The sequence below is a fragment of the Mobula hypostoma genome, chromosome 16 (genome assembly GCF_963921235.1).
Source record: "Mobula hypostoma chromosome 16, sMobHyp1.1, whole genome shotgun sequence".
NCBI lineage: Eukaryota > Metazoa > Chordata > Chondrichthyes > Myliobatiformes > Myliobatidae > Mobula > Mobula hypostoma.
The window spans coordinates 3645328-3717416 of record NC_086112.1 but is presented as its reverse complement, the minus strand read 5'-3'; the positions used below and the strand labels follow the sequence as shown (position 1 = coordinate 3717416).

The 72089-nt window shown below is 43.0% G+C and overlaps 1 long non-coding RNA gene across 1 annotated transcript; it reads right to left on the bottom strand.

Annotated features, from left to right (window-relative positions):
• Nucleotides 1-31946: 31946 nt before the first annotated feature.
• LOC134357508 (uncharacterized) lies at nt 31947-48983 on the bottom strand. The gene is made up of 3 exons (XR_010020635.1): nt 48879-48983; nt 44273-44557; nt 31947-32509 (listed from the first exon to the last, which is right to left on the bottom strand). It is a non-coding gene; the product is annotated as an uncharacterized LOC134357508 (long non-coding RNA).
• Nucleotides 48984-72089: the final 23106 nt, after the last annotated feature.

The window sequence follows — 72089 nt, the reverse complement described above, 5'->3', positions numbered from 1 at the left end:
CAGGATGTAGCATCTGCTTAGAACCCTCCCCCCCAACCGATCAGGGACACGTGAAGCCATGGGAGTAGGTGGTTGAAGGTCGTATGAGCTGTTGGTGCATATCACAAGTCCTGGTTATGCGACCCCACTGATGTCAGGCAGATGATCTCTGAAGAGTATTGATGACGGCTGGTGTCATCCATCTTGTATAGACACTGCCCAGAATGTGGCAATTCTAAGCCACTTCTGTAGAAAAGTTTGCCAAGAACAATCATGTTCGTGGAAAGAGTATGATCGCCCATGTCATACGACACAACACACAATAAAAATAATATTACATTGTTACATGCAGCACACACAAAATGCTGGAGGAATTCAGCAGGCCAGGCAGCATCTATGGAAAAGAGTAGAGTCACGTTTCAGGTCAAGACCCTTCAGCAGGACATAATTACGTATTCCCTTGAAATGTAGAATAACATAATTTGTGTGGTTTTGGCCGAAATGCCAACGCTGATACAGCAGATCAGCAATAGTTGGTTAGTACTAAATAAATACCACTCCTTGACAGTGTAAGTCTAAATAGTAGTGTCCTTTCCTGGAACTAGGACAACAATAGGCAAGGACCATTGAGATCACTGTTTTGACAAGACTGAAACGAGAGAAAAGGAGTAAGTACCACCCCAGTGAAACAACAATTGGCTGGAATATGCATGACCACCAAACCCAGCCGCAGGGTGCACAGAACTTGTGTCAGGGTCTGTGGTTGTGACATAGAAGGAGGCCACTGAGTCCATTGAGTTAATGGTAGCATATGGACTAGCCCTATCAATCCTGTTCACCACATCACACCTTCACTCAAAAAAGAGGACACGTAAAACTTAATTCTGAAGATTCTTATGATGAGAGGTGATAGGCAGGTGAGTAGAAGAGGTATGAGGCTAGAGTGGGGAAATGAAGAAGAGGGAAGAGGAGGAGAAAATAATTACTGGAAGTTGGGGAAATCAATGTTCATGCTGTCAGGTTGCAGGCTACCTGAATGGAATATGAGGTGTTGCTCCTTCAAAAAGTGATTATAAGAAGTTATCAACTACATTTACTGAGAGTTTAGATTATGAGGACACGCAGTCCTCTTTTATTGTCATTTAGTAATGCATGCATTAAGAAATGATACAATGTTCCTCCAGAATGATATCACAGAAACACAAGACAAACCAAGACTGAAAAACTGACAAAAACCACATAATTATAACATATAGTTACAACAGTGCAAAGCCATACTGTAATTTGATGAAGAACAGACCATGGGCACGGTAAAAAAAAAGTCTCAAAGTCTCTTGAAAGTCCCATCATCTCACGCAGATGGTAGAAGGGAGAAACTCTCTCTGCCATGAACCTCCAGCGCCTCTAACTTGCCGATGCAGCACCCTGGAAGCACCCAACCACAGCCGACTCTTCAGTCCGTCCGAAAACTTCGAGCCTCCGACCAGCCCTCCGACACCGAGCACCGAGAACCGAGCACCATCTCTGCCGAGCACTTCGACCCCGGCCCCGGCAACAGGCAACAGGCAAAGCCGAGGATTTGGGGTCTTCCCCCTGGAGATTCTCGATCGCACAGTAGCAGCGGCAGCGAAGCTAGCATTTCAGAAGTTTCTCCAGATGTTCCTCCGTGCTTCTCATGTCTGTCTCCATCAAATCAGGATTGTGCACGGCCCCTAGTTAACAAATACGATATCATTTCGGAGCGGCCATGCGCGCTGTGTCGCGCCGCCATCTTCTCCTCCCCTCCAATGTGCAATAGAGTAATCTGTATTGCATATTGGCTGTTTGATTTTTTTTTCCAATGGGTTCTTTTGGGTTTCTTGTTTTCGAAATATAGAAACAGAGAAAACCTACAGCACAATACAGGTCCTTCGGCCCATAATGCTTTGCCGAACATGTACTTACTTTAGAAATTACCTAGGGTTACCCATAGCCCTCTATTTTTCTAAGCTCCATGTACCTACACAAGGGTCTCTTAAAAGACCCTATCGTATCCACCTCCACCACTGTTGCTGGCAGCCCATTTCACGCACTCACCTCTCTCTGCGTAAAAAACTTACCCCTGACATCACCTCTGTACCTATTTCCAACTACCTTAAAACTGTGCCCTCTCGTGCAAGCCATTTCAACCCTGGGAAAAAGCCTCTGATTATCCACATGATCAATGCCTCTCATCATCTTACACATCTCTATCAGGTCATCTCTCATCCTACATCGCTCTGAGGAGAAAAGGTCAAGTTCACTCAACCTATTCTCATTTAAGCCATGCTCCCCAATCCAGGCAACATCCTTGTAAATCTCCTCTGCACCCTTTCTATAGTTTCCACATCCTCCCTGTAGTGAGGTGACCAGAAGTGAGCACAGTACTCCAAGTGGGGTCTGACCGGGGTCCTATATAGCTGTAACATTACCTCTCAGCTCTTTAACTCAATCCCACAGTTGATGAAGGCCAATGCATCGTATGCCTTCTTAACCACACAGTCAACCTGCACAGCAGCTTTGAGTGTCCTATAGACTCGGACCCCAAGATCCCTCTGATCCTCCACACTGCCAAGAGTCTTATCATTAATACTATATTCTACCATCATATTTAACATACCAAAATGAATCACCTCACACTTATCTGGGTTGAACTCCATCCGCCACTTCACAGCCCAGTTTTGTATCCTATCAATGTCCCGCTGTAACCTTTGACAGCTCTCCACACTATCCACAACACCCCCAACTTTTGTGTCATCAGCAAACTTACTAACCCATCCCTCCACTTCCTCATCCAGGTCATTTATTAAAATCACAAAGAGTAAGAGTCCCAGAACAGATCCCTGAGGCACACCACTGGTCACCAACTTCCATGCAGAATATGACACATCTACAACCACTCTTTGCCTTCTGTGGGCAAGCCAGTTCTGGATCCACAAAGCAAGGTCCCCTTGGATCCCATGCCTCCTTACTTTCTCAATAAACCTTGCATGGAGTACCTTATCAAATGTCTTGCTGAAATCCATATACACTACATCTATTGCTCTACCTTCAGCAACATGCTTAGTCACATCCTCAAAACATTTAATCAGGCTTGTAAGGCACGACCTGCATTTGACAAAGCCATACTGACTATTCCTAATCATATTATACCTCTCCAAACGTTCATAAATCCTGGCTCTCAAGATCTTTTCCATCAACTTACCAACCACTGAAGTAAGACTCACTGGTCTATAAATTCCTGAGCTATCTATACTCCCTTTCCTGAATAAGGAAACAACATCTGCAACCCGCCAATCCACTGGAACCTCTGCTGTCCCCATTGATGATGCAAAGATCATTGCCAGAGGCTCAGCAATCTCCTCCCTCACCTCCCACAGTAGCCTGGTCATCCGGTCCCAGAGACCTATCCAACTTGATGCTTTCCAAAAGCTCCAGAACATCCTCTTTCTTAATGTCTATATGCTCAAGCTTTTCAATCCACTGTAAGTCATCCCTACAATCACCAAGGTCCTTTTCTGTTGTGAATATTGAAGCAAAGTATTCATTAAGCACCTCTGCTATCTCCTCCGGTTCCATACACACTTTACCACTGTCATACTTGAATGGTCCTATTCTCTCACATCTTATCCTTTTGCTCTTCACATACTTGTAGAATGCCTTGGGGTTTTCTTTAATCCTGCTCAACAAAGCCCTCATGGCACTTTCTGGCTCTCCTAATTTCATTCTTAAATTCCTTCCTCCTAGCCTTATAATCTTCTAGATCCCTATCATTACCTGGTTTTCTGAACCTTTTTTATAAGCTATTCTTTTCTTCTTGACTAGATTTTCAACCGCCTTTGTACACCATGGTTCTTGTACCCTACCATCCTTTCCCTGTCTCATTGGAACATACCTATGCAGAACGTCACTCAAATATCCCCTGAACATTTGCCACATTTCTGCCGTACATTTCCCTGAGAACATCTGTTCCCAATTTATGCTTCCAAGTTCCTACCTGTTAGCTTCATATTTGCCCTTACTCCAATTAAACACTTTTCTAACTTGTCTGTTCCTTTCTCTCTCCAATGCCATGGTAAAAGAAATAGAATTGTGATCACTATCGCCAAAATGCTCTGCCACTGAGAGACCTGACACCGGACCAGGTTCATTTCCCAATACCAGATCAAGTACGGGAGAGGATGGCGGCACGGCGACAGCACGCGCGGCCTCTCCGGTGATGAATATCTGTTATCTGTCAAGTAGGGGACTGTGCAAAATCCTGATTTGATGGAGACAGATGTGAGAGCATAGCAGAACATCTGGAAAACTTCTGAAATGTCTGCTTTGCTACCGCTGCTACTGTGTGGTAACCGGAATCTCTGGAGCTGAAGGCCTCGAAATCCTCGGCTTTGCGTGTTTCAGCAACCGGGGAGAGGTCGAAGGCGCTCGGCAGAGTATGGCACTCGGGAGGCTGTATTGGAGAGGCTGTTTGGAAGCTCAGAGTTTTCGGACGGATGGACTCAGGGTCGGCTGTGGTTGGCTGCTTCCAAGGTATCGGCAAGTTGATGGTGCCTGGAGGTTTGTGGCAGGGAGTTTCTCCCTTTTGCCGCCTGCTATCGGGGACTCGGGAGTCGATTGACTCGGGGACTTCAAGACTTTTTTTTACTGTGCCTATGGTTTGTTCTTCATCAAATTATGGTATTGCTTTGCACTGCCGTAACTATATGTTATAATTACGTGGTTTTGTCAGTGTTAGTCTTTGGTCTCTCTTGTTTTCTGTGATATCACGCCGGAGAAACATTGTATCATTTCTTACTGCGTGTATGCATTTCTAAATGACAATAAAAGAGGACTGAGTGTCCTCATAATCTAAATACAGCCTCTCCTCTTATAGGCTTATCTACATATTGTGTCAGGAAACCTTCCTGAACACACCTAACAAACTCTACCCCACCTAAACCCTTTGATCAGGGAGATGGCAATCAATATTTGGGAAATTAAAATCTCCCACCACAACAACCCTGTTATTATTACACCTTTCCAGAATCTGCCTCCCTATCTGTTCCTCGATGTCCCTGTTACTACTGGTGGTCTATAAAAAACACCCAGTAGTGTTATTGACCCCTTGCTCTTTCTAACTTCCATCCACAGAGACTCAGTAGACGATCCCTCCATGACTTCCTCCTTTTCTGCAGCCATGACACTATCTCTGCTCAGCAGTCCCACGGCCCCACCTCTTTTGCCTCCATCCCTGTCCTTTCTGAAACATCTGAAGCCTGGCACTCTAAGTAACCATGCCTGCCCCTGAGCCATCTAAGTCTCAGTAATGGCCACAACATCATAGCTCCAAGTACTGATCCACTCTCTAAGCTCATCCACTTTGTTCATGATGCTTCTTGCATTAAAATAGACATATCTCAAACCATCAGTCTGAGCGCGTCCCTTCTCTATCACCTGCTTATCCTCTCTCTCGCACTGTCTTCAAGCTTTTTCTATTTGTGAGCCAACCAATCCTTTCTCTGTCTCTTCAGTTCAGTTCCCAACCCCCAGCAATTCTCCCCAATAGCCTTAGCAAACCTCCCTGCCAGGATATTGGTCCCCCTCAGATTCAAGTGCAACCCATCCTTTTTGTACAGATCACACATGCCCCAATGATCTTGAAATCTGAATCCCTGCCCCTTGCTCCAATCCCTCAGCCACGCATTTATCCTCCACCTCATTCTATTCTTATACTCCTGTCGTGCGGCACAGGCAATAATCCCGAGATTACTACCTTTGAGGTCCTGCTTCTCAACTTCCTTCCTAACTCCCTGTAGTCTGTTTTCAGGACCTCCTCCCTTTTCCTACCTATGTCATTGATACCAATATGTACCATGACCTCTGGCTGTTCCCCTTCCCACTTCAAGATATTGTGGACGTGATCAGAAACATCCTGTCCCTGGCACCTGGGAGGCAATCCGTGTTTCTTTCCTGCATCCACAGAATCACCTGTCTGACCCCCTAACTATAGGGTCCTCTATTACTGCTGTCTTCTTCCTTTCCCTACCCTTCTGAGCCACAGGGCCAGACCCTGTGCCAGAGGTACGGGCACTGGTGCTTCCCCCAGGTAGGCCATTCCTCCCCCCAACAGTACTCAAACAGGAGTGAGTACTTATTGTTAAGGGGTACAGCCACAGGGGTACTCTCTAGTATCCGACCCTTACTTTTCCCTCTCCTGGCTGTTATCCACTTACCTATCTCTCGAGGACCCGGTGTGACTGCTTGCCTATAGCTCCTCTCTATCACCTCCTCACTTTCCCTGACCAGACAAAGTCATCGAGCTGAATCTCCAGTTCCCTAACGCGGTCCCTAAGGAGCTGCAGCTCGACGCACCTGGTGTGGATGTGGCCATCCGGGAGGCTGGGAGTCTCCTGAACTTCCCACATCTGGCACCCAGCACAGAACACCAGCCTCACTGACATACTTCCTGTTTCTATTCCTCACAGGTAACTTACCTTGCAGCTGATAGGCCACGTACAATGGACAAATGCTTTCAAAGCTCCGTTTTTAAATAACCGCCACTGACCTGCGAGACATCCCTCTCGGTAAAGCAACACACATCAAAGTTGCTGGTGAACGCAGCAGGCCAGGCAGCATCTCTAGGAAGAGGTGCAGCTGACGTTTCAGGCCGAGACCCTTCGTCAGGACTAACTGAAGGAAGAGTGAGTAAGGGATTTGGAAGTTGGAGGGGGAGGGGGAGATCCAAAATGATAGGAGAAGACAGGAGGGGGAGGGATGGAGCCAAGAGCTGGACAGGTGATAGGCAAAAGGGATACGAGAGGATCATGGGACAGGAGGTCCGGGAAGAAAGACGGGGGGGGGGGAACCAGAGGATGGGCAAGGGGTATATTCAGAGGGACAGAGGGAGAAAAAGGAGAGTGAGAGAAAGAATGTGTGTATAAAAATAAGTAACAGATGGGGTACGAGGGGGAAGTGGGGCATTAGCGGAAGTTAGAGAAGTCGATGTTCATGCCATCAGGTTGGAGGCTACCCAGACGGTAGATGGAGGAACAACACCTTATATTCCGTCTGGGTAGCCTCTGTTGCCGCCGCTGATAGGCCACGTACACATTTTGTGGCTGCCTGTAAGGAGACGAATCTCAAGATTGAATAATATACACATACTTTCATAATAAATGTACTCTGAACTTTGAACTTTTGAACTTATTGCAGTGTATGACGGCTCAGGGAGTATGGACTTCCGTGGACTCTGAAACTTAAGAATGAGCCTGGCAGAGCAGGCTGGCACTGGTTAGAGTCCACAATAAATATCTGTTCTCTGAGTCAAATCTTTCCTTCACATTAGTTGTGCTGATTCTTTCCTTACCAAACCTGGATATCTTTTCTTTCAGAATCAGAATCAGGTTTAGTATCACTGGCATAGAATTTGTCATGAAATTTGTTGTTCTATGGCAGCAATACAGTGCAATACATAATAATAATAATAAATTATAAATAATAATATTATGTATAAAAATTTAAATTAAATAACCTTTATTAATTTTTATAGATGCACCGTAGAAAGCATTCTTCTAGGGTGCATCACAACCTGGTATGGAAGTTGTCTTGTCCAAGACCGGAAAAAGCTGCAGAAGATCGTGAACACGGCGCAGCACATCACACAAACCAATCTTCCGTCCGTGGACTCACTTTACACTGCACACTGTCGGAGCAGTGCTGCCAGGATAATCAAGGACACGACCCACCCAGCCAACACACTTTTCGTCCCTCTTCCCTCCAGGAGAAGGCTCAGGAGCTTGAAGACTAGTGTGGCCAGATTTGGGAACAGCTTCTTTCCAACTGTGATAAGACTGCTGAACGGATCCTGACCCGGATCTGGGCCATACCCTCCAAACATCCGGACCTGCCTCTCGGTTTTTTTTGCACTACCTTACCTCCCATTTTTCTATTTTCTATTATGATTTATAATTTAAATTTTTAATATTTATTAATTTTAACTATTTTTAATATTTAATATTTGTAATCCAGGGAGTGGGAAGCACAGAATCAAGTATCGTTGTGATGATTGTACGTTCTAGTACCAATTGTTTGGCGACAATAAAGTATACAGTATGTGCAATAAGAGAGCAAGAGAAAAGACAGTGAAGTAGCACTCATGGTTCACTGTCTAATCAGAAATCTGATAGCAGAGGGTGAAAAGCCGTTTCTGAAATGTTGAGTGTGTGGCTTCAGGCTCCTGTAGCTCCTCCCTGATGGTAGCAATGAGAAGAGGGCATGTCCTGGCTGATGATGAATGCTGTCTTTATGAGGCATTGCCTTTTGAAGTTGACCTGGATACTGGGGAGGCTAGTGCCCATGATGGAGCTGGCTGAGTTTACAATTTGATGGTAGTAATGAGAAAAAAGCATGTCCTGAGTGATGGAGCTTGGGTTAGGGGTCAAAAACAGGCAAATGAGACTAGCTTGATGGGCACAATAGTTGCCTGTTTCTGCACTGTATTACTCCATGACTTCATGTGTGACCTAATGAGGAATCGGCAGTTCGTGGAGTTACCATGTCTTGCTAGCCTTGGTGATAAAGGACGCAAGTTTAGGAATGCTCTAGGTGTAGCTTGAGCAAGTAACTGCAGGGTTCCTTATGGACAGTATGCACTGCACCCACTGGGCATTGCTGGTGGGCTACCAATTGTCCTAGGTGGGTGATATTTCTGAAATCTCTTAGTGCTACACTCAGCCGGGTGTTTGGAGAGCACTCCATCACCAATGTTCCCTCTCATTTATTTTACAGCTGCGCAAACCAGGCATGCTTGAGCAGGAAATCTTCACATGGCCTGAAAACTGCATGGCTCTTTAAATGTTCTTTTTTTGTAATATGCATTCCATGAATATTTATAACGAAAATTTAAAAATCACATAGTTTTGATTTTACTTATTGACTGAAGGGTATAATGAAATATAGTACAGCAAAGGAAACCTTCCACGTTTCTTAAACCTTTTCTAGTTATGTCCAGTTCCAGCTGCGTAGCACCAAAGGCTACGTGCACCAGAGCATTTCAGTTGCTGTACAGTCACGCACCGTGCAGCTTAGAGGGAAAAAAGTCCATCACATTCCTGATGATAGAACGTCCTTGGGTGTCAGCATGTGAGACAATCACTCAATCTCTAACTCAATCTTCTGGCTGCAGTAGTTATTTTAATTTTACAGATATTTACACTTTCGTTTATTTCTCTAACATTTTATGTAGAGATACAACACGGTAACAAGGCCTTCTGACTCAGCGGTGCCCCATTACATCCATGTGGGCAACTAACCCACATTCCAAAGATCCACACGTCTTTGGAACGTGGGGGGAAAGCGGAGCACCCGGATGAAACCCACGTGGTCATAGGGAGAACATACAAACTCCTGACAGACAAAAGAGGAGTTGAAGCCAGTCGCTGGCACTGTAATAGCGTTATTCTCACCACTACACTATCTTACCACCCACATGGCTTGCCCAGTTAGTTTCTGTTCAGTGTGATCTTTAGAATTTTGATGCTGAGGCATTCAGTGACAATAATGTTAATGTCCTCAAAAAAGACTGCATCCATCTTTTAGGACCCTATCACCCAGGACATGCCTTGTTCTCCTTGCTGCCATCAAGGAGGAGGTACAGGAGCCTGAAGACACGCACTCAGTGTTTCAGGAACAGCTTCTTCCCCTCTGCCATCAGATTTCTGAATGGACAATGAACACATGAAAACTTCCTCAGTATTTTTCCCTCTCTCTTTGCACTACTTATTTAATTTATTTTTATATATAGGTAGATAGATATACTTTATTGATCCCGAGGGAAATTGGGTTTTGTTACAGCCACACCAACCAAGAATAGAGCATAAATATAGCAATACAAAAACCACAAACAATCAAACAACAATATGCAAACTATGCCAGATGGAAAATAAATCCAGGACCAGCCTATTGGCTCAGGGTGTCTGACCCTCCACGGGAGGAGCTGCAAAGTTCGATGGCCACAGGCAGGAACGACCTCCCGTGCTGCCCAGTGTCGTATCTTGGTAGAATATGGCCGGAGTCCAACAGTAAAAAGTTCAATATCCGGTCTACAAACACGTTCCTCAATCGTAATATGACCCAGATTGCACCATCTGTTGTTAACCAGAACAGTAAGCACCCAACTCTTTTACGCTTATCGCTCTCAGTGCACTTCCGGTCAGCCAGAATGGTCTGGAAGCCATCCATGGAAAAGATTTGATCGGGTATGTCCTTGTGCAGCCCTGTTACAGTGAAACACATAATACTGCACTCCCAAAATGTTCTCTGACGCCTGGCTAGCACCCTGAACTCGTCCATTTTATTACCCACCGAACTCCTCTTCTCCATAAGTCTCTGTTGTCTTGACCCGGTCCTCTTTCCTCGCCTTTGTGATCCCCTTATATTCTTCTTATTGTAATTTATAGTTGTTTTTGCTATGTATTGCAACAAATTTCACTACGTATACCAATGTTATTAAGCCTGCCACCGATTATTAAATGTAAATGGTTAGGCTCTGTTTTCTCTGAGTTAGTCTTTGCCTGGCATTTTTATAGCGCCAGTTTAACTTGTCACTTATCAAGCTATGTCAGCTGGCTATCTACTTGAAGGCAGGCCTAAGCTAATCAGCTTGTTGAATAGTTGCAAATGGAATTGGGCAATGTACACTTATCAGTAAACATTCCCACTTCTGATCTTGTGAACAAACTGGGGACACAGGTGAGGCAGCTCATTCAGGCACTGACTCACAATGCAACACCTCAGTTCAATCCTGATGTCCAATGCCCTCCGTGTAGAGCTTTCACATTCTGCCTCTGACAGATTGGATGTCCCTAGGTATTTTGCTTTCCCCTTATGTCCCAAGATGTAGAGGTTGGTATACTAATTGGCCTCTAAAAATTGCCCCTCATCCGTAAATGAGTGTTCTGGTCACCTCACGATAGGAAGGATGTGGAAGCATTAGAGAAGGTGCAGAGGACATTTAACAGGATGCTGCCTGGGTTAGATAGCATATCTTACGAGGGTAGGTTGAGAGAGCTAGGGCTTTTCTCTTTGAACTGAAGGAGGCTAAGAGGCGAATTGATAGAGCTGTACAAGATGATAAGAGGCATAGATAGGGTGGACCCCCAAAGTCTTTTCCCCAGGGGCAGAAATGGCTAATACAGGGGGCATAATTTTATGGTGATTGGAGGAAAGTATAAGGGGGATGTCAGAGGTCAGTTCTGTGCACAGAGAGTGTAGCATGTGTGAAACACACTGCCAGGTGTGATAGCGGAGTCAGATATATTAGAGACTCTTAGATAGCCATATGGATGATAGAAAAATAAGACCACAAGACTATAAGATATAGGAGGTGAATATGGCCACTTGGCCCATCTAGACTGCTCCGTCATTTCATCATGGTTGATCCATTTTCCCTCTCAGGCCCAATCTCCTGCCTTCTCCACGTATCCCTTCATGCCCTGACCAATCAAGAATCTATCTTCTGCTTTAAATATACCCAATAACTTAGCTACTACACTTGCTTGTGGTAAAGAATTCCACAGGCTCACCACTCTCTGGGCAAAGAAATTCCTCCTCATCCCCGTTCTAAAAAGACGCCTCTCTATTCTGAGGTTGTGTCCTCTGGTCGTAGACTCTCCCACCATAGGAAACATCCTCTCCACATAAACTCTATTGAGGTCTTTCAACAATCAATAGGTTTCAATGAAGTCACCCCTCATTCTTCTGAATTCCAGTGAGTACTGGTCCAGAGCCAGAAAACACTCCCCATATGAGAAACTTTTCAATCCTAGAATCATTTTTGTAAACCTCCTTTGAACCTTCTACAATGTTAGCATATTCTTTTTTTGATAAGGGGCCCAAAACTGCTCACAATGGTCCAAGTGAGACCTCACCAGTGCTTCATAAAACCTCAACATCCCATCCTTGCTTTTCTATTCCAGTCCTCTTGAAATGAATGCTAACATCACATCTGCCTTCCTCACCACAGACTCAATCTGTAAATTAATCGTTAGGGAATCCTGCACAAGGATTCCCAAGCCCCTTTACAACTCAGATGTACTCCATCTTCCACTTCTTTGCCCATTTTCTTAATCTGTCTATGGCCTTCTGTAGTGTCTCTACCTCCTCAGAACTACCTGCCCCTCTATCTATATTTATATTGTCTGCAAACCTGGCTACAAAGCCATCAATTACAGCATTCTAATCATTGACATATAACGTAACAAAAAGTGGTCCCAACACAGGCTCCTGTGGAACACCACTCACCACTAGCAGCCAACCAGAAAGGGCTCCCTTTATTCCCAGACTTTACTTCCTGCCAAGCAGCCAATGCTTTATCCATACTAGGTCCTTTCCTGAAATACCATGGGCTCTTAACTTGTTAAGCAGCCTGGCAGAGGCTTTCTGAAATTCCAAGTGCACAGCATCCTCTGGTTCTCCTTTGCCTGTCTGGCTAGTTATTTCTTCAAAAGATGGATGGTTATGTAGGATGGAAGGATTAGACGGATTTTAGAGTAGGCTAAGGAGTCGGAGTGAAGGCCCTGTACTTGCTGTTCTATTCTATGTTCTAAGAATGGTTTAATCTGGGGCATGTTTATGGGAATGTGGGTGACAGCAGAGAAGTTGTTGTCATTTCAACTCCCAATATGACATCTTGTGAGATGTCAGTGAGACACCAAGGGCACCCAAAGTACATTTTACTTCTCACCTTATCAATTTGAGTAATTTCAGACTCCATCGTGGATGTGACGTATGTGAACTTTCCTTGTCCTCAGCTGATATGACTGTCAGGAACAGCCATACCAGCCAGAGTGATCATGCAATTCAACCAGAAGCATTTGAAAAATATAAGCTACTGGGAAACTACATCACCTACCTGTTGGAGTGTACCAAAACGTTAAAGTCATTCTTGAAGTTCCTCCAATATTAGGTGTCAATCCGGTCAGTTTAACTTAGCGTTCAAGTCAAGGGCAGCACTGTCAAGTAGCAGTTAGTGAAACTCTTTGCAGCCCCAGTGATCACCAAACGGGGTTCAATTCCTGACACTGTATTAAAGGAGTTTGTACATTCGCCCCGTGACCGTGTGGGTTTCCTCCAGGTACTCTGGTTTCCTGCCCCACTCCAAAGGAACACAAGTCAGGGTTAAGGTTAGTGAGTTGTGGGCATGCTATATTGGCACCGGAAGAATGGCAACACTCTTTCAGGATGTATATTATATACATTTCTCTGACCTTAAATTGAACCTTTGAACCTTTGAACTTACGGGCTGCCCCTGCACATCTTTGGACTGCGTTGGTTGTTGATGCAAAATACACATCTCACTGCAAGTTTCAATATACTTGCGACAAATACACTCAATGGCTACTAATAAAGTATCCACTGATTGTATGTTCGTGGTTTTCTTTTGCTGTAGCCATCTGCTTCAAGGTTCGACATGTTGGGTATTCAGAGATGCTCTTCTGCACACCAATGCTATAAGGCATTGTTATTTTAGTTACTGTTACATTCTTGTCAGTATAAACCAGTCTGGCCATTCTTCTCTATCATTAACAAAGTGTTTTTATCCACAGAACTGCCATTCACTGGATTTTTTTTTTGTTTTTTGCATCATTCTCTGTAAATTCTAGAGACTGCAGTGCATGAAAATACCAGCAGATTAGCATTTTCTGAGATACTCAAGCCACCCCATCTGACACCATGGTGAAAGGCACTTAGGTCACATTTCTTCCCCATTCTGATCTGAACAACAACTGAACTTCATGACCGCATCAGCATGCTTTTATGCATTGAGTTGCTGCCACGCAATTGGCTGATTAGATACTTGCATTACCAAGAAAGTGTGCAGGTGTATCTAATAAAGTGACCGCTGAGCGTAAAGCTAATCTAATCTGTCTTCAACCTAAGTACTCCAAACCACTTTCCCAATATGGAACCAGAAATGTTATGAACAAAACAAAATTCGAATACATTCACTATGTCGGGCGTAAAACCTGTGAGTGAAATGTAAAAGGGAGAAATTGAATGGCCATGCCAAATCTGCGTGCAAATGTAGCAATGGAAGCTGAAAGGACTAGCAACAAAGCCATAATCACAGCCTCTTCACAAAATGGACGTTATTTCTTAGCTTTGCCGTGCAGAAAACAGTCTATTTTCACAAGAATTTATAAACTAATAGTCAAATAATACGTTACCGTGGCATTAATGATTGGAACATATTCCTTGTTAATTCAGGGTGATAAAAGCATTACTGTAATTTAGTTCTACACTGGATGATTTTGAACAATTTGTAATACATTTATTTTCTATAATTATTATTCTGATAATTCCTACAAGTGCTCTCAAGAGTCCTTTCAGCCAAGGATTACTGAACAGGGTCTGATTGGCCTTTTGTCTTCCTCTTCAAGTGTAGTGAACCGTTTTCCTATTCTGCTTGAATAATGTTCTTCCAATGGATTTTATCTCCTGGACAGTCACTTATGTCAAATAATTTCTCTTGATGAAAATGGTTGTAAAATTTGGTAACTGCCAATTTGAAATGCAAACCTCATCTTGGGTAATAGATATATGCCAGGATTGATGTCCAAACTAAACACCAGTGCTTCATGCCCCGTCATCAAGAGGTGCCCTCGCCCATAGCATGGATTCACAGGCATTAAACCTGACAGATATTGTCTGAAAGATCCATTTCTATTCATTATTTTCCAGTGCTAAGTTCTTTACGTATGTCCTTATTAACGTACTCAATAGCCTAAAGTTCTCTTGGTGTCTGCTGTAATGTAACAGATACAGAAACTTTAGGTCCCTCACCACCAGGTTCAGGAAAAGTTCTTACCCCTCAACCATCAGGCTCCTGGACAAACGTGGATAACTTAACTTAGCTCAACACTGAACTGATTCCACAACCTACAGGCTCACTTTCAATGACTATATAGTATATTTACTGTATATTCAAGATCACTGTTCCCTCTAAGCTGTGAGGGTGTGCAGCCATGCAGTAACTGAAATGTTCCTGTGCACATGGTCTTTGTGGCTGCGTAGCTGGAATTTTCTTTTCTATAATGTTAATATGTTTGAAATTATGCAAATATAATTTGGCAATCTGTTAATATAATTGTGAAATAACCTTAATTAATTATGTGTTAATAAACATAATCCATATGTTTTCTAAATATAAACATACCTCAGCCTTTACTTTGAAACATTTTAAAGCTTCAATGTATTTACATTGTCAGTGTTTCAATTTACAACACTGTTACAAATTGTAACAATAAACACAGAATGGAAATCTGAAGCTCATTGTTAATAAACTGTTAGCCCACTGAATGCTGACACTGTCTAGTCAAAACATTTTACTTTTGCCATTGTGCCTGTCAATCATTTTGACTGCCTGACATCGTTTACTTGTGTTGTGAGTTGTGATTTGTGTTTGTTTAAAAAATATGATTTTTTAGTTTTCATTCTAAATTTTCATAGTATGCATATTACAAAAGAAAACTCTTTAAGTGTCATGCAGTTTTCAGGCCATGTAAAAATTTCCTGCTCAGAGCATTGGTTGGTCCATACAGCTGTGAAAAAAATAGAGGGAAAGTTATTCAAGGTTCAAGATTGTTTAATGTCAATTCCTGTATACAAGTGTAAATGAGAATGAAACAATTGTTACTCTGAATCTGATGCAGCACAAAAAAGCACAATCAGACAAAGAACACAACAATAAATAATACCATAAATGTACAGTAAATACATAAGATAGCTTATTTTCATAGACTGGTTGTATGTCCATAAAGTGATGCCAGTCACAGGAGTGTCTGTACATCAGGTGACAGACAGGAAATAAAAAATTGGTGGTGGTTGGGGGTGTGAAGGGGTGGGTTCATGACTGGAGATGTTGATCAACCTTACTGCTTGGAGAAAGTAACTGTTTTTGAGTCTGGTGATCCTGGTACGGATTCTACGTAGCCTGCTCCCTGATGGGAGTGGGACAAACAGTCCATGAGCAGGGTGCGTAGGATAGTTTCTGAAGTTACTGACCCTTTTCTGGCACCTTTCTATATATACATATGTCCTTGATGTGGGGTTTGCTGGTGCTGGTGATGCTTTGGCAGTTTGTAGAGCTTTCCTGTCCACCGCAGCGCAGTTTCCATACCTTGCACTGATGCTCTCTATTGTGTATCTGTGGAAAGACCTGAGTATAAATATACAATGTGCAGCTCTCTTCAGCTTCCTCAGAAAGCTGAGGCATGGGTGGGTTTTCCTGATTGTGTAAGGTGTGTTCTGGGACCATGAGAGGTTGTGCAAGATGTCCACTTTTGCGTGTTTGAAACTGCTCGCTGTTTCCTTTGTACTGATGTACAGAGTGTGTATGTGTGTGTGCGTGCATGTGTGTTTATGTGACTGCACAGGTGTGTGTGTCTTTGTGTTCACATGTGCATGTGTGTTTATGTGACTGCACAGGTGTGTGTGTCTTTGTGTTCGCATGTGCATGTGTGTTTATGTGACTGCACAGGTGTGTGTGTCTTTGTGTTCCCATGTGCATGTGTGCGTGCATGTGTGTTTATGTGACTGCACACATGTGCGTGTGCGCGCATGCACGTGTATGAGCACACGCACACTTGTGTGTGCATGAGTGTGCGCACACACGTGCATGCATGTTTATGAGCACACGCACGCTTGTGTGTGTTTGTGTGTGTGAGCAAATATACAACCTAACTTTCCACTGTATCAATTGCAAACTCCTAGTTAATATAATTTAAAGAAGAAAATAGCATTTAAAGGTGGAAAAACTAATTTACATGAACTATCATTTTAGAAATTAGCTCTGTGACAGCTTTGTGAATCTAACAGGGCCATAATCTCGGAGATCTTGTTCATGAAGTGCTGTTCATATTCCTTTCCCTGAGGCATTTGAAACTACGTGTTCATTTAAGAGCTGGAGCAGATTTTTGCTTTGTTTTTATACATTTAAGCTGTGTCTTAGGTCTCGGCTTTTAGTTGCTCTAGATTGCCTTTCCAGGCAGTTTAATCCTCAGAGAACCATGTATTACAGCTTACAGCTAAACATCAGGTTTTCATTAGAAAGCAGTTGCCAACAAACACACCTGGCTACTTTTAGTGTAGGGCATAAGCAGTTTAACGTGGCTAGTTATTGCAGTAATTTAATCTGTACTCTCTCGATGATAGCTTGTGACAAAGCACATTAAAACCAACCCTTGTGCTGAGACACTGCAATTTTTTTTATCTATGCAAATAATTCACAGTATTTTTTTCACAGGGGACTGTATCCATAGAATTTTCAAGACATCGTAGATGATGTCTGCATGTTTAAGCATGTAAAAATGCTCACCAGCTCTGGTAAACTTTGCATGTCTGTTCTCTGTTTCAGTGAGGAGTCATCTGCAAACCGAGCAATGGGATTATTCTCCCAAAGTGTGGAAATTGTTACTTTGCTGCAAGTTATTTTTGTCATTCTCAACTTACTCTGTGCGCTGTGGAGAAAATCTGTTCAATGTAAAATAATGACAAAGAAGTGTACTTGTGTGGAACAGGCAAGCTGACCTTTTCACCTGCAGGGAGGCTAATTTTGAATGTTATTGATGTTAGGGGCAGGATCTGCCATTAACTTTCATGTGATTTGATTATGCCAGATGTTAAGTAATTTTCAAGGCTGTGCTGATTGGTCTGGTAAAGCAACACTAGATTTTTAAAAGTCTGCATATTCTCATCAGAAGCAAGCAATTTGTCAGAATGCCAGAATTTGATAGGCGTAAGGATTGGGAGGGGGGTAGTTTTGGGAACGGTGTGCTTGTTTGGCAAAGACAATTTTTTGAAAGACCATCCTTGATACTTCTTTAAATATCTGAGCACTTCATTTCAAAGTATCGTTCAACATCTGCGGTGGGGTCAGATTCTATTTCTGAATGGATAGCTTAATACATGAATTAATGGCTGTTCTATTTGAGAGTGTGAGCATCCATCTGCTTTGCTGAAAAAAGAGTTCAATACTTTTCAAGAGTAATATGAAACCAGATGTTGGGTGGCACAATAGCGTAAAGGCTGATGTAACGCTCTACATTGCCAGTGACCCGGGTTGAATTCCTGCCACTGTCTATGAGGAGTGTGTAGGTTCTCTCTATAACCACGTGGGTTTCCTCCAGGTGCCACAGTTTCCTCCCACAGTCCAAAGGTGTACTGGTTAGTAGCGTGTAATTCAGCGGTGTGGATTCATTGGGCTGGAAAGGCCTGTTAATGTACTGTATCTCTCAATAAATAAAAATTAAAAATAAGAAACTATTAAATATACTCTGAAAGACAGGCGGCACCTGAAGAGAAGCAGACTTAAGGTTTTATGTCATAAGGGTTTTTTCCCCATATTTACATGCATCAAGTGACTTTGAAATCTATAACACTCAATAGTCCATTATGAGTACAAACAGGTGGTTTCCCCAATGGGGAATGCCTGTGTGTGATTCAGTTTAATGTAAGGACACTGATGCAGAGGTATCCGCCATGCAGTCCTTGCCAGATCAGGGTCAGGGTTCAGTCGCATGGGATGCAAGCTGTCTGGGGACGCCATAATCTTCCCCCATCTTCACTGCCATTGTAACACGTCATCATCTTCTGCCAGCTCCATTGTCGAGGTCTTGGTTGGATTGCCCATTGCACGGAACCTCCCCCTTGACCTTAACACCATGGATAACCCAACCAGGAGCTAAGGTCCAGACAGCATCACTCTTGGGATTTCAGTCACTCAGAATTCTCTCCACCACAACAAGATGGCCATTCTATCAGAACTACTATTCAAAGTAATTAATGTCAAAATCTCACTGAAGTTCAGAATAACACATTATTTTACCTAACTTTTATTAAAAAAGCATTAACTTCCAATGTAAGGACAAAAACAGATTAGTGCTTTATTGTCATTGCTCAAAACAACGAGATTGTGGTGCTACTCCAGTCCGTGCAAAACAGATATTTACAATGCATGTGGTGCAGCTTAATTGTTTAAAATCATGTAATTACATGCAACGAGTGACTTTGATAGTCAATAACACTCAAAGGCCATTGGCAAGCCGGGGTGTAGCGTTATTCAACTGCACAACAGCCCTCGGGAAAAAGCTGTTTTTCAGTCTTATTGTCTTGTCTAAAACGTTTCTGTATCTCCGACCAAAGACAGTGCCTGGATTGGGCTGAGACTTTAATGATGTTACGAACATACTGTAGGCATCTAGAGATGTAGATTGTCTGCAGGTCCGGTAGCTGAGACCCAGTGATGTGCTGAGCAAAAGTTGCACAGATGTTCACAAAGTACAATTGTCCTTTCAGTCTTGAAGAAGGGTCTTGGCCTGAAACATCGACTGTATGTTCATTCCATAGATGCTGCCTGATCTTCTGTGTGTGTTGCTCTGGATTTCCAGCATCTGCAGAATCTTTCATGTTTATGATCTTCATTTCTATTTTAAAATCCATTCCTTTCGCTTCATAATAGACACCCCAAGCACTACTTAAAGAGCAGGAAAGGCATGAGATTGCATTTAGAATACATTGTATAATGTTCTGAGTCTAACAAAAATGCAGAAGCTGACAAGTTAGCATATTTCCGTCCCACATAGCCCTCCATTTTTCTATCATCCATTTGCCTATCTAGGGTGTCAGGGTGGTGAAGGAGGTGTAAGGCATTCATTCCATTACCTCCACTAGCCTGCAGGGCATCCTTGGGCAAGGTGTAGCAGCTGATTAGCTTCTTGATCAGGGTCACCTGAAACCATGGGAGCTGGTGGATGGTCTTATGAGCGACTAGTGTCTATCACAAGTCCTGGTTATGCGACCACTGACGCCAGGCAGACAATCTCTGAAGAGCATTGATAATGGCTGGGATCACTTGTCTTGTAAAGACACTGCCCAGAAAAAGGCAATAGCAAACCACTTCTGTAGAATAATTTGCCGAGAACAACCATGATCTTGGCCAAGACCACAATCGCTTATGTCATATGACATGGCACACAGTGGTGGTGCTGATAATGATGTGCCTAAGTGCCACTGGTGTATCTGTCTCTGCCGCCACCTCTGGCAGCATGTTCCATGCACCCACCACTCTGCGTAAAAAAACCTCCCTCACTACCTCCGCCCCGCTGGACACTTTCCTCCAATCATTTTAAAGTAAGAGATCATTAAGAGATGATAAACTAGGACAGACTCCATCTATTTGCTTAAGTATTGAACTCACACTCAATTTATAACACTCTTTCTAAGTCAGGCCAGGGTTAAATAAGTCCCGGCATAAAGACATCATACAAGGAGTACCAAATAGCCTGCATTCTTGCTAGTAAATTATTGATTTTAGTATTTTAGGGTTTTCTCATTCCTCTGCTCTATCATACCATGACAGGTGTCAGGCAATAAAACATCCAGTCCGTCACCCATGAAGAATTCTTTCATTAACTGCCTTGTTTGCAGAATACTCGAAAATTGCTACTTGTCTGAAAGCTCGTTCTGAACCCACATCTAAAAATATAATATTGATTCAAATTAATCACAGACAGCATTATAATTATTATGAATTTTGTAATGTTTAAAGAGAATGAATGATTACTGACACGAGAAAATCTGTGAATGCTGGAAATCCAAAGCAGCACACACAAAACGCTGGAAGAGCTCAACAGGTCAGGCAACATCTATGGAAAAGTGTGAACTGTCAATGTTTTGGGCCGAGACCCTCCTTCAGGACTGGAAAGGGAGGGGAAAAGCCTTTCCAGTCCTGATGAAGAGTCTCGGCCTGAAACGCTGACTCTTTACTCTTTTCCGTAGATGCTGCCTGACCTGCAAAGCTCCTCCAGCATTTTGTGTGTGCTGCATGATTACTGTTTCCCCTCACTTACAAACGTATGTTTGTGGAACACACACAAAATTCTGGAGGAAGTCAGCAAGTCCTGAAGAGGAGTCTCAGCCCAAAATGCTGACTGTTTATTCATTTCTATCAATGACACCTGACCTGCTGAGTTCCTCCAGCATTTTGTGTGTGTGTTGCTCTGGATTTCCAGCATCTGTAGAACCTCTTGTGTTTATATGCTTGTGGAAGCTTTAACGAGGAAGGAGAGGAGATTTACCAGGATGTTGCCTAGATTACAGAGTATGCTTTTTGAGGATAGGTTGAGTGAGCTCGGGCTTTTCTCTTTGGAGTGAAGGAGATTGAAAGGTAACTCGATAGAGATATACAGGCATAGATAGAGTAGACAGCCAGAGTCTTGTCCCAGGACAGAAATGGGGATGTAGCTTTAAGGAGATTGGAGGAAGGTTTCAGGGGAATGCCAGAGGTAGGTATTTTGTGGGTGTGTGGAACATGCTGCCAGAGGAGATGATAGAGGCAGGTACACTATGGGCATTTAAGAGGCTTTTAAATAGGCATATAGATGAAAGAAAAATGGAAGACTATCTTGGAGGGGAGGATTAGATTGATCAATGAGTAGTTTAAAGAGTCAGAACAACTTTGTATACTGTGCTGTAAAGTTCTATGTTCCATATCAGTAAAAATCTGTTGAATAATTAAATTGTCCACATAGAATGAATTTTATACTGAAACCTGATGGTTGCTTTAAATCCACTCTCTGATTTCTGTTGAAATGTCTAGAGAAGTTATTCAGTACCGATGAGCCTGGATTCTGTTTTCGAGTCTCTGGAATGTTGGTTTTGTGGAGGAGGATTGCAAAATAGCTGCACTACTGGAAGTGCTGACGCTGGCTCTCGGTATCTCATTGCTGAATGGGAGCGAATCTTTGCCTTGCAGTGTTGTGCATCAATTTCACTGTTGAAATACCATCTGGTGCATCACAGAGCCGGAAGCAGGCACATGGTTATACATTATATACTGCACTTGAAACCACATTCTCTGCCCCACTCTGTTCTTTACAGTTTTCGCAGAAATTAATAATAATACACCACATGGAGGTTGAGTCTGATTTCTGAAGAAAATAATTCAGAGCAATGATACATTTCACAACATGCAAAGGATCATGACACAAATACAATGTTTAGTCTTCACATAAAGATTTATAAATTCATTGTAATTTATGGTATACTTTATGTGTTGCACTGTGTTAGTTGTCCAGCATGTCTGACAATGACAGCAAACCTGTACAGGAGAGCTCTCAAAGCAGAAAAGCCATTGCACTGGGCAGTTCCATTCTCTCAACCTCGAAGATCTGGGTCCAGTGGTACAAACAAGTGTCACACTGGGGTCTTCCTTGGTTTTAGTGGATGACCGTGATGTCTTCTGTGCTCATCGTGCCCGTCACTCTCCACAGAATGTTGCAGAGCCATCTTCTTGGCCATTGAGTCTCACTGTAGATCTCACTTCCCCAGTCTGCCAGAGCTAACTTTGATTGCAATGTACTGCTACCGCAAAACAACAAATTTCACAACATATGTCAGGGATAATCGACCTGATTCTGATTCTAAACCAAAATCTGCATTTAAGCATCTTGGAATAAATGAGTGGCCCAGATTTTTCAGTCAGATTCAGTGAGGTTTGCCAGTAAACCCAGTGGAAACGTTTTTCATGTTATTTGCACTCAGGAGTCAAGCCAATGGGATCCCTCATCAGTGACAGTGAAGTCAACAAGACGTTCGAGCAGACCATAGCACTGAAGCCTTAACCAGAAAAAACAGCACCATTTTTAATCAACACTTAAGACACTTTACTGGAAGCTAAATAGAAGTTGGAAAACAACTAGATGATTAAGAGGGAAAGTAAAATATCAAAACCAACAATATCTTTAAAATATCTTTCAGAGTTATAATTCTTCCCTCAGATTGTAAGACTACTGAACTTCCTGCCATCACCCAGGTTTCATCACGATGAAGTGCCAGTAGCTTTATACTGTTTACTTTTTAACTTGTGTCATAAACGCACCTTATTATTTGTTAATTTATTTGTGATAATATTACTTTACGTGTTATGTATGTGAGATATATGTACTGTATTTTGCTCCTTGGTCCAGAGGAACATTGTTTTGTTTGACAGCGTGCATCTATACAGTTGAATGACAAACTGAACTTGAACTTGCATATACATTTGTAATTTGTTCGAAGTTCAAAAGTTCAAAAAAGAATGTATGCATTATACAACTTCGAGACCCATTTTAAAAAAAAACAACCAACAGCCAATGTACAACAGAGATTACTGTCAGTAAATGTAGTTGATCACTTCTTATAATCACTTTTTGGAGGAGCAACACCTCATATTCCATTCAGGTAGCCTGCAACCTGACAGTATGAACATTGATTTCCCCAACTTCCAGTAATTATTTTCTCCTCCATTTCCCTCTTCATCATTTCCCCACTCTAGCCTCATACCTCTTCTACTCACTTGCCTATCATCTCACCCTAGTGTCCCTCGTCCTTCTCTTTCTCCCATGATCTACTCTCTTCTCCTATCAGATTCCTTCTTCTTCAGCCCTTTGCCTTTTTCTTTTCTCACATCCCAGCTTCTTAGTTCATCCCCCTCCCTCACCCACCTGGCTTCACCTATCACCTTCTAGCTTGTCCTCCTTCCTATATCCACACCTTCTTATTCTGGCATCTTCCCACTTCCTTTCTAGTCCTGATGAAAGGTCTCAACATGAAGCATTGAATGTTTATTCCCCTCCATGGATGCTGCCTGACTTGCTGAGTTGCTCTAGTATTTTGTATGTGTTGCACTGGATTTCCAGCATCTGTAGAATCCTTGCATGCTTTCCATCCATGATGGGTTGAGTGTTGAGCGAGAAACTTGGCCTCATGAAAAAAAAATGCTAATGAAACGGCAAGGTTGCTGTCCATTGTGCCACAAGGCACAGAGAGGAACGTTGAGATTCATCTCCTTACAGGCAGTCACAAAACAAAGAAAACCGAAAGAACCCATATATACTGTCAAATACCCAATGTGGACAGAGAAAAAAAACAAATTGTGCAAACAATAAAAGCAAGCACAGCGTTCAGAACAAAAGTGAGTCCATCGATACAAATCCCGGAGCAGGTCACAGCCTCAGCCTCAGTTCAGTGCAGAGCCGAGTAAGTGTGGAGAAGTGAACAGGAATGACCAGACCCTCACCTCTTGGTCCAATGCCCTGCACCCTGCCTTCTTAATCCATCTGGCCCTGCAGGGTGTCTTTCCCTTTGTAGCCCCTCCTTCCTCCCTTTCTCCAATGGTCCACTCTCCTCTCCTATCAGATTCCTTCCTCTCTAGCCCTTTACTTTTCCCACCCACCTGGCTTCATCTATCACCTTCTAGCTTGTCCTCCTTCTCCTCTTCCCACCTTCTTATTATAGCATCTTCATCTTCCTTTCCAATCCAGATGAAAGGCCTTGGCCTAAAACATCGACAGTTTATTCATTTCCATAGATGCTGCCTGACCCGCTGAGTTCTTCCAGCATGTTATGTGAGATGATCTGGATTCCCAGCATCTTCTGGATCTTTTGTGTTTATGATTTGCTGCTCCACAGAGGAAAGTAGGCAAAAGTTGATAAAAGCGCTCTCTCCCAAGCAGGAGATTTGCCCCAGTCAAGTAGCCCATGGCAACTCAAAGCAGTGTCATTAAGTGAAATCTGACACCAGGCTGCATATCCCCAGGTAAATCCTGTTAGCTGAAAATCTCCATAGAAAGAATGAAATAGAAGCAATGTTTTGAAGACTTTTTCCAACTTTGTAACGAAGTCAGTGAATTAGAACGAAGAACACAGAACAATACAGCACAGGAACCAGCCCCTCAGCCAACAATACTATGCCAAACCAATTAAATTAGTAATCAAATGGCTACCTAAACTAATCTCTTCTTCCTACTCAACGTCCATTTTCCTCACATTCATGTGCCTATCTAAACAACTCTTAAAAGTCTCTCATGGTTCTACCTTTACCAGCACCCTAGTCAGCACATTCCATGCATCCACTGCACTCTGTGTAAAAATATTTAATCCTCACACCTCCTTTGAAATTACCCCCTCACACCTTAAATGCTTGCCGTCTGGTATTAGACATTTCAGCCCTGGGAAAAAGATCCTGTCTGCCTGCTCTATCTCAGCCTCTCATAATCTTGTAAACCTCTATCAGATCTCCCCTCAGCCACCACCACGCCAGAGAAAAAAGACCCAAGTTTGTCCAACTTCTTGCTATAGCACATGCCTGTTATACTTTGTAACTCCAAAACATAAAACTAATTAATAGAAAAACCCGGGATCCCGGGGACAAACGTGTGTACTTGGTTTTTACTTTCAGTGAGGCACGCAATAATGACATGGTGGGTGTAATGATGTGGGTCATTGACGTACTTCGTACATATAACCCATAATGGATTATGGAGACAACAAAAAATGCTTAATCAAACAATATATTTACAATATTACTCAAATATTAACTACATAACACCACTCCCTGCTTAGCTAAACTTCAACTCAATATAGAATGCATCTCAACTGAAATATGTAACATATTGCTCTCATGTACACAGTATACTATATTATACAACTACTATATAGACATCTGCAGCATAGTAAGTTATAAATTGTCCCATTGGGAATTCCTTACTCTTCTGGGATAACATACTTCTTGAAAACAGGGATCACTCTGCCAGAGTAATGCAGGTCATTCCCAGGGATGGCGAGGCGTTGCTCTTGGCATCTTTCGGACATGACGGATCTGAATAGTGCATGGCAAGGAGCTTGATGTGCTGATTTATCCCAGGTTCAATCCATGCTTTCATGTTGACCATGCCTAGGTGACTGGCATGTAACTCCTCAAGCACTTTAGCTCTCAGCTTGGATGGTGCATTAACGCTCAATCCCCATATAAGGCAACCCCTGACAAGGGCAAGTTCACCTCAGCTCTGGTAAAGATGGGGCAGCTGGAAATTCTGCTGCACATTCCAGCCATTTTGAGTTGCCATGTAGACCTGAGACAGTGTGGGGTCTTTTCTGGTTTCCCTTTGGGTCATCTCTGCTGTTACAGAGGGAATTTCGATTTGCAATAGGGAGAATATGTCAAGAGAAATGTCCTCTTTTGGCAATTTTTCAGATATTTCCTTTCCCAAGAGTAAACAGGACAATCCATCAGCATCTCCATGTTAAGCTGCCCTCGTGAATTTGATCTTGTAACTGTGTCCTCCAAGAAACAGCCCATCTCTGCATTCACCCCGCTGCTCTTAGTGGAACACTCTGCTGTGGACTGAAAATGAACACGAGTGGTTGATGATCAGTAATGGGAGCAAACTCTCTCCCAAATGAGTACTGGTTGAAACATATTACACCCCAAACCGGTCTCAAGGCCTCTCTGTCAATCTGTGTGCAATTTGTCTTTGTAGTGTAAGGGAATGTGATGCAAAGTCTATGGGGAATTCTCTTCCATCACTCATAACATGTGACATGACTGCACCTACAAATAAAGCGAGGTGTTTGTCACAGGCAAGCCTCACTGGATGGTGTAGATGGTAACGTGTGAATACAGTGTCTGACATCATCATCTCTTCCACCGTTTTGAAAGCCTCTGTTCTGTCCATCGCCTTTCTTTGAGATCTGTAGTAATGAGTTCAGGTTTGGCAGGAATCTGTTATAGTAATTGACAAATCCTAAAAAGGACCACAACTGAGACACAGCCTTTAGCCCTGGGGCATCCGCCACTGCTTGAATTTTCTCAGCATACTTGTGTAATACCTGTGTGTCAATGGTGTAACCACAGCAAAGGTTAAAGAATTCACACTTGTCACATCTTGCTCTGAGCCCATAATCTTCTAACCTTTTTAACAGTCTTGAGATTTTGGAGATGTCCTTGTCATCCAGGTTACACTGAGTGCCTGGTCAGTCTTGTACAACTGGTCCATAGCTTTTTAACCAGAATGCAAGTGAAGATGCTGCTCCAAAAGCAAGCCTATTATAGTGATAAAGCCATTTGTGAGTATTTACGGTGAGAAACGCTTAGGCCTCTTCGTCCATCTCCATCCATCTCCATCTGTAGGTAGTCCTCAGCTAAGTCTAATTTGCTGAAGTGTTTCCCTCCAGAAAAGTTTGCAAAGATATTCTCTATCCTGAGCAGAAGGTATTGATCTACTTGCAGTACTAGGTTGATGGTAAGCTTAAAATCGCCACAGATCCTGACTGACCCATTCCACTTGGCTACTGGGACCACTGGCATTGTTCATGTGCTCCATTCAACCCTGGAAAGAATTCCTTCAGCTTCCATGTAATCTAGCTCACTGGCTACTTTGTCATGGATGGTATAAGGTACTGGTCAGGCTTTGTAAAACTAGGGTGTGGCATTTTCATTTCATACTATTTTTGTCCTTGATATGTTTGAGTTTTCCAGCTCCATCCTTGAACACTGCTGTGGCATCATCCAGTAACTTCCTTAGTTCATTTTCAGTGAACTCTATTGCAGGGGATGTGGCAATGGATCTCCAATCAAGTTGTAGTTGTCTCAGATGATCACGTCCCATAGCACTGGCCATCCCATACAAACTCAATGGTGCTTGTGAGTTGTTGTATTTCACTGTTACAAATGTCATTCCCACAGGAATTATCTTTTCTCCAGTATAAGCTCTTAGTTGGATATCTTCCTGCTTCAGTTTAGTATCTTTGAAATGCTGCTCTAACTCATTTTGTGGAATGACTGAAACAGCAGAACCAGTGTCCAATTCCATTTTAATTCATTTGCTTTTCACTCTGGTGTAAGCCATATTGCTTTTCTAATGCAATACAAACAAAATGCTGGAGGAACTCAGCAGGTCGGGCAGCATCTATGGAAATGAATGAACAGTCAACGTTTCAGACGCTCTGGAAAACCAGCTTGTTCCAAAAGCAGCACAGACAAAATGCTGGAGGAACTCTGCAAGTCAGGCAGCATCTATGGAAATAAATAATCAGTCAATAGATGCAGTTGACAGTTAAGCAGATGCTGCCTGACCTGCAGAGTTCCTCCAGCATTTTGTGTGTTTTGCTTTGGATTTTCAGAATCTGCAGAATTTCTCATGTTTATTGTTCCAAAAGCGTTCACTGACAGTTGGAATTTGGACAGCACGGTCAAGTTCAGCCATTATGCTGCAAAAAGAAATTGTCTAGTTGCAGGAGCATAAAAGCATGAGGCAACCAATAAGTGCAGATCACTTAGCACCCCTTCCCACCCCCCAACCGCCCCCGACGGCCGTTTCAACTCCGCTGGTCAATAAAATCGTGGCTGACCTCTTCCCTCAATGTGTGATCATTTGATCAGTATGAAGAGTATGCAAGACAAGCTTTTCACTGCATATGTGACAATAATACACCAATTCCAATTCCAACTTCACTCTGCTGCACCAAATCCCCTGATTCATTTATGAACAAAAAATTCTATTCAAGACTCTTTAATGTCATATTTTGTACACAGGTGTAAAGGTGAAGAAAATAATTGTTACTCCAGATCCAATGCAGCATAAAAAAAAACACAAAAGATCAGAACACAATAATAAAAAAACATGATTCAATACAAATAGATAATATCTTCTGTATTTATATTTAATTGTGTTTCTTTATATACATAGTAGATTGATTTTATGTCCATAATACAAGGAGACACTCTGGAACCCTACATCTTTATAATCATCCTTAATTACGCTCTACGTCAAGCTACCAAAGATCATGACAAGCTTGGTTTTACCATAAAACCATGGCAAACCAAAAAGGTCAGACCAGTTACGCTCACAGATCTAGATTTTGCAGATGACATAGTCCTGCTCTCTGACCAGATGGAGGAAGCACAGCAGCTACTGACAGAAGTGGAAATTGAGTGCAATAAAGTTGGACTTCACCTAAACGCTAAAAAGACAGAGTACATGGCATTTAACTGTGTCGAAGGTACTCTCAAGAACGTAAAGAATGATACCATTAAGAAAGTCTTTGACTACAAGTACCTTGGGTCAAGAATGATGAGTTCGGAGAAGGACATAAAGATACGGAAGGTGCTGGTGTGGAGGGCTATGAACAACATGAAGGAAATCTGGAAGTCAAACCTGACCAGAGGGCTTAAAAGGAGGATTTTCATAGCAGTCATAGAGACCATTCTCACGTACGGATGCAAGACGTGGACACTCACCAGGACAATGCGAAAGTCTCTAGGTGGTTGCTATACACAAATGCTCAGGATGGCTCTTGATGTGAGTTGGCAACAGCACATAACGAACGTCGAGCTCTATAACAACCTACTGATGTGCACCACTAAAATCGAGGTGAGAAGACTGCAACTAGCGGGGCACTGTCTACGCCACCCCGAGCTACCTGCCAGCCTAGTCATCATATGGGAGCCCAAGCACGGGAGGATGAACCCTGGGCGCCCTCCCAAGACTATGGTCAACACGCTCCTAGAAGACAGCGGCGCGGCTAATGTAAATGAACTGAACACACTGATGAGGGAGAGGGAGAAGTGGAGAGTCCATCATCGTGCCTGACACCAGCCCCCTAGGCCTGAGTCGACGTAGTAGTAGTAGTATGTCCATAAAGTCACATTAAGCTGTACATAAGATGACCGATGGGAAATAATAAAGTCGTGGTGGGGTTAGTGGGTGGAGGCATTGATCAGCCTTAATGCTTGGGGAAAGTTACTGTTTTAGAGTCTGGTGGTCCTGGATGCTACGTAGCTTCCTCCCTGGTGGGAGTGAGACAAACAGTCCATTAGCAGGATAGGTGAGATCCTTCATGATACTGCTGGCCTCATCCAGCACCTTTCTATCTATATGCCTTTGATGGCGGGTAGACATGCCAGGGATGTATTGGATAGTTTTGACTACTCATTGTAGAGCTTTCCCGTCCACCACAGTATCAAACAGTGATACAGTTTGTCAGGATAAATCCCTACTGCACATCCGTAGAATGAAATGAGTATGGATGTGCAAAGATCTCTGTCTTACATATACTCCTTCATTCTGACTCTGCAGCCCTCTTCAGTAGAATATTCAAAGATTCTTTATCACTGGAGTGAAAAATTTACCTCTCATTTCTGTACAAAACAGAAAGTCCCTTATTTGAATCCCTTATGTGACTCTCAAGTAGTTCAAGTTTAAGTTTAAGTGTCATTCAACCATACATGAACACCCAAACAAAATAGTGTTACTCCAGGGCCAAGGTACAAAACAGAGTACCAACAGTCACGCAGCACAAGGCATATGTAGCACATATATTAGCAGTAAACATACAGTCACACAAAAAATATAATATGGCCCATTCCTTAGTGTCGTGTCCTGCAGATTGATGGTGCATGGATGTTTTCTACAAGAACAAGCCAACAAAAGTCCGCAGAAGAATGCAGTGCAGCTTGTCTTCCACTAAGCAAAAGCTGGGGGGTAGCACTGACGGGAGGGGCCAGCCTCCAACTCAGCATGGACGCTGTGCCACACTGCCTCCGACATCTCCTCTCCTGGGCAGCTGCATCAGGTAACCTCACGGCGTCAGTCCTCGTCTGCGCTACAACCAAGGACACACAGCTGCCCTGCCAATCAGTCTCACCAATAAACCCATGAACCGGACATGCAGTACTAAACATCTCAAGTGAGAGAAAGACCACACCTCCGTCTACCCTCCCTCTAGCCCTTTGGAATGTTATATGTTTCAATGGGGATCTCTTCTCATTATTCTAAACATGTGACTATCGGCACAAATTCCACAATCTCTCTTCATATGAAACACCTACATCCCTACAGTCAAAATGGCAGCATTCCCCCATCGCATTAAAATCTTTGTTTGGGTATGGAGACCAGACCTATGTACATCAGTCACCAGATGCCTATATATATTTGAAGCAGGGACATTTTAACTCTCATTTATAATCCCATTGCAAACTGCGAATTATTTTCCTAATTCTGCTGTGCTGTATGTTAAATTTGAGTGAATCATGTGCATCCAATCCCCTTTAAAGCTCAACACCTTTTAATATCTTACCATTTAAAAATTGCTCTGCTTCCTGATCTATTTTTTTCCATTGATGGGAATGATTTCATACTTTCTACATTACTATATCCTTACCCTTTCACTTAATCTATATAAGTTCTCTAGCAGTTTCTTGGCATCTCTCTGACTGCCCTCATAGCAACCAACATTATAGCCATGGAAAACTTGGATATATGAAACTTGATTCCTTCATCCAAATGGGCTGAGGTAAAATCAATCTATGATCACCTAATTAGTCACTTTTTCATAACCTAAAAATGACCCATTTCTTTCTCCCTTATTTGGGCAGCACAGTAGTGTAGTGGTTAGCACAATGCTTAACAGTACCAGCGACCCAAGTTTGATGTCCACTGCTGTCTGTGTCCTGTGATTAGGCTAGGGTTAAGCCCAGGGTTGCTGGGAGGCATGGCTCTAAACGCTGGAAGGGCCTATCTCTAAATAGATAAATGAATGAATGAATAAATAAATAAATAACTTTCCCCCAATTGAAAATTTCATCTAATACCTTCTGTGTGATACTTTTCAAAGGCCCTCTAAAAGCACAAATACACCACATTTATTGGTTTGTCCTTACCTATTATGCAAATAACAACTTCAAAAATCTTGCTCAGTTTTCTCAAAAATGAGCTTCCCCTTTTATAACTTTGTATCCAATCCAATTTCTAACTTCCTTGATGCTACTTATTTAAAAATACTCATTTTACCCGCATTAAATTAATACGTTCTATTTTTTCTTCTCATCAAAGAGTGAGTCACACCCGTAAGGACTTGGTCAGTTTTCCAAAATGCCACGAAACAATCTGGAAATAATCACATTTGTGTTTCATTCCCAAAAAAAATTTTTTTTAAGTCTCAATGGTGAATGAAACTGCATCATGCAAATCAATTCCTGGACAGTTTTATTGTGTTACCTGTTTTAATGTAAGTATAACACAGATTACAGGGTGAATAACAGAACATTAATTTGTTATGCTTTCTTGGTAGTTCTGTGGTAATCTGTTTCAAAAACACAAACGTATACTAATTAAATGTTGCCTCACTGGATGTGCTGAAAATACAGGATGGTGAAGGATTCTGAATTATTCAGTAGCTTGTTATGCCCCAGACCTGATTGGTTCTTTCTAAGATGTTTCTCATAAAAATGAATTCCCATGGTAGCTGAAGAGCTGGGCTTTTTATGATGTCCATAAAATGGAAGAGCGGGGCTTTACTTGAACTAATAATATCATGGTTGCGTCGAGTGATTGATGATCTTTAAAAAGGGCTGGATTGGTTTCATCTCTCTTCACATTTTATCACTGACTTGTTCCGAGTCATGTGGAATCACAAAGGCCAGTCGAGGTAACAAGTGTTTGATGTATGATACTTGAGATACTTTTGTCAGAACTGCATTTATTTTACACCAGACCCGCGTTTGATATTTAACTTCAACCTGTATATATTGTTTCTGTTTTTATTATCTTTCTTCTTCAGCCCTTTGGAAATCTGTACTGTTGGGGTGCAGGTCGAGAGGTAAGCAGAGCTCAGTAGCTAGCACATTTGAGGAAAGAGAATCAGCCACAGTTTTCTGAAAGGAAAAGAATGTTATCTTTTATGTTACAGAATAGGTTTATAATGTATGCATGAAATCACTGCAAATTAGCCCTCGTTTGAGTTGGGGAGATGGAAAGGAGGGTGTTTTGTCGGAGGAGAATAGAACTAACAAGGAGATACTGAGAGTTAGTTTTGAGTAACCTTGCTGGAATCACTCCTATTCAACAAAACAACAATAAGCGGACAGCTGAGCCGGTGGATGCTTTGTGTCTCTCGTCACATTAACCGCCTTCATGTGGTTTTATTTGCCTCCACCCCGGCTTACAAAAATGTTAATATATCTTTTTATTTTGACATTTGGAGCACTATCGCAATGTTGTTTAACAAAAACAACTGGGGCACTTGCAATTAATTTCTGCCGCGGACTGGCATTCTTGGACCGGCTACCTCCTTTGGAAGGGGAGTCATGACAGAAAAGATTTTGATTGAAAGAGAGACAATTCATTATACAATTCAGCAGCAACCAAAAGTGGCTCAGGGTGTCAGCCCCCGCTCCAGCGCCTCAATGCTAATGAGAATCATTGCATATTCATGACCCTAAGTACAGTCAGCTTCTTGTAAAAACTTTTGTCACCCAAGCTTCACGGCGTGAGCATAGCAGCACACTGTTCGTGTTCTGGCACTTCCGCCATCCAAGCACCAGAGCAAGATTGATTGTGTTTCAGCGCAGTTTGACAGGGAACTAAGAGATGCTGCCCCAGGGATACGGAAGCCGGGCTTAGTTTGATTAAGAGTCGCCATATAATCAAAAAGAGAGAGACAAAAAAAAGAAAAGAAATATATCTCTTTGATAAGGTAAAACAATGCCTAAAAAATAAGGTGAGACTTCTTCACACAATGCCAAGGGTTATTAGGTTCGAGCAGTACTGCAAACTTTATTGTCAAGCTAGCTTGGCTAATCGTACCTTCAAGAAGGAAGATGTGTCTCTTTTACCAATGGATTTCACTGGGTATTAACTTGCAGACCTTTGAGTATTTTGACAGAAAATTTGCTAATATTATTACTATTAAATAGATAAAGATATTCTAGAGGTCTTAATTATCACTACCCATGATGAGAAAGAGCTTTTCCAGTGGAATCCAAATCAGAATCAGGTTTAATATCATTGGCACGAGTTGTGAAATTTGTTGTTTTGCAGCAGCTGTATATTGCAATACATAACAATAAAAACTGTAAATTAAAGTATATATTTTTAAAAGTTAAATTAAATAAGTAGTGCAAAAAGAAAAAAAAAGTAAAAAGGTAGTGTTCAAGGTTTCAGTGTCTATTCAGAAATCAGATGGTAGAGAGGAAGAAGCTGTTTCTGAACCATTGAATGTGTGCCTTCAGGCTCCTGTACCTCCTCCCTGATGGTAGCAGTGAGTAGAGGACGTGTCCTGGGTGATGAGGGTCCTTAGTGATGGATGCTGCCTTTTTTGAACCCTGATGAGGGGTTTTGGCCCGAAACATCTACTCTTTATTCCTCTCCACAGACACTGCCTGGCCTGTAGAGTTCCCCCAACAATCTGTTTTCTGTTATTGTGCATTTTCAGCATCTGCAGAATCTCTTGTATTTATGAACGGATTCCTAGAATGTGCGCCCAAGGACCTTCAAGATTTGTCCACACATGCATTTACCAATGGTGCTGCACCCAGATTTTTCGGCTGTTGCTACTTGGACTATACTAGAGGCAGCACCATAGCATAATGGTTAGTGCTGCGCTTCACAGCACAAGCAATCAGCAATCAGGGTTCAATTCCTGCCACTGCCTTTAAGAACTTTGTATGGTCACCCTTGACTATGTGGGGTTTGTGCGGATGCTCCGGTTTCCTCCCACATTCCGAGGACGTACAGTAGGACTGGTAAATTGTGGGCATGGTATGCTGCTACAGAATGTGTGAGTGACACTCGCAGGCTGCGCCCACTATGTTAAACCAGAAGCAGGTTTAATGTTAGCAACACACATCAAAGTTGCTGGTGAACGCAGCAGGCCAAGCAGCATCTATAGGAAGAGGTGCAGTCGACGTTTCAGGCCGAGACCCTTCGTCAGGACTAACTGTTAGTCCTTCAGTTAGTCCTGACGAAAGGTCTCGGCGTGAAACGTCGACTGCGCCTCTTCCTATAGATGCTGCTTGGCCTGCTGCGTTCACCAGCAACTTTGATGTATGTTGCTTGAATTTCCAGCATCTGCAGAATTCCTGTTGTGTGCAGGTTTAATGTTACTGGCACATGTCATCAAATTTGTTGTTTCGCGGCAGGAATACAATGCAATACATAATAGTGAAAAACTAGAAAATAAAATACGAAATATATTTAAGTTACGTAAGTAGTGCAGACAGAGCGAAAGAAGAAGGGAAAAAAGTGAAGTGGGTTCATTGTGCATTCAGAAATCTGACTGTGGAGGGAAAGAAGCTGTTCCTGAAATATTGAGTGTGTGTCTTCAAGCTCCTGTACCTCATCATTGATGGTAGCAATGAAAAGAGGGCATGTCCTGGGTGATGGGGTCTTTAATGATGGATGCTGCCTTTTTGAGGCATCACCTTTTGAAGTTATCCTTGATACTGGGGATGCTAGTGCCCATGATCGAGCTGGCTGAGTTTACAAATTTCTGTAGCTTTTTCCGATCCTGTGGTCTCCCCACATCAGACGGTGATGCAGCCAGTCAGAGTGCACTCCACTGTACATCCGTAGAAATTTGCATGTGTCTTTGGTGATACACATATTCTCCTTAAACTTCCAATGAAATATAGCCGCTGTCATGCTTTCTTTGTAATTGCATTAATATGTTGAGCCCAGGATAAATCCTCAGAGATATTGACATCCAGCAACTTGAAACTGCCCACCCTTTCTGATCCCTCAGTGAGGACTGGTGTGTGTTCCCTCAACTTCCCCTTCCTGAAGTCCGCAATCATTTGCTTGGTCTTACTGACATTGAGTGCAAGGTTGTTATTGTTGCACGGCTCAACCAGCTGATTTATCTTGCTCCTGTACACCTCCTCATTACTATCTGAGATTCTGCCAACAATAGTTGTGTCATCAGCAGATTTATAGATGGCGTCTGAGCTGTGCCTGGCAACACATTCGTGGGTGCAGGAAGAGTAGAGCAGTGGGCTAAGCACACATCCTTGTAGTAAACCAGTGTTAATTGTCAGTGGGAAGGCGGTGTTATTTCTAACCTGCACTGTCTGTGGTCTCCCAGTGAGGAAGTGAAGAATCCATTTGCAGAGGGAGGTACAGAGGCCCAGGTTTTGATGCTAGTTGATTAGAACTGAGGGCATGATTGTGTTGAACGCTGAGCTGTAATCAATAAGCAGCAGTCTGGTTTAGGTATTGCTATTTCCCCGGTGATCCAGGGTTGAGTGGAGAGCCACTGTAGTGACAGGTAAATGGCAGCAGATCCATGTTCTTGCTCAGGCAGATGTTGATTCTGGCTATGACCAACCTCTCAGAGCACTTCATCACAGTAGGTATGAGTGCAACTGGGCGATAGCCATTGAGGCATCCCACCCTGCTCTTCTTGAACACTGGTGTGATTGTCGCCCTTTTGAAACAGGTGGGAACCTCTGACTGCAACAGTGAGGGATTGAAGATATCCATCAACACTCCTTCCCGGGGTTTCAGTGCCCTACCAGGTACACTGTCAGGTCCTGAAGCCATGCGAGGGTTCACCCTCTTGAAAGGTGTTCTGATGCCAGCCTCTAAGACAGGGGACACAAGGTCACTGGACGCTGCAGGGATCTGCACAGGTGTAGTTTTATTCTCCCTTTCAAGGTGTGCATAAAAGGCGTTGAGCTCATCTGGGAGTGATGCACCACAGCCATTCATGATGTTGAGTTAGGTTTCCTCTTGCAGGAGTAACTTGCATCCAATTCCGTTTCTAACTTAATTCAGAATTGTTTTTCTATTCTTAAAATAGCTTTCTGTAAGTCATACCTGGACCTCCGGCTGTGTTGATCATTCAGACTGTTATGGTCATTCACACAAAAGGACATATTTCATTACACATTTTGATGTTTCGATGTGTGTGTGGGCAAGTAAAGCTCAACTTGAAAGCTGATCCATCTGCCTATGTGGTGGTGATAATTACTTCCACTTTAGTAAATGTACCCAGAGCCTTGTGACAAGCTGGTACCTGACTAGTCCCACTTCCTTAAATTTGAATATAGTTTTTCTGAAGATACCGATTTGCATGGTTGCGACTGTGCATCTGTCTTATTCAGTGACTGTCCCCAAGAGCTTCTCATCTGCTTTCTCCAGAACAGAATTTGCGTGTGTCCCCTTCCTCCAAATAACCCAACTGTATGTCACAGTTCTATTCATTCTATACTCTATCTTCAGGAGCACTGCATACACAGGACCCTCAGCACTGTCAATGATCTCTCCTATTTGTCCAACAATCTCTTTGACCTCCTACCAACAGGCAGGAGGTACCATAGCATTAGACAACGACTGTTAGGATGGGAAACAGCTTCTTCCCCAGGCCATGAGACTGAGCTGCCACCACCCAGGTTTCGTCACACATGAAGCATTACTGTTTACAAACACGAGACAATCTGCAGTTGTTGGAAATCCAAAGCAACACACAACATACTGAAGGAACTCAGCAGGTCAGGCAGCATCGATGGAAAAGAGCAAGCAGTCGACATTTCAGGACAAGAGCCTTCATCACTCGTGCTTACACCTCCTCCCTCACTTCTATTCAGGGCCCCAAACAGTCCTTCCAGGTGAGGTGACACTTCACCTATGAGTCTGTTGGGGTCGTCTACTGTATCCAGTGCTCCTGGTATGGCTTCCTGTATGCTCTGTCCACCAGAAAAAGTGGGATCTCCTGGTGGCCATCCATTTCAATTCTATTTCCCATTTCCATTTCGATATGTCAATCCATTACCTCCTCCTCTACTGTCGCGATGAGGCCACACTCAGGTTGGAGGAGCAACACCTTATATTTCATTTGGGTAGACTCCAACCTGGTGGCAAGAACAATGATTTCTTGAACTTCCAGTAACTGCCCCTACCTTCACCATTTTCCATTCCTGTTTCCCTCCCTCTCCATATCTCCTGACCTGCCCATCACCTCCCTCTGGTATTCCTGCCCCTTCCCTTTCTTCCATGGTCCTCTAACCTCTGCTGTCAGATATCTCCTTCTCCAGCATTTTATCTCTTTCACCAATCAACTTCCCGGCTCTTTCCATCACCCCTCCCCGTCTCCCGGATTCACCTACCTTCCCTCCCCTACCTTCTTACTCTGACTCCTCATCTTTTTTCCCAGTCCTGATAGTCATAGTCATACTTCATTGATCCCGAGGGAAATTGATTTTCGTTACAGTTGCCCTAACCAAGAATAGAGTATAAATATAGCAATATAAAACCATAAATAATTAAATTATAATATGTAAATTATGCCAGGAAATAAGTCCAGGACCAGCCTATTGGCTCAGGGTGTCTGACCCTCCAAGGGAGGAGTTGTAAAGTTTGATGGCCACAGGCAGGAATGACTTCCTATGACGCTATGAAGGGTCTTTGCCCGAAATGTTGACTCTTTATTCATTTCCACAGATGCTGCCGGCCTGCTGAGTTCCTCTAGCATTTTGTATGTATTACAGTACTATTATTTCATTTACATCCATCCTTGGTTGAGTACTTTATCATATGTTGATTAGTTATCTATTTACTTAGTGATACAGAGTGGAATAAGCCCTTCTGGACCAACTAGTCATCCTGCCAGTAACCCACCAATTTAACCCTAGTCCAATTCCAAATTCAAAGTGAACTTATTATCAAAGTACACATATTAAACCTGAGATTCACTTTCTTGCAGGCATACTCAATAAATCCAATAACCATAATCAAAACAATGAAAGACCACACCAGCAGGGCACACAACCAATGTGCAAAAGACACAAACTGTGCAAATGCAAAAGAAGAATAAATAAATAAATAAGAAAACTAAATTGAGAACATGAGATGCAGAGTCTTTGAAAGTGACTTCACAGGCTGTGGGAACATTTCAGTGATGGTGCAAGTGAAGCAAGTGAAGGTAAGTGAGTGTATCTCCTCCAGAGCGTTCCAACTGGCTGCATCACCATTTGGTATGGGCGGGGGGGAGGGGGGAGACGTTGCACAGGATCGAAATAGACTGCAGAAAGTTTTAATCTCAGCCAGCTCCATCATGGTCACTAGCCTCCCCAACATCCAGGACATCTTCAAAAGGTGATGACTCAAAAAAAAGGCTGCATCCATAATGAAGGAACTCGTCATTCAGCACGTGCCCTCTTCTCATTTCTACCATCAGGGGCAAGGTACAGGAGCCTGAAGGTGCTCACTCAGTGATTCAGGAACAGCTTCTTCCCTTCTGCTATCAGATTTGTGAATAGACATTGAATCCATGAACACTACCTCACTACTTTTTTGCACTACTTATTAAATTTAACATAAAATAAATGTCATAACATATGCCAGTGATATTAAACCTGAGTCTGATTCTGTTCTGAACATTGTGGCGTATAGCCTGAGGCTCCTGTCCTTCTTCCTGATGGCAGCAGCAAGAAGACAGCAGGAACTGGGTGGTGGTTAGCTTTGATGACAGATGATGCTTTCCTGTGACAACACTCTGTGTAGACGCTCTCAATGGTGGAGAGGGTTTACCCATGATGGACTAGGTCATAGCCACTACTTTTTGTAGGATTTTCTGTTCAAGGGCCTTGGTGTTTCCATACCAGGCTGTCAGGCAGCCGGTCAATATATTCTCCACTACACATGTTTAGAAGCTTGTCAAAGTTTTAGATGTCTTGCCAAATTTTCACAAACTTCTAAGAAAGTAGAGGTGCTGCTGTGCTTTCTTCATAATTGGACTTGTACGCCAGACCCAGAACAGGTCCCCTGAAATGATAACACTGAGGAATTTAAAGTTGATGACCTTCTCTACCTCTAATCCCACAATGAGGACAAGTTCATGGACCCCTGCTTTCCTTGTCCTGAAGTCAATACTCATGAGATAATTTACAATGACCAATTAATCTACTAATGGGTACATCTTTGGATTGTGGGAGAAAACAGGAGCACCTGGAGGAAACCCATGCATTCCATGAGGAGGGCATAGAGAGGACCTTGGGATTGAACTCTGAACTCCGACACATTGAGCTGTAATAGCATTTATGCTCAGTGATATGCTACCATGATGCCCTCTCTACAATCAAACTGGATTATGTGATGCTAACTGGAAATTTTCCCACAGATAAATACAGTTCTACTCCTGTGAAGTTTATTTCTATACAATTCATACTGAACAATGCAGTAAAGGGGTTTTTCATCCATTGTTAGTGTGGTGGGGTGGAGGGATGTCTATATCAAGGGAGGTGTAAGGTGTCCTTACATGACTATGATTGTTCTTGGCAATTTTTTCCACAGAAGTGGATTACCATTGCCTTCTTCTGGGCAGTGTCTTTACATGACAGGTGACCTCAGCCATTATCAATACTCTTTGGAGATTATCTGACTGGCGTCAATGGACACATAACGAAGTCTTGTGATATGCACCAGCTGCTCATACGACCATCCACCACCTGCTCACATGGTTTCACGCGACCCTGATCGGTGGTGGGGGGGGGGGGGGCTAAACTGGTGCTACAGCTTGTCCAAGGGTGACCTGCAGGCTAGTGGAGGGAAGGAGCACTTTACACCTCCTTTGGTAGAAATGTACCACATCTCCACCCCAGCATCCTCAGAAAGCAATCACCCTGTCCTTTCTAATCTTCATTGTGCCCCAGAACATAGACTGCCATAGGTTCATCTTCTTCAGCCTAAGGGCAGCTTGTTAGCATAGAGGTTAGCATAGCAATTTCCAGCACCAGCGACTCCAGTTCAATTCCCGTCTCTGCCTGCACACTTTCCCCATGACAGTGTGGATTTCCTCCGAGCGCCCAGGTTTCCTCTCACATTCCAAAAGACGTCCCATAATATAATCAACGTCCCACTTATGCACAGTAGTGATCATAAGATCTTAAGATATAGGAGCAGGATTAGGCCATTCAGCCCATCGAATATGCTCCATCATTCCATCTTGGTTGATTTATTATCCCTTTTAACACCATTCTCCTGCCTTCTTCCCCCTTACATGTGATGCCCTGACTATTCAAGAAACTATCTACCTCTATTTTAAGTATACCCAAAGATTCGGCCTCCACAGCTGTCTGTGGCAATGAATTCCACAAATTCACCACTGTCTGAAGAAATTCTTCCTCATCTCTTTTCAAAAGGGTTGCCAAAAAGTTAATGTTTCTGTTGTTATGTAATGGTGGAATGGAATAGAGTTTTCACAGCCTCTGTCCATTTCTCAAAGTGGAATCTGGACTCTTGCCCAGGTTCTGTCTGGCCTTTCCTCACCAGACTGCCTCTTTGGAACGTTCAGCTCTAACCCTCTCCCTATGTCTTTCACCAATCCCTCAACCATCCTTTTCCATTTTTGTATTGGAGATATGAAGTTTTGTTTTCCTCTGAGGAGTGCCACAGCAGCGTAGCACTTAACACAACGCTATTACAGCTCGGAGTGTCAGAGCTTGGAGTTCAATCCCAGCATCCTCTGTAAGGTGTCTTCATGTACTCCCCATGGAATGCGTGGCTTTTATCCAGGCGCTCCGGTTTCCTTCTACTGTCCAAAGCTGTACCAGTTGGTAGGTTAACTGGTCAATGTAAATTGTCCTGTGATTAGGCTCGTATTAAATTGGGGGCTCCTGGGCAACTTGGCTCGAAGTGCTGGAACGCCCTATTCCACGCTATCTCTCCAAATAATTAAATAAATGATGAGACGTGTGAGGTTTTCAAACTGAGGAAAACAAAGTATTCTTGCAATAAACTACTAAAACTAACCAATCATAATGTTCCAGCAAAAGCTAGGCGATATTTCAATATTAAAGAAACTTGTTCCAAGGGTCACCACAGTGTGACACTGTTACAGCTCAGGGCATTCGAATATGGAGTTCAATCACGATGTGCTCCATAAGGAGTCTGTACATCCTCCCCATGGAATGTCTGATCTTTCCCAGAGCGCTCCAGCTTCCTCCCGCAGTCCCAAGACGTACCGGGTAGGTTAATTGGTCACCGTTAGTTGCCCCATGATTGGGTTAGAGTTAAATCAGGGTTGTTGGAGGTTGCTAGGAGGCACAGCTCAAAGGGCTGAAAGGGCTTACTTCCACAGTATTACTAGATTCTAATAAATAAAGATAGAAAATGCAACTAGAATTAGACAAAATAACTCCAAATATTTCTGTGCAACATTGCCTCATTTTGGACTGAGCTCTTTTTTATAATCCTGTCATGACGATGAAATTCTTTCTCCTCTACTTAAGCACATCAACTTACTAGATCATAGGCCACCAACAGCAGCTCAGCAGAGTCCTCTGTCCTGGGCCAAAGACTGATCGGCTGTGTGGCTTCCACTTTCACCACACATCTTCATACAGTACACCTTCTAGGTGGAGATCATTCCCCTCACAGGGATGAGGTCTTGGAGTTTCTGTACTCTGGGTTTTTATGAGATGGGGTTGCTAGCACCATGCCCAGCCCTTCTCCTTTCGCAGTCAGGCTTGGGAACATCCTTGGCAGAGTGGGTGATGAAATAGGCAGCCCTAATATTGATGGAAAGCCAAACTAAGAGTTGCCCTATCACTTGATTGTGGTGCTGATGGAGAGCCGAGGGATTCAGATTTACTTATAACCTGCGCACCAAAACATACGGTGAAATGTGTTGATGCGTTAACAACCAACACAACCCAAGATGTGCTGAGGGCAGCCTGCAAGTCTCGTCATACATTCTGGTGACAACTTAGCATGCCCACAATGCTCGGTAGACCACAGACCATACCAAACGTCAAAACAACAACAGCAAAACAAGCCCCATTCCTCCTTCCTGCCCACCTACCCACACATACACACACCATCCTCCAACCCTATGGCAGACCATAAAACCGTAAGGTGGAACACCCTGGTTAAAATTTTTACTGTTGTACTGTAGGTATTACATTTTAGCAGCTCTGTGAGAGCAGTCTGTTCTGCTTTCAGCATGTTTGGGTTTGAGCTGAAGACTATGTTGTTCATCTTTAGAATGATGTGTCAGCCCATCAGGATGGTGGAATTGGGAGAAGGTTCCAGATAATGCTGGGCGGAGAAGTTTTGTTAATGGACACTGGTGTGGGTCGAGGTCTTTTTGGTGGGAGATGGAAGAAGACAGGTGGGAAGATGGCTGAGGATACCGTCCCTGTTGCACAAGGCACTTGGTACAGATGAATGGGTTCAAGGAGGAAGGACCAATACTCCCTACGGGGGAAATCCATTTATTTGAGGTGAATTTCAAGCGACATTTGGAAAGTGGTGAGTGGCTCTTACACAAACCGTGGGTCCAGGGAACGAGTTAAAGACAACTTCAAGATGAGCTCCAACTTACGTGCACATTTGGACTGGGTTAACTGAAATCAGCCCTTTTTATTTTTTTTCCTTTTCTTTTTCCTACTAACTGGTCGATAAAGCTGCCATTTGTAAATATACTTTCTTTATAACTGTGTGCAGTGTATGATCTTTTATTTCTTGCCGATGGGCAATTGCATGGGGCAGTAGTTACACAGTGTTCACACAGGCCGGGGTTCGCTTGGGCAACACATCCAACTTCCTGGGTTTGGTGGGACCCGAGGCGTGCAGAGTCTACGAAAGGTGGTTTTCTCACCGCTGAGTCTGGCAGCTTATAGCAAGGGGCTAATGAGCCGCATCTCTAGAGACACCCAGTAAAAAAGAGGGGGGTTCGCCTAAGATATAGGAGCAGAATTAGGCCATTTGGCCCATCGAGTCTGCTCTGCCATTTCATCATGGCTGATCCATTTCCCTCTCAACCCCATTCTCCTGTCCTCCCCATAGCCCTTCATCCGCTGACTAATCAAGAATCCATCAACCGCTGCCTTAAATATACCCAATGACATGCCCTCCTGTGGCAATGAATTCCTCAGATTCACCTCTCTCTGGCTAAAGAAATTCCTCCTCATCTCCATTCTAAATGGACGGCCCGCCTATGGAGGCCCCTCCTGCTCTGGTCTTAAACTCCCCGACCATAGGAAACATTCTCTCCACATCCACTCTTCAGCTTTGTGGACTGGCAGACGCTGAGACTTTGATTCTCCCAGCAGCCTCACAGAACTCCTGTGTCATCCCATGAGGTGCAGTTCTCAGTACGATTAGGCGAAGAAAGAAGGTACAGGGTGGTTTTAAATGTGAATCCACCTCATCCCTTAAGCAGCTGTGCATCCAAGCAGCGAAAGATTAGGGGCAACAGTGTACAAAACAACAGGATATAAAGCTGCGTAATTCCACCACCCCACCCCACCCCCACCCCACTGCCCAACGGATGGCCTGCGTGCAGGATAAAAGTCTTTTTTTCTCCAATGGATTTGGCAACAAAACAACCTTGTTAATAATTAAAGCAGCGAGGCAAAATGTTTAAATAATATCACCAAGATAACTGAAAGCTCAGTAACGAAAGTGGCTGCTTGCAGATTTCAGTAGACACCTAAAATCCATTCATTTGCTCTTGGCTTTGCTGTCTCTCACTAGATGAATGATATCATGTGCTCTCTGAAACATTGGTACTACATACCCATTAAATTGGTCCAATAAAAAGTATCATGTTTGGGCACTTGGAGAATATATGTCTATAAAATCTCCATTAAATTAGAATCCTGCAATTTTAAATAACGGGATGGTGTGATTTTACATACCTGCAGTGCACAGTGGGAAGACTCACTGTTTTTTTTCAACATGCAATATGCGTAGGAAAGCTAAGGTATCACTCTTCTCCACTGTTCTGGCCTGGATTTACCAAAACTGCAAATCCCTTGATAGAGAATGCATACGGATGCGATCCTCCCTCAGGCTTGTACTTGTTCCTTATCACTGAGCTCAGTCACCAATGGATTTGCTTATGCCTCTGCTATTGCCACAGGCAGAAATTCTGCACCTTTGGATCGTCTGGTTCAAGATTCAAGTCTGTTTAATGACATTTCCTGCGCACGGGTATAAAGGAGAACAAAATAATTGTTACTCTGGATCTGATGCAGCACAAAAAAAATACAAAGGTAAAGGAAACAATCATAATAAAAATAACACACAAAAATTATAAATACATAAGATAACTATATACACAGATTGAGTGTACAGCATGTCCATAAAATGACGCTACGCACAGGAGTGTCTGTACATAAGGTGACTGACAGGAAATGATAAAGTAGTGGTAGTTGGAGATGTGGAGGTGTGGGTTAGTGGGTGGAGGTGTTGATCAGCCTTACTGCTTGGTGAAAGCAACTATTTTTGAGTCGGCCTGAAATGTCGACTGTTTACTCTTTTCCGTAGATGCTACCGAACCTGTTGAGTTCCTCCAGCAGTTTTGTGTGTGATGCCCAGGGTATGTGGGAGCCTTCATGATGATCCTGGCTCTCTTTTCAGCACCTTTCTGCATGTTCGTTATGGTGGGCGAGCTAGCACCGGCGATGTGTTGAGCAGTTTTGACTACCTGCTGTAGAGCTGGCCCACCCACCAGAGTGCAGTTCAATGAGGGACTTCAGTCCTGCTCCAGCATGAAGGCCAGAGCTGTTGTCAAGCACAGTCACAGAATTTCCTGATGACTTAGCCAGCTCTTGACCTGGAAGATGGATAGTGAAGATTGGATACATTTTCAGAGCCAGCAAGGCCCAGTAGAATCTCACCCAGGCTCACAATAACAACCAGCGTTTCACCCAGACCCTTCCAATTGCAGCGATGGTTCGACATTCCCTTCCTGCTTGTTTGTGGTTTAAAAAAAGAAAGAATATTACTAAGTATTGGTGGCAGCATGGTAGTGTAGTGGTTAGCATACGACAGTGCTGGTGATCTGGATTCAGTTCTCACCACTTTAACGAATGTAAGGAATTTATAAATTCTCCCTGTGACCACGTGCATTTCCTCCAAGTACTATAGTTCCCTCCCACATCCCAAAGATGTACCCCTTACATCCAGTTGCAGGCATGCTACATTGGCACTACTCATGTTACGTTGGCACTACTCATGTTACGTTGGCACTACTCAGGCAAATTTAGTGCTTTCAGGAGAAAATTTACCAGAGATGTAGGAATTCAATTTCTCATTTCCCCCACCTTACCATGGTCCTGATGTGTTAAAACAGTAGATCACACAAAATGCTGGAGGAACTCTGTGAGTCAAGCAGCATCTATTGAGGGGAATAAACAGTCAATATTTTGGGCCAAGACACTTCATCTCAACCTAAAATATAGACTGCTATTACCCTTCTATAAAGGCTACCTGACCTGCTGAGTTCCTCCAGCATTTTGTGTGTATTACAATAGACAAGCAATATGGCTTACACCAGCATGAACAGCAAATGAATTAAAATGGAATTGGACACTGGCTCCACTGTTTCAGTCATTCCACAAAATGAGTTAGAGCAGCATTTCAAAGATACTAAACTGAAGCAGGAAAATATCCAACTAAGAGCTTATACTGGAGAAAAGATAATTCCTGTGGGAATGACATTTGTAACAGTGAAATACAACAACTCACAAGCACCATTGAGTTTGTATGGGATGGCCAGCGTTATGGGACGTGATCATCTGAGACAACTACAACTTGATTGGAGATCCATTGCCACATCCCCTGCAATAGAGTTCACTGAAAATGAACTAAGGAAGTTACTGGATGATGCCACAGCAGTGTTCAAGGATGGAGCTGGAAAACTCAAACATATCAAGGACAAAAATAGTACGAAATGAAAATGCCACACCCTAGTTTTACAAAGCCTGACCAGTACCTTATACCATCCATGACAAAGTAGCCAGTGAGCTAGATTACATGCAAGCTGAAATAATTCTTTCCAGGGTTGAATGGAGCACATGAGCAATGCCAGTGGTCCCAGTAGCCAAGTGGAATGGGTCAGTCAGGATCTGCGGTGCTGTGTTTTGCTCTAGGTTTCCAGCATCTATAGAATCTCTTTTATTCACCAATCACCTTCTAGCTTGTCCTCCTTCCCCTGGGTTCTTCCTCCTTCTTTTCCTGTCCCGACCAGGTTCAGTAACAGTTATTACCCCACAATAATCATTAGGTTCCTGAACAATCAAGGATATCTTCACTTACCTCAATGTTGTACTGGCTCCACAGCCTATGTAAAGTTTTTCATAAACTCCATTAAATTTCTTTATTTTCCTGTAAGTGCCCACAAGAAACTAAATCTCTAGGTAGTATATGGTGACATATACAGTACACGGTCCAATAATAAACTTACTTTAAATTTTGAGATGTTAATTACAGTTCAAGAAACACAATGATGAGCTGTCAAAGTCTTCAAGTACATAGGGTGGGGCCTGAAAGATGCACTGCCTAAGGTTTACTCATCTCTTAGGGCCTGACCTACCTCATAGGATGTCCCTTGGGGGCAAAGGGTCAGCTCACTCAGCCCTCCACATCCAGAGAAGGTAATGTGTTTGTTACTGCAGGAGTTGGCCTGTAGGACTATAGTACTACACTGAGGCTATATTTTATTTGTACTAATCTAAAACAACTAGAAACCAAAAATCACAAATTCAAAGGTAGCTAAACTGTTGAGACTTAGACATAATTCTATTCATTACAACTTGGTTCTGAGTAAAAAAAACAATGCCCTAAGATACATAACTTCCGTTAACAATGTCAGAATGTAGTATTCCTCCTTTCACAGTGGTTGTGGTTTGGCACAGTTCCACCATATGGGGTGGGAAACAGCATTAGGAGCTATTCAGCCTGTTTTAAATTATCAGTGTCTTCTACTCCCTCAACATCATTTTAGCAGAGGGTTGTTCAATGAATTATGCTCCAAAATCATTTTCCTTTTCCTTAAAAATAACTCTACACAGCAAAGAAAAAAATAACCAGGATAATGAGAAAGTCTCACACTAAAAATATTAAACTGTATCTTCTTCCAACACTAAAATTAGATACAAGAACCGTAGGTTCAGGAACAGTTACTACCTCTGAAACAATGTGGATACCTCACTCACCTCGACTCTGAATTGATTCCACAACCGCTGGACTCTACAAGTCTTGTTCTTAGGATTATTTACTTAATTATTTATTTAATAATATTATTATTATTATTAATACTATCAATTATTAATGCTGTCCAAGTTGCATGCCATCTTGGACAATGTCTCCCATCCACTACATAATGTACTGGGTGGGCACAGGAGTACATTCAGCCAGAGACTCATTCCACCGAGATGCAACACAGAGCGTCATAGGAAGTCATTCCTGCCCGTGGCTATCAAACTTTACAACTCCTCCCTTGGAGGGTCAGACACCCTGAGCCAATAGGCTGGTCCTGGACTTATTTCCTGGCATAATTTACATATTACTATCTAACTATTTATGGTTTTATTACTATTTAATTATTTATGGTGCAACTATAACGAAAACCAATTTCCCCGGGGATCAATAAGGTATGACTATGACTATTACTACTTTTCATTTGCACAGTTTATCTTCTTCTGCATATTGGTTATCTGTGTTGGGTCTCCACAGGCAACCACCTCCCAATCTCCACCCAGCTAACACGAATCACCTGCCACTTATCTTCAACTCATCACCTGCAGCCTTTTTAAACCCAGCACTCACACACAGTCCTTGCTCACCTGTCAACCAGCCAACCTGAATCAGTAGCTCATAGCCTTCAGTTACTTGTTGACTGCGTGTTTAGTATCTGTATTCTATTGTTTTGTGGCCCCTCATGGCTTGTTATTTTGGAGTTTATTATTAAAGTTATTGTTCATCGCTCTATAATCTCTGCTGCTCTGAGTTTGAGTCAAGACCCCTCTACATTCTATGATAGTTTGCTAGTCTTTGTGCGTAGTTTTTCACTGACTCTATTGTATTTCTTTCATGTACTGTGAATGCCTGCAAGAAGATGAATTTCAAGGTTGTATATGGTGACATAAAGGTACTTTGATAATTAATTTATTTTGACTTTGACTGTGAAACTGCAGCTGACGCCAGGAGCCTGAAACAAACTCAGCAGATACTAGAGAACATTTAGAAAGATCTCTTAGAAGCTTTGGGGAGAAGTTACAATTCAACATTTCAGGTGTGTGGACTCTTAGTTAAGTCTGGAAGGTCTTACTAATAAATGTTGACAGTTCTTGTCTGTTCTCGTCACAGAGACTAGCTGGCCTGACATTTATAATGGTTTTAGCGTTTCTTCCGAAATAGGGTTAATGAGCCTCAACAAGGAATCGGAGTTTATGGCCGTCTTCCTCAGCATGTGAACATATGCTCTTGATGTGTAAGTTAATGTAGATCAATACTCACTGACTCAGATTAGCACAGTGTGGATTACAATTGGCCATCACATCGATGCATTCCCAATGGCTAACAGAATTTGTAGCACAGGGCTGTTCTCCTCTTGCAGGCTTGACTGAATGGTTTAAAAATACAGAAGAGAAACTACACAGACACTTAAATAGCAAATTTAAGTTAACCCATCAAGTGCTGGATTAGACAAATGCATGCTTAATTTTATATTTTTTTTATATAGGCATCTGTTAGTCTTGTGAGACCATGGATTTGTGCCTTGGAAGGTTTCCAGGGCACAGGCCTGGACAAGGTTGTATGAAAGACCAGCAGTTGCCCATGCTGCAAGTCCCCCCTCTCCATGCCACCAACATTGCCCAAGGGAAGGGCACTAGGGCCGATACAGCTTGGCACTGGTGTCGTCGCAGAGCAATGTGTGGTTAAGTGCCTTGCTCAAGAACACAACACGCTGCCTCAGCTGAGGTTCGAACTAGTGATCTTCAGATCACTAGACCTATGCCTTGGCCACGTGCCAACACAATTTTATATATTGTCTCCAGTGATATATCGATCTGCGTCACAGCACGCTATGGAAACTGCACTGCGATGGACAGGAAGGTTCTACAACGGGTAGTCAAAACTGCCCTGTGCATCAGCCTACCCACCATATATGGAAAGGTGCCTGAAAAGGATCAGTAACATCATGAAGAATCCCTGCTCATGGACTGTTTGACCCATTGCCAGCAGGGAGGAGGCTACGTAGCATCCACACCAGCACCACCAGACTCAAAATCAGTGACTTTCCCCAAGCAGTAAGGCTGATCAACACCTCCACCCACTAACTCCATCACTACTTTATTATTTCCCATCAGTCAGCTTATGTACAGCCCAGCATCACTCGATGGATATACAGTCAATCTATGCAGATAAGCTATCTTACGTATTTGTACTTATTGTGGGTTTTTATTATTACTGTGTTCTTTATCTTATTGTGATTTTTTTTGTGCTGTATCGGGTCTGGATTTCATTCTCCTTTACACGTGTGTACAAGAGATGACATTAAACAATCTTGAATCTTATTTATTTAACAATACAGCCCTTCCAGCCCTTCAAGCAGTGCTGCAATGGCAACCCTAATAATCCCAATTTAACCCTATCCTCATCACACGATAATTTACAATGACCAGTTAATCTACTAACCGGTACACCTTCAGGCAGTGGGAGTAAACTGGAGCACATGGGGGGAAACGCATACACGTTCCATGGAGAGAACGTACAAACTCCTTGTAGAGAACGCTGGGACTGAACTCCAAACTCCAACGCCCCAAGCTGCAATAATGTCACACTAACTGTGGCACTAATCTTGAAACTTGTAGTCCTGAAATGGTTAAGAGAATCTCACAAGAAAAGAAAGAAGGTAGGTAGGCAAAGGGAGGTAAAAACACAGGAAGAGAATTTTATACAACACACATCAAAGTTGCTGGTGAACCAGGCCAGGCAGCATCTCTAGGAAGAGGTACAGTCGACGTTTCAGGCCGAGACCCTTCATCAGGACTAAGAGTCTCGACCTGAAACATCGACTGTACCTCTTCCTAGAGATGCTGCCTGGCCTGCTGCGTTCACCAGCAACTTTGATGTGTGTTGCTTGAATTTCCAGCATCTGCAGAATTCCTCGAGTTTGCGTTTTTAAGAGAATTTTATATATTTTTTTCCTTGGTCATATCAGGAGAGGAGAAGGTACAGGAGTCTCAGGACTCACACTCCGGAACAGTTATTACCTCTCAACCATCAGGGTCTTGAACCAGAGGGGATAACCTCACTCAACTTCACTCGCCCCATCATTGAACTGTTCCCACAACCTATGGACTCACTTTCAAGGACTCTTCATCTCATGTTCTCAATATTTATTGCTTATCTATTTATTCATTCATTTACTTACTTATTTCTCTTTTGTGTTTGCAGTTTGCTGCCTTTTGCACATTAGACGTTTCTCTGTCCTGTTGGGTGTGATTATTCATTGATTCTATTATGTTTCTTGGATTAACTGAGTATGCCCATAAGAAAACAAATCTCAGGGCTGTACGGTACTGTGCAAAAGTCTGGGCACATTTTTTTCCTCTCCTCTTATAGGTGGCTGATGCATGTGTATTTTTCCCTCAATCTCAGGTGCTCTACTAGAGGCCTGGGACTTGGGGGTGCAGTGCAGTGCAGTATCCTTGTTATTCCTAGTAGTTCTGTCTTGTCGACCGAGATCTCTGATGTTGTTCCCAGGATTTATTGGAGCTACTCGCCCAGTCCAGGTATCACAGCTCCAAGTGCTCCTATCACCACCGGGATTACTCTGGCTTTAACCTTCCACGTCCCTTCTATCTGCACACACAAAATGCTGGAGGAACTCAGCAGGCCAGGCAGCATCTAGGAAAAGAGTACAGTCGATATTTCGGGTCAAAGCCCTTCGGCAGGAAAGGATTTTGGCCCAAAATGTTGACTGTACTTTTTAATATAAGTACAGGAACCTGAAGCCACACTCAGAATTTCAGGAACAGCTTCCTCCCCTCCACCGTCAGATTTCTGAATGGACCCATGAATACTACTTCAATATTTTTCTCTTTCTACGCTACTTTTTAAATTAATTTTCTTTATATTCAACATTCAAAATTCTAGGTAAATTTATTATGAAAATACTTACTGTGTATGTCACCATATACAGCTCTGAGATTTATTTTATTGCAAGCATACTGAATAAATCTATAATAGAAAAATAACCAAAGTTTTTTTCTTGTCTGCATTCTCAGTAAATCCAAGAAACACAATAGAATAAATGAAAGACCACACCAACTTGAGCGTTCTATCAGTGTGCAAAAGTCAACATGAGATGAAGAGTACTTGAAAATGAGTCCATTGGTTGTGGAAACATTTCAATAATGGGGCAGGTGAAGTTGAATGAAGTTATCCCATTTGGTTCAAGAGGCTAATGTTTGAGGGGTAGTAACTGTTCCTGAACACGGTGGTGTAAGTCCCAAGGCTCCTGTACTTTCTTCTTGATGGCAGCAGCGAGAAGAGACGTGTCCTGGTTTGTTGGCGTCCCTGATGATGGATGCTGCTTTTCCTGCGATATGCTTCATCAGGGAAACCTGCCACTCAGGCGATGCTCTTTTCTCGCTTATATATACTTTTTACTCTCTTCATTATAATGTATTGCAGTATACGGAACAACAAATGTCACAACATACAGTATGCCTGTGACATTACACCTATTCACATTCTAAATGTTTCCAGATATTATGGGAAGTCTAAGTAGATTGAAGTAGGAATCTTATATATTCGGATTATTTATTATGGTTACTTCAATTTCTGGTAGATTATTAACCGTTGTGACATTATATTTTCAGCTACATCAGCTTTATTGAAGTAGAAAGGTTGAAAACAATGACGGTTTGGTGGTTAGTGAAATTTATTTCTCCCTGCATGACAATCATTTCAGTGGAAGTCAGGCAATTTGCCAACAGTTTTGATTTAACCAGCAACAAACTTAACTCCTACCATGTCTGTGTAGGTGCAATGTTCAATAGCTTTAATTGTTCAACACTGAAACAGTTTGTACAATAACAATATTATTTCTACTTCTATGCTGGCTATAAAATGCATCACTGCAAACTCATTCACATAAATCTGCACATCAGTATAAACCAGATGATTATGATTTGCCTTCAGATATTCAGTGATGAACTTGAACTCATCTCTATTCTATTGAGCAGCTGCTATAGCAGTTGATGGATGTATGGGGATCCAGGGAGGGGTAGGAAGATGACGGGACTTGTTATGTCCATTCCATTCCAGGGAAGGTCACTCACCTTTGGTTCCCACTGGACACTCAGTTCTCACCTGTGGCTCCAAGTAACTGTCTGCACTGGACAGCGGCCACACCCCCGTACACTGCTTTGACAGGCGGGCTAAACCAGGTGAGGGCAGCCAGCAGGGCAATGTTCTGAACGTGGTCTAACCAGGGTTTTATGGAGCTGTAACATAACCTTGTGGCTTTGAATTCAGTCCCCTGACTAATGAAGGCCAACATTCCGCAGGCCTTTTTAAACCACCCTATGAGACTGAGTGACAAGTCTGAGATCTATGGACGTGAGCACAAGGATCCCTCTCTCTTCCACTCTGCTAAAAATCCCTCCATTAACCTGTATTCTGGGCTGTGTGTCTAGTCATCGATTCCACAGGTGTGTTCAGTAGTAGGTGCTGCAGACTGTTACAGTTACTACTATATGGTTATGTAATTACTCATGTCGTTCTATCGACGTGCAGCAGACAGCATCCTACCAAGCTGCATCACTGCCTGTAGCAGAAAGGAAGCTCTCCAAAGCTGCCCAGCCCATCACCAGCACCAGACCACGCGCCATTAAAAACATAGTAGATAAAGGTACCAGAGAAGGGCCAGTCACGTGATAAAGGTTCCCACCCACCCTGCACACGGTCTGCCTGTCCCACTGCCATCAGAGAAGGAGCTACATAGCATCCACCAGACGCAAACATATATAAATAAATAAATAAATACAAATTTTATTTTATTTTTTTTTTTTTTTAAATGGTCGACTGTACTTTTTTTCCATAGATGCTGCCGGGCCTGCTAAGCTCCTCCAGCATTTAGATTAGATTATAAGAACACTCAGTCCTCTTTTATTGTCATTTAGAAATGCATACATGCATTAAGAAATGATACAATGTTTCTCTGGAGTGGTATCACGGAAAACAGGACAAACCAAAGACTAACACTGACAGAATCACATAATTATAAAAAAATAGTTAATTTGATGAAGAACAAACCATGGGCACGGTAAATAAAGTCTCAAAAGTCCCCGAGTCGATCGACTCCTCAATAGCAGGCAGCAAAAGGGAGAAACTCCCTGCCATAAACCTCCAGGCACCGTCAACTTGCCAATGCCTTGGAAGCAGCCGACCACAGCCGACACTGAGCCCGTCCGTCCGAAAACTTCGAGCTTCCGACCAGCCTCTCCGATACAGCCTCCCGAGCGCCATCCTCTGCCGAGCACCTTCAACCTCTCCCCGGACGCTGAAACACGCAAAGCCGAGGATTTCGGGGCCTTCTGCTCCGGAGATTCCGGTTACCACACAGTAGCAGCGGCAGCGAAGCGGGCATTTCAGAAGTTTTTCCAGATGTTCCTCCGTACTCTCACATCTGCCTCCATCAAATCAGAATTGTGCAAGGTCCCCTACTTGACAGATAACAGACATCACTACCAAAGTGTATGTGTTGCTCAAATACAGTTATTTTCCCCAAGCAGTAAGTCTGATCAACACCTCCACCCACTCACTCCACCACTACTTTATTATTTCCCGTCAGTCAGCTTAAGTCCCTTTGTGGACAGACAGTACAATCAATCTATGTAGATAAGCTATCGAAAGTATTTATATTTATTGTGTTTTTATTATTATTGTGTTCTTATCTATTGTATGTTTTCTTGTACGGCACCAGACCCAGAATCACAATTATTTCACTCTCCCTTACACTTGTGTACGAGAAATGGCATTAGACTATCTTGAACCTTAAACAAATTCTGAGTATTACTCCGCGAAAGCAAAAATACAGCAGCAGAAAGCCTGAAATGAACCTTTTCTTTTGATATCAAGGTTCAAGTTTCAAATAGTGCTGCTTTTCAGATCTCTTTTCCGTTGCTTGGCCCACACTGAGTCCCAATTGCACTGGGGTGAGTCACTGTTATAGGGGAGGCTGTGATCAAAGGCACATTGTGTGTGATGGATGCGGTTAGGCCAAGGTAGCATTCACAACCTATTTTATACAACAACTTATTTTCACTACACACAAAAATTGCACTTAGTGATTGAAATTCTAGGTTTTTTTTCTTTGAAATAACTAGTTACAGTTTGCCACAAGTATAGTTTCAAAATTTTATATATGGAGTTTTAAACAAAAAAAACTACTCCAGGGAAATATAACAGTTGTTAAATGGAACAAAAGTTAAACTGAAGTTGGATTTGAGAACCAACTCTGTAATGTGCAAACTTTTATATTGAATATTCCTTTTGATTGCTATTGTGATTTTCACTGCAGCAATATCTATGCCGTGCAATAAAACCCGTGCAGTCACCAAAATTGCCTCAGCCTTTTCACGACGGCTGGTGTTTCATTGCAATGCAGACATATGTGGAAGTGCTAAATATGAAGTGTGACATTTCTATACTCAGAACTAATAAATGAGCAAAATTTTATTTTTATGATGTCGCTGGTTTATAATGTCATATCATTTCAAAGGGACAATCCAGCTGCAACTTCTGAAGTATTTTAATAAGTACTTTGACAATAAATTTACTTTGAACTTTGTACTTTGGAAGAATCTGTGTCTCACTCTGATTCCCGCCTCCTGCCCATTCTTTCTGCTGAACATTGACGACTATATATTTGGGCCAGTGGAGCTTGTCAGCCGTGGCTGGCAGCTCATCTTGGAGAAGGAAAACTCTGATCTCAAACCTCCGCTGCCTTGCAGTTATACCCTTTCTTGGGGAAGACTGTGGTGTAAATCCCAAAGGAAAATCTAGAGCTGGAGTCTCTAAGGCAGTCCTATGATGAGCTCAATGCTGACTGACTGCAGGTACCAAACTGTACTGGTCTCTGCCGCTCCTTTGGATTCATTAGATACCTGGAGATGGGGAGATTGCTCTCTGTATCTGTCGGGCTGTCGGGTTTCGGTGGGACTCAAGTGCAGACCAACGAATACTTTTTCACCACAGTTTATTAGGGAGCACAACGGCAACAGTCTTTCAAAAACAGAAGGCAGGCACGAATCCAAAATGACAGGCAGAGGTCTTACCAGGAAAGGCAGTCAGGCGAGGGCAGACAATCCAGAGCACACAGGCAAAAATCAGGTCCAGGAACAGGCAAAATCGGTTGGCAGAAGTCACAATGACAGGCTAGAACGACACAGGTCAGCACTGGGACAAACTGGCAGAGAATGCTAGTCAAGGCAGGGTTTAAATAGACAGGGTAATGAGTGAAAATTAGAAACAAGTGGGTGTAAATGAGGAGACTAGCAGGTAATTGGAGGAAGTCCAAAAAGGGAGAGGGGCTGGGCCAGAACCCACATGGCCAGGTGAAAGAAAACAGAAATTAAAGACTGTCGTGATCCAGAGCTACTTGCAGAGGCCCTTCGACCCAGTGTTCAGGGTGGATCCTTAACAGTATCATACTGCATAACTAGACAGCTAGGATGCAATATCCTTGGTCAGCTCTAATCAACAGCGGCCTCGACTGATGACTATATTGGAGAGCTAGTAAAGAACATGAAAATGACGGCACTTTTACTGCCAATTTCCACAAAGCTCTCATCTTCACATGGCCCATCTCTGACTCTTTCTGTCATTCCCTGGATCTCTTCATCATCACTGCAGGGATAAGCAAGCCACCAACAGGCCCAAAGACTCCCACAAGTATATAGATTATTTTTCCTTCCATCCTGCTACCTGTGAAGATTCCATTCTATTCCCACTATTCCACTGCAGCACACACAAACTCATTTAGCATGAGTCTTAATTTCATTCAGATTTTAACATCATTCAATCTTAAAATCATTCAGATTTACACTCAGTGGCCTCTTTTCACCTGCTTGTTAATGCAAATATCTAATTAGAGATCTGATGATTGTTGGTGCCAGACAGGGTGGTTTGAGTATCTCAGAAACTGCTGATCTCCTGGGACTTTCACACACAATAATCTCTAGATTTTACAGAGAATGGTGTGAAAAACAAAAAAAAAATCCAGTGAGTGGCAGTTCTGTGGGTGAAAACACTTTGTTAATGAGAGAGGTCAGGGGGGAATGGCCAGACTGGTTCAAGCTGACAGGAAGGTGACAGTAACTCAAATAACCACACATTACAACAGTGGTGTTCAGAAGAGTATGTCTGAATGCACAGCACGGCGAACCTTGAAGTGGATGGGCTACGGCAGCAGAAGTCCACAGACATACAGAAACACACTCAGTGGCCACTTTGTTAGATACAGGAGGTACCTAATAAAGTGGCCCCTGAGAGTGTGTCTAGATTTGTTTTCTGGACTTGCATGTATTAGGAATTCATTTGAAACAGCTTCCACTTGAAACATCTGCATCTAATAGAGAAAAGAGACTTTTCATTTATCTCGGGGCTGATTTTGCGTTTGTTCTGGGGTGAAAGGGCAAGGCGTTAGCACACTGCAATTTTTCACCAGCTGGTCTCTGCGATTCTGCTGACCCTGCATCTTGATTGTGAGAAATAAAATATAGAGCAGTAGAGGACAGAATAAGCCTTTCAGCCCGTCACAACTGTATTGACCCTTCACCAATTTCAGCTAATCCTATCTGCCTGCACATTAGACTAGATAGATTAGATTCAACTTTATTGTCATTGTGCCAAGTACAGATACAAAGCCAATAAAATGCATTTAGCATCAAGGACACAACCCACCCAGCCAACCACTTTTCGTCCCTCTTCCCTTCGGGAGAAGACTCAGGAGCTTGAAGACTCCTATGGCCAGATTTGGGAACAGCTCCTTTCCAACTGTGATAAGACTGCTGAACGGATCCTGACCCGGATCTGGGCCATACCCTCCAAATATCCAGACCTGCCTCTCGGGTTTTTTTTTGCACTACCTTACTTTCCCTTTTCTATTTTCTATTTATGATTTATAATTTAAATTTTTAATATTTACTATCGATTTGTACTCCAAGGAGCACGAACAGCAGAATCAAATATCGCTGTGATGATTGTACGCTCTAGTATCAATTGTTTGGCAACAATGAAGTATAAAGTATCTGACCAGAAATGCAAAGAATAGTGTTATTTACAAAATAACCGCGCATAAAAAAGTGCTACAGCACACAAATATAAAAGTACTGAGACAGTAGAATATGGGTGCAATGTTGCTTAGCGCTGTGATGTGAGGTTCAGCAGGGTCACAGCCTCAGGGAAGAAGCTCTTCCTGTGCCTGCTGGTGCGGGAGCGGAGGCTCCTGTAGCGCCTACCGGATGGGAGGAGAGTAAAAAGTCCATGGTTAGGGTGAGATGCATCCCTGATAATGCTTTTCACCCTGCCCAGGCAGCGTTTATGGTAGATATTCTCAATGGTGGGCAGTTGGGTGCCAATAATCCGCTGGGCAGTTTTCACCAAATGATGGAGTGCTTTGCAGTCCAATATGGGACAATTGCCATAGCACATGATCTCTATCTCTCCATTCCCTGTCTTTTCATATGCTTGTCTAACCGCCTCATAAATGTTGCTGTTGGGAACATGGCACATTGAACTTTACAGACCCTGCGGCCAACCTATAAAAACCTGCTTCACAATCAATCCCACCCTTCCCTCCTACACAGCTCATTCTCATCATCATTACGTGCCATGTCATACAACATTCTTCAGCATGGTCTCATGGCCATGATTATTTTGGGCAAACTTTTCTACAGAAGTGGTTTGCCACTGCCTTCTTCTGGAGACTGTGACCCCATCCATTAGCAATACATTTTAGACACTGTCTGCCTGGTGTCAGCGGTCACATAACCAGGACTTTTGATATGCACCAGCTGCTTTCATGCTTCACGTGACACTGACTGGAGGGGTGGCAGATAAGCAGGTGCTACACCTTGCCCAAGGGTGACCTGCAGGCTAGTGGAGGGAAGGAGTACCATGGTAGAGACGTATCTCCACCCCACCATCCTGTAACCCACAGCCCATGACCCTTCATTTTTCTGACATTCACATGCCCATCTATTTGAGAGTCTTTTAAATGTTCCTATTGTATCAGCTCCCAGAAGTTCAACAACCACTCCGCATAGAAAAGCTACCCTTGACATCACTCCTAAAATTTCTAGCTCTCGCCCCAAAGAGATGTCTTCTGGTACAGTATTGCCCTGGGAGAAAGGTGCAGGCTATCCGCACTACCAATGCCTCTCATAATCTTTTACACAATTCTATCAAGTCAGCTTTTATTCTCCATCGCTCCAAACAGAAGTGCCCTAGCTCTTGCAATCATGCGACATGTTTGTAAATCTAGATGGCATCCTCCTGAATTCCTTCTGCATCCTCTCTAAAGCTTCCACGTCCTTCCTTTAAAGAGACAAACTGACACAATATTCCAAGTGTGGTACCAACATGTGGTATATTGTATTGACGTCCAGCACCCCTCCTGGGTTCCAAGCGCTTAACACTCTCTGTAACAAAACACTTGCTTTATAAGTTTCCTTTATATATTCCACCTCTCACCTTGAAACTGTCCTCAAGAATTTCATGTTTTCACCCTAGGAAAAGGGCTCTGTCTACTTTGTTTATGACTTTCATACTTTTACGTACTTCTGTGGAGTTGCCCCTCAGCCTCTAACACTCCAGAGGAACTATTCAAAGTCGGTCCAACACAAGAGATTCTGCAGATGCTGGAAATCCTGAGGAACACACGCAAAGTGTTGGAAGAACTGAGCCAAGACCCTTCATCAGGACTGGAAAGGAAGGGGGCAAAAGCCCAAATAAGAAGGTGGGAATAAAGATAAGAATTCCTATCAGATTCCTTCTTCTTCAGCCCTTTAGCTCATTTACCTACCTACCTATCTACCTACCATTTCCCAGCTTCTTACGTCACCCCCCTCCCCAACCCACATCCTCCTCATCTGGTCACACCTGTAACCAAACAGTCTGTGTGCCCTCCCCTTCACCTACTTTCTTCTACTGGCATCTTCTCCCTTCCTTTCCAGTGCTGACAAAGGGTCTCAGCCCGAATGTAGACTGTTTATTCCTCGCCACAGATGCTGCCTGAACCAGTCAGTTCCACCAGCGTTTTGTGTAAATTCCTCTGCATCTCCTGCGTTTATGTTTTTTATGCTATTCGCTTACGTTAAAAATCCTTCGCACCATGTTCTCAATATTTGTTGCTTAGTTATTTATTATTATTATTGTTTCTTTTTTCACACTGGTTGAACCCCCTGTTAGTGCAGTCTTTCATTGTTTCTATTATGGCTATTATTCTATTGTGGATTTATTTATTTGTTTGTTCATTGAGATACAGCATGGAATAAGCACTTCTGATCCTTTGACCCACACCGCCCAATTTAGATTAGATTAGATTAGATTCAACTTTATTGTCATTGTGCCGAGTACAGATACAAAGCCAATGAAATGCAGTTAGCATCCGACCAAAAATGCAGAGAATAGTGTTATGTACAAAATAACTGCAAATAAAAACAAAGTGCTACAGCACACAAATATAAAAGTACTGAGACAGCACAATATGGGTACAATACTGCTTAGCGCTGTGATGTGAGGTTCAGCAGGGTCACAGCCTCGGGGAAGAAGCTCTTCCTGTGCCTGCTGGTGCGGGAGCGGAGGCTCCTGTAGCGCCTACCGGATGGGAGAGAGGAGAGTAAAAAGTCCATGGTTAGGGTGAGATGCATCCTTGATAATGCTTTTCGCCCTGCCCAGGCAGCGTTTATGGTAGATGTTCTCAATGGTGGGCAAGTGGGTGCCGATAATCTGCTGGGCAGTTTTCACCACAAGCTGGAGTGCCTTGTGGTCTGATATGGGACAATTGCCATACCACACTGAGATGCAGTTGGTGAGTATGCTCTCAATGGAACAGCGGTAAAAGTCTGTCAGTCTCCTGGGACAGAGGTGAGCTTTCTTGCTGCTCTGTTGCGCCTTTTTGACCAGGATGGAGGAACCCTAGACTAATCACAGGACAATTTACAATGACTGATTAACATACCAACCAGTATATCTTTGGAATATGGGAGGAAATCATTGCACCTGGACAAAACCCATGTATCCGTGGGGAGAACGTACAAACTCCTTGCAGACAGCTGAGGGAATTTTATTTTATTGGGTATGCCTGCATAAAAATTAATGTCAGGGTTGTATATGATTACATATATGCACTCTGATAATAAATTTACTTTGATTTTCGATAATAAATTTATAATGTTTTGCACAATCATTTTCTCTTTTCCATATTTTCCTGAAGAAATTTTAACTCCCTCACCTAGACCTATTTCATGAATGCAGCTTACCTCTAAAGCTCTGCTTTATTCATACGTCTCGGTTGGTGGCAACTTGACTACATGAGGAACCATATTCATTCAAGACTGTGTACCTTATTAAGTATCACTTTTTCAAATCTTTGAGTCCTAAACGGCTAGAGTCAGGGATTTACACTTTGGCTCTTGGTAGGGTCATTCATGCCAAACAGGTCAAAGGGTAGAGGCCAAACTTAGAGTGCTCCAGTTTCGGGTGTTCATCTCAAGACTTACAACCCTGACTGGTGAAACAAAACTGTGAGGAAAACAGCAATGAGGAATCGGCTACATCTGTGTGCGGCTAAGGACAGACAGAGATGGAGCATTTATACTGCTGCTTTAAATGGAGACAGCAAGTGTACAGTAAATAAGTTGCTATCTGCAAATAAATCTTGGACCAAGATTTTATTTAGTTTAGACCATAACACCATAAGACACAGAAGCAGAATTAGGCCATTTGGCCCATCGAGTCTGCTCCGCCATTCAATCATGGCTAATGCTTTCTTTTTCCCTTCCTCTCTCCAATCCTTCCCAGCCTTCTCTCCATAACCTTTGATACCATGGCCTATCAAGAACATATCAAGCTCTGCCTTAAATACACCCAATGATCTGGCCTCCACAGTTGCCCTGGGGTAATAAATTCCACAAATTCACCATCCCCTGGCTAAAGAAATTTCCCCACATTTCTGTTTTAAATGGATGTCCCTCTATCCAGAGGCTGTGTCCTCTTGTCCTAGACTCCCCCACCATGGGAAACATCCTTTCCACATCCAGTCTGTCTAGGCCTTTCAACATTCAACAGTTTAGTTATAGCTTTATAGACCGTATTGCAGCATTTAGTCATTCTTATCCAATCCTTGGGAATCGTCTCCTTATAACACTGGACCACAAAGATCTTGCTTACTGAGTACTTTTGGGTGTATCTTATAGATTTGGGCTGCTGATCAGAAAAATCACCATGAAATTTCCCCATCACACATCATTTTTTGAAATTGCCTATATTTGGTATTTCAAATCATAATCTAAGTCAGAATAACTTACGCCAAGATTAAGGAAGGCATTTTTATTGGTCCACAGATCAAACAGGTATCAATGACAGGCAATTCGAAGGACTTCTAGTGGGACTGGAGAAAATTGCATAGAAGGTAGTCAAGGACGTTGTTGAAAATTTTCTTGGCAATTACAGGGCACCAAATTACATGCAGTTGGTTGACAATATGCTTCAGGCATACAAAATCATGAAGTGCCGCATGTCGCTAAAAAGTCATTTTCTGATTTCCCATTTAGACTTCTTCCCTGCAAATATTGGGTACTGTCATTGATGAGCGTGGTGAAAGATTTCATCAGGACATTGTAGTCACGGAGAAGCAGTACCAAGGCAACTGAAATCCATCAATGCTGGGTGATTATCGTTGGACTTAAGTGAGAAGTTTCAGACACTGAGTACATATGAAAGTCATCAACAAAACATTTTTAGCTTAGTTGAACTGTTATAAAGGATATTCCCTATTGTGGGGGTATCCAAATCCGGAGGGCACAGCTTCAAAATTGAGGGGTGACTCTTTAGAACAGAGGTAAGGAGGATTTTTTTTAGCCAAAAAGTAATGAATCTGTGAAATGCTCTGCCACAGACAGCTGAGAAGGCCAAGTCTGTGGGTATATTTACAGCGAAAATTGATAGTTTCCTGATCAGTCGGGGCATCAAGGGTTATGGTGAGAAGACAGATGTATGTGGTTGAGTGGGATCTGGATCAGCTAGGGTAGAATGGCGAAGCAGACTCGCTGGGTTGAATGGCCTAATTCTGCTTCTATGTCTTGCGTTCTTATGTTTTTAAAGTGTCAACACTGTTATGGAATTAAATGTATTATAGTCAATAGAAGTTAATTTCTTATTTCTCCAAATTCCTACGTGATGCCAGTAATCTGAAATTATATTTGTGTTCAGCTTCAAGTAGTGTATCATAAGCAAAAAAAAATTCTGAGGAAGCAACACTTTTGAAAAATATTGTTGTCCAGTGTATTTCATTCTTTCTTGGTCATGTTAGTTCTTGTTAATCAAAACACCAATTGTTCACAAGTTTTATGTTTGGCCAAGTTTTATCCAAAACTGATAATCACGGCATTCTTACAGCATTACTGATTTTGTAGGTCTTTGATGTTAATTTGGCATACGTCAAACTTAAATAGTAAATATAAAATCATAATCAAGTTTAATATCACTGGCATATGCCATGAAATATGTTGTCTGCGGCAACAGTACAATGCAAAATGTAGAAAACTGTGAATTACAGTGATTATATATATTAAATAGTTAAATTAAATAGATAGTGCAAAAATTGAAATAATAATGTAGTGAGGTAGTGTTCATGGGTTCAATGCCTGTTCAGAAATCTGTTGGCAGACGCAAAGAAGCTGTTCCTGAATCACAGAGTGTGCGTCTTCAGGCTTCTATACCTCCTTTGTGTGGTAATAATGAGAACAAGGCATGCCCTGGGTAATGGGGTCCTTAATGATGGATGCCAGTTTTTTGAGGCATCCCTCCTTGAAGATGTCCTCGATACTGCAGTGGCTCGTGCCCATGATGGAGCTGACCAAATTTATAACTCTCTGCAGCTTATTTTGTTCCTATGCAGTGCCCCCTCCCCCCATACCAGATGGTGATACAACCAGTTAGAATGCTATCCACGGTACATCTGTAGAAATTTGCAACAATTTTTGGTGACAAACCAAATCCCCTCAAACTACTCAAATATAATATTTAACCAACGGTGGAGATTACACAGCTCTGGCGAAATGATCCAATGAACCATTTGGAAATGCTACTTTCCTGACCAGAAGCAATCCCAAAAGGATGGGAAAACTTGTGGTAATCTGTCACCCGCGCCCCCCCCCCTTGTAACTTGTTAATTTATTTCCCTTCTGGGTTAAGAATACTGATATGAATGCCTAAAACTTAAAATGTTTTTAACCGTTAACATAAAATGTCATCTGGAATGCTGGTGATGTATTATATGTAAAGAAAATGGGATATAAATGCTTGGGGGCATAGTTCAGGGAAGGTTCACCAGATAAATACCTCAGAATGGACTGTCCCTTGAGGAAAGGTGGGTCACAAAAGGCATAGGTCCACAGGAATTGAAAAGAATGCACAAACTTGATTTCAATTTATTGATCGCATGTAGAGTGGCTGGCAGCTTATTTGAAACATGGGATTCTGAAGGGTCCTACCAGGCTAGATATCGAGGGTATGTTTCCTCCTATGGAAGATTCTAGTTGATAGTTTAAAAATAAGGGATTATCCACTCAGACCAGGGATTTCCAACCTTCTTAATGCCATGGACCAATACCATTAAGCAAGGGGTCCGTGAACCCTAGGTTGGGAACCCCTGATTTAGACTGATATTGGGTGTTTATATTTCTCAAATAATCAAGAGTCTCTGGAACATTCTTTCTTAAAGAGAGGAGGAAGCATTCAGTTCCCCTCTACCACTACTCTGCTCCGTCTAGCGGAATTAGTCCTTACTCTTAATAATTTCTCCTTTGGCTCCTCCCACTTCCTCCAAACTAAAGGTGTAGCTATGGGCACCCATATGGGTCCTAGCTATGCCTGCCTTTTTGTTGGCTTTGTGGAACAATCTACGTTCCAAACCTATTCTGGTACCTGTCCCCCACTTTTCCTTCGCTACATCGACGACTGCATTGGCACTGCTTCCTGCACGCATGCTGAGCTCGTTGACTTTATTAACTTTGCCTCCAACTTTCACCCTGCCCTCAAATTTACCTGGTCCATTTCCGACACCTCCCTCCCCTTTCTAGATCTTTCTGTCTCTATCTCTGGAGACAGCTTATCCACTGATGTCTACTATAAGCCTACTGACTCTCACAGCTATCAGAACTATTCCTCTTCTCACCCTGTCTCTTGCAAAAATGCCATCATCTTCCCGCAATTCCTCCGTCTCTGCCGCATCTGCTCTCAGGATGAGGCTTTTCATTCCAGGACGAGGGAGATGTTCTCCTTTTTTAAAGAAAGGGGCTTCCCTTCCTCCACCAGCAACTCTGCTCTCAAACGCATCTCCCCCATTTCACGCACATCTGCTCTCACTCCATCCTCCTGCCACCCCACTAGGAATAGGGTTCCCCTGGTCCTCGCCTACCACCCCACGAGGTCCAACATATTATTCTCCATAATTTCCGCCACCTCCAATGGGATCCCACCACTAAGCATATCTTTCCCTCCCCCGCTCTCTCTGCTTTCCGCAGGGATCACTCCCTACGCAACTCCCTTGTCCATTCGTTCCCCCCATCCCTCCCTACTGATCTCCCTCCTGGCACTTATCCTTGTAAGCGGAACAAGTGCTACACATGCCCTTACACTTCCTCCCTCACCACCATTCAGGGCCCCAGACAGTCCCTCCAGGTGAGGCGACACTTCACCTGTGAGTCGGCTGGGGTGATATACTGCGTCTGGTGCTCCCGGTGTGACCTTCTATACATTGGCGAGACCCGACGCAGACTGGGAGACCGCTTTGCTGAACACCTACGCTCTGTCCGCCAGAGAAAGCAGGATCTCCCAGTGGCCACACATTTTAATTCCACGTCCCACTCCCATTCTGACATGTCCATCCACAGCCTCCTCTACTGTAAAGATGAAGCCACACTCAGGTTGGAGGAACAACACCTTATATTCTGTCTGGGTAGCCTCCAACCTGATGGCATGAACATTGACTTCTCTAACTTCCGCTAATGCCCCACCTCCCCCTCGTACCCCATCCATTATTTATTTATATACACAGATTCTTTCTCTCTCTCTCCTTTTTCTCCCTCTGTCCCTCTGACTATACCCCTTGCCCATCCTCTGGGTTCCCCCCCCCTTGTCTTTCTCCCAGAACCTCCTGTCCCATGATCCTCTCATATCCCCTTTGCCAATCACCTGTCCAGCTCTTGGCTCCATCCCTCCCCCTCCTGTCTTCTCCTATCATTTTGGATCTCCCCCTCCCCCTCCCACTTTCAAATCTCTTACTCACTCTTCCTTCAGTTAGTCCTGACGAAGGGTCTCGGCCCGAAACGTCAACTGTACCTCTTCCTAGAGATGCTGCCTGGCCTGTTGCGTTCACCAGCAACTTTGATGTGTGTTGCTTGAATTTCCAGCATCTGCAGAATTCCTGTTGTAAGCATTCTTTGCCTATTTTTAAGACTCAATTAGATAGATTCTTGGTGATAAAATGGAGAGCAAGGCTCCTGCGTGTTGTTGGGAATGCAGAGATGAGATTGCTGTCAGATCCACCAGGACTTTATTGAATACTGAAGTAGGCACGGCAACCGCAACCCTTCAGAGAGACAAGAGACTGCAGATGTTGAAACCTAGAGCTAAAAGAACTCAAAGGTTCAAGGGGTATCTGTTAAGACAAAAGGGTAGTTGACCACTTTAGTCAAGTCCCCACATCAGGACCTTTTCAAGGTAAGTCAAAGTCGAAGTAAATTTATTGTCAAAGTACATATACGTCCAGGCTTCTCATATGAAGAGCATTTGATGGCTCTGGGCATGTATTCATGGGAATTCAGAAGAATGTTGAAAGGCCTCAATTTCGAGTGGATATGAAGAGTATGTTTCCTACAGTGGAGCAGTCTAAGACCAGAGAACAGTCTCAGAAGAGAGGGACCGGAATGGAAATAAGGAGAAATTTCTTTAGCCAGAGAGTGGTAAGTCTGTGAGTCTGTGGAATTCGTTGAAAAAAGGCAGCTCTGGAGGCCAAGTCATCGGGAATACTTAAGGCAGAGGTTGGTAGATTCTTGATTTGTCAGAGCATGAAGGGATACGGAGAGAAGGCAGGAGATTGGGCCTGCGAGGGAAAATGGATCAGCCATGATGAAATGGTGCAGCAGACTTGATGGGCCAAATGGCTTCTGTACTTTATGGGCTTATGGTTCTGTCACAATATACTGCATTGGATTCATTTTCTTGCAGGCACCTACAGGAAAATAAAGAAATTGAGAAATAGTGCATAAATGCAATCAATTTTATGAAAACAGGTAAAGAACCTGCATGTGTCTTTCTTTAAGGTGAGGAGATTAAACATGACATGATACCTCAAGTGCAGGCCCTGCCTGAGCCCAATAACCTAGTGACCTCCTTCACGTCTCATCACGTTCCCCCCTCCCCCGGGTATCCTAGCTTCATATCATTAGAGAATTTCCTTTGTCCCATTTGGCAAACTAATCCCCCCCACCCCCACCACCCCTGTCATTATACACTTCACTGTAAATTCCAACAATTCCCGTTCCAACATTGTTAGATATGTATCTGATCCAAACTCATCGCAGGTTCAAATGTGAAATGAAAGTTTTGAGCATTACAGTTCAATTTTAGATAGTTGCTAGGGAGAGGGTCAGAGACTGTGGCTAGGGAATAGAATTTATTTCTCCAATTTTTTTTCCATATCCAATATTAGATATCAACCAAGTAATCTGACAAGTTAGAAATGATGGAGTAGTAATGAGAAATTGATATTGGGTAAATCTGGATTTTTATCTCTGAGTTCTCATACCATTATTTCAGATAATGCTACAAGGAAAAGGAACTGTCTGTGGATGAGAAATAAAAGGAAATGTGGAATAGATCTCTGGGAAACACCAAAGGCAATGACCTGGAAATGCAAGCAATTCTTCAGTTATAACTGAATCAATAAAGGGACCAGCTGAGTGTGGCCCACCATAAGGTGATGGTGAGGAGCATTTGGAAGAAGATGGTACAGTCAGCTAGTTTATGATTACAACACATCAACAAGTGGGGGTAAGGGAGGATTTTCTTTGTCACGCTCACATAGGACAGTATTAATTTCTATAAATATTATAATACTGTGGCAGGGACAGGTATCTGATGTGAAACATGCAAATGACAAAAGTGGATACATATCTATGTGTGCTTGGAGATAAAGGGGACAAGAAATGGGCAACAGATTGAATGTGCTAGGAAGTCCTTTTATGCGGTATTTGTTGTTGACATCAGATTTGACGGCAGATAGTAGCAAAAGGGAAACAACTATTCAAATATTAAGTCACATGAGGGAAAGGAAAGAAAGTTAGGCAAACAAAGACAGTATATTATTCAATCATATCTTACTTATTTTATTCCTTTTATTTATTCGGGCCTCGGGAGACAGGTAAGTGAATAACAGTCAGGAGAGGGAAGGGCAAGAGTCAGATACTAGAGAGTATCCCTGTGGCTGTACCCCTTAACACTAAGTACTCCTGTTTGAGTGTTGCTGGGGGGGGGGCAGAAACGGCCTACCTGGGGGAAGCAACAGTGGCCGCACCTCTGGCACAGAGTCTGGCCCTGTGGCTCAGAAGGGTAGGGAAAGGAAGAGGATGGCAGCACTGATAGGGGACTCAAAAGTTAGGGGGTCAGACAGGCGAATCTGTGGACGCAGGAAAGAAACTCAGATGGTAGTTTGCCTCCCAAGTAGGTGCCAGGATCCGGGATGTTTCTGATTGCATCCACCATATACTGAAGTGGGAAGGAGAACAGCCGGAGGTCATGGTACATATTGGTACCAATGACATAGGTAGGAAAAGGGAGGAGGTCCTGAAAACAGACTACAGGGAGATAGGAAGGAAGTTGAGAAGCAGGACCTCAAAGGTGGTAATCACGAGATTACTGCCTGTGCCACACGACAGTGAGTATAGAAATAGAATGAGGTGGAGGATAAATGCATGTCTGAGGGATTGGAGCAGGGGGCAGGGATTCAGATTTCTGGGTCATTGGGACCTCTTTCAGAACAGGCGTGACCTGTACAAAATAGATGGGTTGCACTTGAATCCGAGGAGGACCAATATCCTGGCAGGAAGGTTTGCTAAGGCTATTGGGGAGAGTTTAAACTAGAATTACTGGGGGGTGGGAACCGAACTGAAGAGACGGAGGAAGGAGCAGCTGGCTCACAGATAGAGAAAGCTTGTAGACAGTGTGAGATGGAGGATAGGCAGGTGATAGAGAAGGGACGCGCTCAGACTGATGGTTTAAGATGTGTCTATTTTAATGCAAGGAGCATCGTGAACAAAGCGGATGAGCTTAGAGCGTGAATCAGTACTTGGAGTTATGATGTTGTGGCCATTACTGAGACTTAGATGGCTCAGGGGCAGGAATGGTTACTTCGAGTACCAGACTTCAGATGTTTCAGAAAAGACAGAGAGGGAGGCAAAAGAGGAAGGGACGTGGCACTGCTGATCAGAGATAGTGTCACGGCTGCAGAATGGGAAGAATTCATGGAGGGATTGTCTACTGAGTCTCTATGGGTGGAAGTTAGGAACAGGAAGGGGTCAATAACTCCACTGGGTGTTTTTATAGACCACCCAATAGTAACAGGGACATAGAGGAGCAGATAGGGAGACAGATTCTGGAAAGCAGTAATAATAATAGGGTTGTTGTGGTGGGAGATTGTAATTTCCCAAATATTGATTGGCATCCCCCTTGAGCAAGGGGTTTAGATGGGGTTGAGTTTGTTAGGTGTGTTCAGGAAGGTTTCGTGACACAATATGTAGATAAGCCTACAAGAGGAGAGGCTGTACTTGATCTGGTATTTGGAAATGAACCTAGTCAGGTGTCTGATCTCTCAGTGGGAGAGCATTTTGGAGATAGTGATCACAATTCTATTTCCTTTACCAGAGCATTGGAGAGGGATAGGAACAGACAAGTAGGAAAGCTTTTAATTGGAGTACGGTGAAATATGAAGCAATCAGGCAGGAACTTGGAAGCATAAATTGAGAACAGATACTCTCAGGGAAATGTACGGCAGAAATGTGGCAAATGTTCAGGGGATATTTGCGTGACGTTCTGCATAGGTATGTTCCAATGAGACAGGGAAAGGATGGTATGGGTCAGGAACCGTGGTGTACAAAGACTGTTGAAAATCTAGTCAAGAAGAAAAGAAAAGCTTACAAAGGGTTCAAAAAACTAGGTAATGATAGAGATCTAGAAGATTATAAGGCTCGCAGGAAGGAGTTTAAGAATGAAATTAGGAGAGTCAGAAGGGGCCATGAGAAAGCCTTGGTGAGCAGGATTAAGGAAAACCCCAAGGCATTCGACAGGTAAGACGTGAGGATAAGACGTGAGAGAATAGATCCAATCAAGTGCGACAGTGGAAAAGTGTGTATGGAACCGGAGGAGATAGCAGAGATAGTTAATGAATACTTTACTTCAGTATTCACTATAGAAAAGGACCTTGGTGATTGTAGGGATGACTTACAGTGGATTGAAAAGCTTGAGCATGTAGACATTAAGAAAGAGGATGTGCTGCAGCTTTTAGAAAGCATCAAGTTGGATAAGTCTCCGGGACTGTATGAGATGTACCCCAGACTACTATGGAAAGTGAGGGAGGAGATTACTGAGCCTCTGGCAATGATCTTTGCATCATCAATGGGGACGGGAGAGTTCCGGAGGATTGCAGGGTTGCGGATGTTTTTCCTTTATTCAAGAAAGGGAGTAGAGATAGCCATGGAAATTGTAGACCAGTGAGTCTTACTTCAGTACTTGGTAAGTTGGAGAAGATCCTGAGACGCAGGATTTGTGAACATTTGGAGAGGTATAATACGATTAGGAATAGTCAGCATGGCTTTGGCAAGGGCAGGTCGTGCCTTATGAGCCTGATTGAATTTTTTGAGGATGTGATTAAACACATTGATGAAGGAAGAGCAGTAGATGTAGTGTTTATGGTTTTCAGCAAGGCATTTGCTAAGGTTCACTATGCAAGGCTTATTGAGAAAGTAAGGAGGGATGGAATCCAAGGGAACATTGCTTTGTGAATCCAGAACTGGCTTGCCCACAGAAGGCAAAGAGTGGTTGTAGATGGGTCATTCTCTGCATGGAGGTCAGTGACCAGTGATGTGCCTCAGGGATCTGTTCTGGGACCCTTACTCTTCGTGATTTTTATAAATGACCTGGATGAGGAAGTGAGGGATGGGTTAGTAAGTTTGCTGATGACACAAAGGTTGGAGGTATTGTGGATAGTGTGGAGGGCTGTCAGAGTTTCAGTGGGACATTGATAGGATGCAAAACTGGGTTGAGAAGTGGCAGATGAAGTCCAACCCAGAAAAGTGTGAGGTGGTTCATTTTGGTAGGTCAAATATGATGATGGAATATAGTATTAATGGTAAGACTCTTGGCAGTGTGGAGGATCAGAGGGATTTTGGGGTCTGAGCCCATAAGACACTCAAAGCTGCTGCACAGGTTGACTATGTGGTTAAGAAGGCATACGATGCATTGGCCTTCATCAACCGTGGTGTTGAGTTCAAGAGCCGAGAGGTAATGTTACAGCTTTATAGGACCCTGGTCAGACACCACTTGGAGTACTGTGCTCAATTTTGGTCACCTAAGTACAGGAAGGATGTGGAAACTATAGAAAGGGTGCAGAGGAGATTTACAAGGATGTTGCCTGGATTGGGGAGCATGCCTTATGAGAATAGGTTGAGTGAACTCGTCCTTTTCTCCTTGGAGCAACGAAGAATGAGAGGTGACCTGATAGAGATGTATAAGATTATGAGAGGCATCGATTGTGTGGATAGTCAGAGGCTTTTTCCCAGGGGTGAAATGGCTAGCAGGAGAGGGCATACTTTTAAGGTGCTTGGAAGTAGGTACAGAGGAGATGTCAGGGGTAAATTTTTTATGCAGAGAGTAGTGAGTGTGTGGAATGGGCTGCCAGCAACAATGGTGGAGGCAGATACCATAGGGTCTTTTAAGAGACTCCTGGATAGGTACATGGAGCTTAAAAAAATAAAGGGCTATGTGTAGCCCGAGGTAATTTCTAAACTAAGTACTTGTTCAGCACAGCATTGTGGGCCGAAGGACCTGTACTGTGCTGTAGGTTTTCTATATTTCTGTGTTTCTGTTCCTTAATTGACTTTTTTGTTATGTTAATAGAATACAAAACCTGATTCTTTCTGCTTCCAACCAGGCTGAATGAGGTCCATATTTAGATATTAGGAAAATATAAGCAGAATTATTCATTACAACCCAGCGAAGTATCCACATTGTAACAGATAGAACAAGGGGCAGCATGCTAGAGTAGCGATTGGCGTAACGTTAATACACCACCAGAGACCCAGGTCCATTCCCACTGCTGTCTGTAAGGACTTTCTACATTCTCCCTGTGACCGCATACGTTTCCTTGCA